The sequence below is a fragment of the Rattus norvegicus genome, chromosome 4 (genome assembly GCF_021556685.1).
Source record: "Rattus norvegicus strain SHRSP/BbbUtx chromosome 4, alternate assembly SHRSP_T2T, whole genome shotgun sequence".
NCBI classification, from domain to species: domain Eukaryota; kingdom Metazoa; phylum Chordata; class Mammalia; order Rodentia; family Muridae; genus Rattus; species Rattus norvegicus.
The window spans coordinates 57,816,425-57,886,276 of NC_141537.1; the positions used below are offsets into that span (position 1 = coordinate 57,816,425).

Here is a 69,852-nt window from a genome sequence, read left to right on the forward strand (position 1 = left end):
GGACCATCAACCCCTGATTATCTGAGGACTTGGAAGAGCAAATTCTCTGTTCAGCCAACACTAGTTAAGGGATGCCACTAGGAACCCACATCTGGAGCAGTCCTTTGTGGGAAAGTATACAAAAGACTACAATGGCATTTACATGACACTGTTGATGGTTGAGACAGCACTACAACATCCAATTAGATTTCAGAGGAAGCATACATCAACCGGATCCCAGACATAGACTAACTCCAAACCATTGATGTATGTTTTCCTACTACTGTGCTTTCTACTCTTTCATTTTTTTTCCATTTTCTGAGCCTCTTTCCTGCATCTCCTTTTTCTGTGAGAACATGATTTGTACCCAGCACCCCACCTTATCATGCAGGCTGATTACTCATTGAACGCACCACCTCTAAATCAGTGCATACCCAGGAAGACCTAGTATACTAGAGTCCAATATCGTCACCCCAGCACCCAAGAATCCTCTTGTGTTTTCTTTCTTTACAACTTGCATGGTTTTCACGGGTTATTACTGTCAATGGACAGATGGGTTGTTGCCAGCTTTCGGTTATCATAAATAAAACTGCTACAGACACACATGTGTGGGTGTGTGTTGTTTAGTTTCTCTGTGATAAACTTCTGAGCAATTCTAGAACAACTGCGAGCTGTGTGTTTACTTTTGCATGAAGCTGGCAAAGTCTTTTCTGTAGCAACTATATGTGCTCCTGCAGTTTCATTAGCGAGGTGTGAGTTATGCATATTATGTTGCACTATGGCCCCACCCATGAGGGAGGCATTTTTCTCTACATCATAGCCAGCATTGGTCATTGTTGTTACTTTTTCATTTTAGTCGTCCAAATAGACTTCTAGGGTGTGGCTGTCTCACTGAAGTATGAACTAGTGTGTCTCTTTGTCTTCTGTATATTAATGTCTATCTATGTCTTTTACCCATTTTCAAATTGTGTGTGTGTTATATGCATGCATGTGTGTGTGTGTGTATGTGTGTGTGTGTTATATGCATGTGTGTGCATGTGTACCTGCCTGTGTGGAGACAGAAGTTGGCACTAAGTGCCTTTCTTTATGGATTGCCACCTTAGATCTTGAGACAGAATCTCTCAGCAGCCCAGCATTTCAGCTGAATGACTGGCCAACAATACTTAGTGGTCCTCCTATCTCCAACTCACCAGCTCTGGGATTACAGGGTATGCCACCAAGCCCAGCATTTACATGAGTGCACGGAATCCAACTCAGATCCTCACACTTGCTGTGCAAGCCCGTTCTATATTAAACTGTATATCTCCAGTCCTTTAAGTTCTTTATGTTCTCTCTGCCAGTCTCCAAACAAATATAACAGCTTGAAAATATTGTCTCCTTGGCTGTGTTATCTCTTTATCCTCTTAGCAAACACTTTCTCAAGGCAAAGGTTTTAACTTAGTGCTGTGCTGTTTATGAGCATTTCTTTTTCTGATTCTACTCTGGGTGTCAAACTCAAGAAGCCTACAATAAAATTCACCACACTAGAACCAAGGTGACCGACTCAACTGGGTTTTCCATGACTTACCAGACTTTAGCACTGAAAATCCTTCATTCTGGAAAATCCCTCAGACCTAGACACACGAGGACAGTTGGCCATCCCAACAACAGCAAAGGATTTTTTCCTGCCTTACAGCAAAGCAAGCCCAGACTAACGGTAAAGGGGATGGTGCCATTTAGATGGTTCTATGATTTAGAACCAGGAGGCAATGTCCCCGTGAGTATGATAGAGCACGCTCTGAGTATATGAGGATGCTGTGACACGTGTCAGGACAGGCACACATGGTAACTTTGTCATTCCCTCCCTCATTACATAGACATGGTGCTCTGGAAAGGCAAGCTTCTAGGGGAAGAGAATTTCACTGGCATGTTCATCCCACCACTCTGAGAGCTCTGGAGTCTGCACAGAGGCAGCTTTTCTCAGAGTTCCCATCCACATCAACTTTACTCCTTGGGGGCATAGGTCCTCAATGCTGGCTCTACACCACACTCTGCAAGCAGCTCCTCGAGAATGTTAATGAGTAGGACTTATCCAAATTGTCAAAATTTGATTCTCTGGGAGGGAGAAGGGTGTAATGGGTGTTTCTGATGTGTTGATCGGGAATCTGCGTGTGAACACTGAAGGTCCTGTTCCCTAATTGGTTCTTGATCAATCAATAAAGATGCTAATGGCCAATGGCTGGGCAAAACAGGCAAGACTTCCAGGTTTCCACACAGAAGGAGAGGAGATATAGGAGGGGAAAGGATATTTACCATGCTTCAGAGAGAGAGAGAGCCACCAGCCAGTTAGATCTTGGGTGGGGTGGCCATTGGCAGCTTCACTGACAGCCTGGGGTAGCAGGTAGGTGATTAGAAATGAAACTAAGGGGGTTGGGGATTTAGCTCAGTGGTAGAGCGCTTGCCTAGCAAGCGCAAGGCCCTGGGTTCGGTCCCCAGTTCCGAAAAAAAGAAAAAAGAAAAAAGAAAAAAAAAGAAATGAAACTAAGTTGATGGGGCAGAATCAGAGGTGCTGAACTAGTTCTAAAGGTAACTGTGCAACTAAGCTGAGGGCAGATTTAGAGGTATTGATCTGGGAGTGAGGGTAAGGGCATATTAGCCATGGGAGGCTTAGAAGTGTTCAGCTATTGAGCTAAAAGCATATTTAAAATAACCTAGTGTGTGTGTGTGTGTGTGTGTGTGTGTGTGTGTGTGTGTGTGTGTGTGTGTTTCATCAGCAGATCCAAGGGAACCTGTGCAGAGGCTAGTAGTGCCCAGAGCTTAGAGCAGGGTAGTAGAAACTCCAGGCTACAAAAGGATCCCAGGCATTTGTTACTGTTTTTGAATGTCCTCAGAGGATTCCAGCAATCGGTAGCAACATTGTATCCCACTGTTCCAGACTCTGAGACAGAAACTGTTGGAGGGTAAGAATGAGCTCTACCTGCTACCCTAAACTCATAAAACCTAGCACACGGGTCACTTATGTAAGACCAGATTATGTAATATATATGCCTAAATATTATATATACAATAATATATGTTATTATATACATATGATTACATGTTTATTTGTATGTACATATATAAAGCAATTTTTAATGAGTGAATAGGGGCTGATAAGATGGCTGTTAGTAAAGTGCTGGATGTGCAAACATCAGAAACTGAGTTTGATCCACAACACTCATGTAAAAAATAAAAAATAAATAAATAAAAAAGACCTAAGTGTAAGGCTGTAATCCCAGGGGAAGTAAAGACAAAGGAATCACAGAGCTCACTAACCAGCCAATCTAGATGAAATGGTTCCATGACAGAGTCTGTCTCAAAATAATAAGGTGAAAAGCCATTGAGAAAGATACCTGATGTCTACCTATGGCCTCCACTCAGACTCACACACACACACACACACACACACACACACACACACACACACGTGCACAATGTACATATACATATATAAAATAATACATATATAAAATGAATGAATAAAAAAGAAAAGATCCCCTAACCCATTGCCACTCGACACCTGCAGCAAGCAGGAGAGCTGGTTCCAAGAGCAGGAGAGCTGGCCCTGCCCCTCACAAGCTGCAGCACTCAGGAGAGTGGGAACTACACCTCACCAGGGCAGCATAGTAGAGCTGGCCCTGGTTACAAGGGTTTCAGATGAACCAGCCTTGAGGGCATGAAAGCAGGAAAGCTGACCCAGCTTCTTGCCTGGGCAGCACAATAGAGCTATCCTTGCTGGTGTGGGCAAGAATGAGCCAGCCCCGAGGGCATGGGAATGGGAGAGCTGGCTCTGCCCTATAGGTTGATGTCATTATGAAGGTGAGGGCTGGCACAAGTTAGATCAAGGCCATGATTGGACAGTAAAAGAATAAGGCAGGGACAAAGTTTTTGAAGGGAGGGAGAGAAGGAGAAGGAAAGAAAATCAAAATGGAGACTGAGAAGGATAACCCAGTTCCGGGTGGTCCTGAATTGCCAAGGTAGCTAGGATGGATTTCTGTAGACAAATTTATCTTATCTAGGTAGGCAGTCTATATCCTTATCAATTGGTTGTAAGTTTATTGTGTGAATGCATTGTACATTGAGTATTTAACATATAAATCTGGTTGTTGGATTACAGTTTGTTGAGTCTTAATATTACCAGGTAGCTGGGACCAGAGTTACAGGCTGGCCAGAGCTGGCCAGGGTGACTAGCAATGGAAGCAGAGAGACTGCTGGAGCCAGAAGGTAGCTAGGCTAACATGGTGTGGTGCCTCGCTGAAGCCAGCCACCGTTGGGATAAAGTAAGGTTAGTTCTATATAGCCCCATGGTTTCAGAAATAACACTAGGGAGCAAATGCCTGGGTCCTAGAGTACCAGGGGCCCAGAGTGGAGTGGTGACACGTAGAACTGGTCGTGTCACTTTTTTAATTATACTGCAACACTGCCCCATGCCAGCTTAGCTCTGGGTGAGCTAGCCCAGGCAGTGCTGGACAGCTTACCCTGGTGGTGTGGGTGTAGGAAATCTGGCATGCTGACCAGCTCAGCTACAACCCAGGCCCAGATCAACGGCTTTGGGTTGCCCCAACCCAACATCTACCCCATGATGAAGGGCTGAGGCAAGTGAAGGGGCTGGTCCTGTAGATTTAAAGCTGCAAGATCTCCATGACACAGACAACAACAGGATCCAGAGGAGTCCCCCAGAAGATCCAGTAATGATAGTGTAGCAGAAGCCAGTGGCCTCAAACCAAACCAATGACTCATTGCAATGAACATTTGCACGAAACAATGTGTGGGCAAAAGGGTGTACTGTGACACACTACAGCTCCCACAATGATATTTTTTTTTCTTTGAGGGAGCACAATTTACAAGGGCCAAGGGTAGGTACAAAGGGACTTGGCTGCATGATTTGAAACTCACAAAGAACCAATAAAAAGTTAAATTTAAAAAGAAAAAAGAACAAAGAGGGGAGGGGCAATGATTGGGACGAAATATGATTTACTTTGTCTCTTTTGCTTGAAATTAAGGAATCCAAGCAAGTGCAAGACAAATCGTAAGATAAACTAAACTGTCCAAACCCTTTCTAATCTTCCCTAAAACTCTTAGAATTCAGAAACTGATAGTAAGTTGTCTCAGGGGGCATTTTCACTTCATCCTTTTAGAGAACTGTACCTCATCTTCAGGCAAACTAGAACCTAGAGCTCCTGACGACAGTGGCCTGAAGAGGAAGCTTGGTAGATGTGTGGGGTTTCCAGGCCTCACTCCAGACCAGATGACTCGAAATGTGCACCAAGATCGCTATGTCATCCATTTGGTCATTAAAGTTTAAAAAGCAGTGTCCAGCCCAATGGCCAAGAAGTCGTGTTTAAGAGAGCCTCTCTAAGTGTGAGAAGCTAAGAGACCCTTACAATGAAAGAAGGGTTAGGAGAAGAACCAACCACACAGAGAGGCCAAACCTGGAGCTTCTCAGTGCTCTCTAAGCCCCCAAGGCATCTTCAGATCTAAATTGATACAGGAGCACAAACCCACACAGATAGGCATCACAGAACTACGTCAGTTCTTATCCCTGAGGGACTGGCTGGGTAGCCTGGCCAAGGACCCGAACAGGATCCAGGCGCTCTCTGAATTAGTCGCCATCTGAAGCAAGCTCTCTAAGTTTGCTCCCGGGAGGCATTGTGGGTGGGTCTCATCACTCCTACCCTCACGTGGCCAGATTTCTGTGATTCCCACGTGACGTGGACCGTGCTGGGCCATCCCCTCTCAGCACTAACGTCCTTTAAAAACCTGGGCTTGCCTCTCGGGTTCAATTCATACATTGGCATCCTCACTTACATTTCCAACTAGCCGCGGTTTCTTTCTAAAGGCAACTCTCCCTGAAACAGATGAAAAGGGAAGACTGCGCTCCTCTTTTATTCATCAGAACTTACACCGACAAGGAAACGATTCTTTGCAGTTGTCTCATTTCTGGTGCTGCTGATGTATCCTTTCCTGCAGAGATTCTTGTCAGCAGCTGAGAGCAGCCGTGGGGCAAGAAGAGAAAACCCAACAAATTCTGCCCTGATCCCGGCACTGCCCTCCACCTTCACCTGGTACAACTGCAACCACATCCAAGCCTCCGAGCGAGCGGATCACATCAGCTGGAAACAACGCAACACTTTGCCCTTGGTGAAACCGCTTGGACTCTTTTCTGTTTTATAGCAACAAACACATCCACAAAAGAAAAAAAAAATTTTTTTTTTTTGTTTACTTGCCTTGGCCACAGCTCTGGGCAGTTTTTGCAACCTGCATCAGGAGATTGATTAATGTGAATGTTTTAGGCTGTGGTCGTTGTTTGTGTATAAACTTTTGTTAAAACAAGTACGGCAGAAGAAATGACCTTTATGTAGACACCTATTAAGGCACTAAAAGGCTTGGCTACATTCATCTGAGACTCTACACATAACGAGGAGGACAATAAGGGGATCAGCAGCTGCAGGGGTTGAATTGAATTCTTCAACAATAGAAAAGTTTTTCAGACCCAAATACCAGCAATCAAAGAGAATTTTTGCAGATAATCCGAGAAAAAGAAAATAAGAGAGGGGGAGTTGGGGGGGAAGCTAGGCAACTTTGTACCGGTTAGCATAAGGTTGCCATCTGAAACATGTCAGCTTAGGGGCAAGTCCCTACCTCCATTCTTTTGCCCAACTGCAGTATTCAAAACTGTTTCCCCCAAATAATCCCAGATGGCATGCCACAAAATTTCAATTCATTTTAAAAGCTTTCTTTGCAGTTATTATGTGGTTGAAAGTACGAAAGCGGCTTGCCACTCTCATGGCACTATTTGCATTGGCTATTATCCGCTAAAATCCCCCTTTAAACAGCTACATTGTCAGCCCATAGGCCTCATTTAGAACTACAAAAAGGCCCAGATTAATTCGATCAAAGAAAGAGCCAAGTACAAAATGCACTTTTCAAACTGTATCAGAGTAGGTTCGCTTTACGGATCGCTTCGGGGCAAGAACCGCGGGGGAGAAAAAAAGAACTGCAAGAAAGGTTGGTTACGAAGTGAAATAACTCGGTTTGGCTCCCTAGCTGATTTATCTGAACATCTCGAGGCGAAATCTCCAATTAAAAATTCTTCCAGAGATGTATTTGAATATAAATGCGGAAACAGACACCCACAAATTGCAGCATCGCATGCGCGCCACGGGCTTTCAGCCACCATTCCTCTACGGCAGACTGAAGGCTTGCGGTGTGATCCGGTTGGTAAAAGGCGGTTCTGGGACCCCATATACTGCACTAAAACTAAGTCTTTTGCACAGATTTAAAAAACAAAATCCAGCTGATTTTATGCACCCCATCCCAGAGGAAATGTTTAATGTCACTCCCAGAAAAGAAAGTGAAGGAAAAACAAAGAAGAAAAAGAAAGGAAGGGGGTGGGGGGAAAGGTCTGACAACATTTCTTTCCACAGAACAAAACACATTCAAAATGCAGGTGGAATTCCGGGATTATCCGCAGGCGGCCGAGGCTGTCTGCTAGCCTCGGGGTTTGTTGGTTTTAGTCTCACCTGGGGGTCTGGAGGTGGGGAGCACGCTGCGACGAGACCAGAGAGTTTGGGGCTCTTAGGAACTCTGCGTTAGTTTCCCAGGCAGGGTTAGCCGCGTGGTCCCGCTGGAGAAGGCGCGGGCTCCCGGGACTCTTCGCCCAGAGCTGTCCCCTCAGCCGCTGCTTTTGTACGCGCAGAACATTTTATAGACGAGTGAATGGCTGCACAAAGGTAGGCCGCGCGCGGCAAGATGTGCAGTTTGCCTCTTCAGAGACCCAGCAGGGCTGGAGCAGGAAAACACCGGCAGCTGCAGCAAATAGGAGTGATCCGCAGCAGCGCGCAGCCAGCGACGGTTTTGGTCAGTTGTTAGGGCTGAGTCTTTTGCTGCCGGAGACCTGGGCGGTCTGCTGTTCAAAGCCACCCAGGAAACAAAAGACCATCATGCAACTCTAATGACATGAAACATGAGGTTTAGAAAAATCATGCTCCCCAAAGGGTTCCAACCATAATCCAGTGGTCCTCTAGAGTCTTAATCACATGCTTATCTAGGAAGCTGGAAGATTTAATAAATTACTCAAATTGCATGTATCACTACACCCTACAACCAAATCCTCATAATGGTTCTGAGAAGTCCCTAGGACAGCGTTCTATATGGGTCGCGACCCCTTTTGGTGGCTGAGTGGTCCTTTGACAGGGGTCGCCTAAGACCTTCGGAAAACATAGAAATTTACATTACAATTCATAATAGTGGCAAAACTACAATTATGAAATAGCATCGAAAATTAAAGTTAGGGTCACCACAACACGAGTCACTGTACTAAATGATCTCGGCATTAGGAACGCTGAGAACCACTACCCTAGAGAAACCAAACAAAACTTGGAAGAGCTGCCCTACCTCCCATCGCTGAAAGCAGAAAGACAGGGAAGGAAGTAGACCGTGGGTCCAGCATGGTGACACAGACCTGTAATCTCACCAATGGGGAGGCAGACACAGGAGGATCACTAAAAGTTTGAGGCCAGCCTTTTCTACACAGTAACTTCCAGTACAACCTAGGTTATATAGTGAGTCTGGAAAAACTAAAAACATTAAGAGGGGGGAATTGGATTTGGAGCAATGGAGACAGGGGACTAGACCAATGGCTCCTTGGTTAAGACCACTGGCTGCTCTTCCAGAAGGGCTGGAGTCAATTCCTAGCACCCATATTGCAGCATCTGTAACTGCACTCCCAGGGGAGCCGATACCCTCTTCTGTGGTCTCAAGGGCACTCCAACAGTGCACAGATATAACATGGGGGCAAAACATACAAACCACGGAAAATAGCAAAAAACTATTTAAAAGAAGTGGGAGCGGGAGGATCAAGACCAGCTACTGCTAATTAGAGGCTAGCCTGGACTACATGAGACCCTGTCGAAAGGAAGGAAGAAACAAAGTAGAAAGAATCAAGCTGTTGATCTGCCTGGTGGTTCTCAGCAGTTCATGAGGCAGAAGCAGGCCGATCTCTATGAGTTTGCACTCAACTCGCTCTACATGGTGAAATGCAAGCCAGCAGGGCTACATGGTGAGACCCTGCTTGCTAAAGATATCAGGAAAGACAACCATATTTGTTGATTCATTCATTTCTCAGAGAAAACATACCAGAAGATGCTTATTTCTAATGAATTTCCATGTCTGGAGTGAAAATATTCTCTGTGACTTTTATGTAGCTCTCACTGGTGCCCTAATGAGATGGTTTGTATATGCTTGGCCTAGGAGGTGGTACTATCTGGAGGTGTGGCCTTGTTGGAGTAGGTGTGTCACTGTGGGCATGGACTTAAGACCCTTGCCCCAGCTGCCTTCAAGTGAGTCTTCCACCAGCAATCTTCAGATGAAGATGTAGAACGCTCAGCTCCTCCTGCACCATGCCTGCCTAGATGCTGCCCTGCTCCTGCCTTGATGATAATGGACTGAACCTCTGAACCTGTAAGCCAGCCCCAATTAAAAGTTGTCCTTTATAAGACTTGTCTTGGTCATGGTGTCTGTTCTCAGCAGTAAAACCCTAACTAAGATAACTAGCTAAAAAAATACCATGACTCCCTTTCATGCTATGTATTTGCATGATAACGAGTCAAGAATAGTTTAAATTAGGTAGGAGGATCAAAATGTCTGTCAGCTGTTCCTGACCACCTCCTCAGGGTGCAGGGATTCATAGAGATGTCAGTGGGACTTGCTAAGACACTGTTCAAGGCAAAGTCAAATGAATCTATGTCTCGGTGTATAAGTGCGTGTTTAGCCTCACATGGGACTTAAAGGTCTGTGTTCTGCTACCTAGAACACTAGTAGTTGCTGTGCTACTCAGGTAACTGAGATTCAATGTGACTGATATAAAACTTTCAGCCACATTAGTCATGATTAACTGAACCAGACTCCAAATCCTCTGTAAGGAGTCATTCCCTTTCTGAGCCATGTGCCCAAACTATTGGTGCCCTAGAAACCACCTCTGTTTTCTTTAGACAAGTGGTAAAAAGATGACGTCTTTTTAGAAATTGTTTCTCAAGGTCTGGAGAGACAGTTCAGAGGTTAAGAACGCCTACAGCCATCTAGAGGACCTACGCTCAGTTCCCAGCACCAATACGGTGGTTCACATTCATCTGTACTTGCTGTTCCAAGAGATCTGCTGCCCTCTTCTGGTTTCTACAGATACTACAATGAACGTGGTGCACAGACATACATGTAAGCAAACGCTTTTTATGCACATGAAATAAAACAAATCTTTATAAATTGAGAGCTTTAAAACTTGAGAATGTGTTATGATCAAATGTGTTCCCCCATTTCCTCCCCCCCAATTCTTCCTGTAATCCTCCAGCACTTTTCCTTCCCAACTTCACGTTCTCTCTCTTTTATTAAGCCATTGAATCCACTTCGTGCTGCCTGTATGTGCATGATTATAGAAGCAGGGGTAGCCATTGGGGGGGTGCATCCCTGAAGAAACCCCATTCTTCCTCCCTCAGTGATCATCGATTGGTGTGGGACTTCCTGAGCCAATGCCTGTCTAAGGTAGGAATTTTCTACAGGTCTCAGGCACAGAGCTCAGTGATTCACATGTGCAATGGCCCTATCATGTCTAGGAAGTACTGTTTCACTGCTGATCTCCACTACCTTCTGCCCCTCTCCCAGGATGAATTCTGAGCCTCAGGGAGCTCAGAATTTGTGCCATTTGGAGCTCTTCAGTCTTTTACCCTCTGCACGCTGACCAATCCCAGACCTCTGTTGTTAACACCATCCTCTGCAAAAAGGAAGCCTCTCTGATGAAGGTAGAGAGATGTAACTCATCTTCTGTCACATGAAAATGGGAAGTGGGAGCCAAAGTGCTCTTTATCTTTAAATATGCCAGCTGACTGTCTACCTGCCGCCAATCGTGATGGTTAGTCTAAATAGCTGTAATAAGTAAGGCAGGGTAGATTGAACGCAGTAAGAAGAACGCTCACTGATCCCGTGTTACAAGGAGGAAACGGGTACCCCACCAAGCCTGCTACAACTGAGCTCCTAGCATGGATTGCTTAAACAACAGTGTGTGACCCAAGAGCAAGGCACGTCTTGTGAGGCAACTTTTTCTGGTATGCAGGTAGCTCCTGTCGCATTTGTACCCTCCACGGTAGACACACTGGAAGAGAGCAAGCTCCACGGGTTGTTTCTAATAAGAGCACTAATGCCATTCCGGGGTCACACTCTCAGGACCTAATTCCCTCCCAAGGACCCTACCTCTTTTTTTTTTTTTTTTTTTTGAGTCAGAATAACACTTTTATGAAGACATCAGCCTTGCAAGGAGTCACTGGGATGTCCTAGAGAAAACAGTTGAGGTTCATCTAGTCTCAGAGACTATGCTTTTCTTTCTTCTTTTTTTTTTCTCCATTTTTATTAAATTGGCTATTTCTTATTTACATTTCAAATGTTGTTCCCTTTCCCGGTTTCCTGTCCATCAGACCCCTAACCCCTCCCCCTCCCCTTCTAGAAGGGTGTTCCCCTCCCAATCCACCCCCCCACCACTCCCTCAACAATCCCCTACACTGGGGAGACCCTACCTCTTAACACATTAAAAGTTAACATTTCCAAATTTGGAGTCATTCGACTTAGTCCAAAATAGTCCAAGCAAAGGGTGTGACAGCATATAACTGAGAAAGAGAACTGGAGACATCGACTAATGGGCCAGAGTAAATAAAAGACTCCTCGAGGCCAAGGCCAGAACCAACACATCTAGCATTTAGCCCACACCCTCACATGCCCAAGGCTCCCAGGAAAGATGTAGTGTTGGCGGAATGGGAATTCTGGGTGCTGTTCCAATGCCTCATATGAACCTCAATCATCTAAGGGGGGCTTTTCCTACCCCGAAGCTTATTCAGCATTTATTCCTACAACCCATCCAGTGGGTGAAAGGTAAAAGACGCTTGGGAAGGCTCAGGTCCCCTCTGTTTGCTCTCAGGGGAAGGCCCTTGAGCGTCTTCTCTCAGGCACAGTAGGGTTAGCAGCCCCCTCGTGGAGAGGCATCCATTCGGCTCATGTGTGCTAGGACAACCCAGTGTGTCAAAATCCTATCTGCCAGCTGCTCTTCTCCGAGGCAATAATAGCAAACGCTGCTGTGGGAATTACATTTTTCAGATGATTAGGTTACATAGCAGACTAATCGCTTTTGCTTTTATGAAGAGCAAAGTGCAGTGCTCTGCCGGCACTGTCCTTGGAGACTGTCAACTAAAGAATGTCAGCAGGGCTGTTTATGTAAGGCCCTGATTGCCGCTGAAATTTGGACAGTGAGGAAGAGGTAATAATGGTCTTTTCTGTCGTATCTGTTTTGTAATTTGATGGCTCCTGTGAGCCTCTTCCTTCTAATTGCATAAAACAACTAAAGTATTCTGTTAAGGAAAACGTGGTGGCTAAATAATGAAGAGTCAAAACCCACCTAATTAAGACATGGCTGCCAGAGATGAGGCCAGAGCTGCTTAGGGCATGGTTATAATCATTACTGGGTATCTCAAGAGCACGCCACACACTAATGCACCAGGGGACATAGCCAGCATCAGGCAGCCAGGCATCTTCATCAGTCCACACTGGAGCCTCATGTCCATCATAACTTCAGTATCTTTAGCAATGGAATGCTGGAAACAGATAATTTCATGCATTTAAAATGAACTCTAATACATAAGCTCTTAGTCCACCTCTCCAACCCCCATGCTCACCTCTGGTCCCATAAATACTGTTAGGTTTTTAGGGGAAGTGGCCCTTTGGGCTAGCCTGGAGCTCCATGGTAGAGAGTGACTATCATACCCAAAACCCTGAACAATAAAATAGGAAACCTAAACCACTCACTGTACCTCTCTTTGTCTCTGACTTCATGGACCTGTTTGCTGGACTCTGCTCTGTCGAATCCCTTATGTGAGAATCGGCAGAGTAGAGTAGTAGCCTCAAAACTCAAGGACCTAACATAAAGTGCTAGATTCATTTGCTCCTGGCATACATGAAGAACAGAGCTGAGAGGACATCATCGCAGAGACAAAGAACAGAACCCAATGAAGGGTCAAGGTTGGGGCCAGCACAAACTAACTTTCTGCCCCTTGGGTAGGCTTTCAAAGTCTTCGAAAGTCCCCAGCTTGACATGAAGATGAGGCGAGGTGGCCATAAAGAGTGGACCCCTTTGTTGTCCCACTATACAGTGAATGGGAGAGACACACAAGGGTCTGGAAGATGCCGTTGACTATATTACATTCCTGCCTATGACTTCCTCCATACTGTATATTCTGTAACCTAGAATCTGTTTATGGCATGCTGAAGTTGGTGTGGACGAGTTTTCATGGTCTGTTGATGGCGAATGCCTGCATTGTCACCAGCCATGATTCATGGATAGCTTTCATTCTTCTCTATTTCTCCCTCAAAACTGCTCAATATCTTTTTTGAATCATTAAAACCTTTGGCCAAACATAATGTCTCATGTGTATAATCTTAGCTTCTTGGAAGGCAAAGGCAAGAGTTGCTGCAAGTGTAAGCCAGCATGGATGACACAGTGAGACCTTGCCCTGTCACAAAAAAAAAAAAAAAAAAAAAAGGCAAAAATAAAAATATATGGGATGTTGCCTCAAGAAATAGACAAAGAGAACCCCTCTGCATGACTTTTTACTTGGAAATGGGATTCTCATTCCAGCCAGAGGCAATGAATGAGGAAAGGGCTTGGATCAAATGGAAACAGAAGTCACAGGCACCCGAGGTGGGAACTCTCAGCTTAATGCAGGAAGCTGGACCAGGGAAAACGCTGAACTGCCCCAGAGGTAGGAAGCACACTGAGAGCAGCAGCTAAAGTGGAGATGTAGGTTGACATCATTATGAGGTGAAGGCAGACAAGATAAAACGAGGCCTGTCATTGGACGGGAAGGAAGGGAGGCTCAAACAGAGGTTTTAGAAAGAGAGGGAGAAGCAGGAGAGAGGGAGCTGGGAGAACATGGCGGCAGATGTTAAGATTCTTCTCTGGGCATAGATATAGGCTGTTATGATTATTTTTAAGGAATGGGTGTGTACAGGATTTTGTGATGTCTAGATGGGCAAATTATATCTTATCAATTGGATCAGAGGTTATTGTGTGGTCTGTTCTTTCATGTGGCAACTCAATAGAGTTCAAGAGTGGCAGTGGCAGGATGCACCAAGCCCGCCATGGAATTGGGATGTGTATGTCTGTCGTGGTAACAACCGCCAAGGGAACTGTGAGTGAAAGCAAAGCAGCGTGGAAAGGTGCCACACGGGACCAGCTCACGGACCGCCCAGGTCAGAGAGTACTTTGGGGGCCAGTGTGGAGCCACCACTGAGGTAAATTAGCACTAGTTCTTATGGCCACCAGAGGGAGAACTAGCAAGAGAGGGACCACCCGGATACAGGCAGACCAGTGGCACATTTTTCTTTTTTACCACAACAGGAGAGAACTGGACAATTAACCAAGAGAGTTGTAGACTATAAAGACCAAACACAGGTCCTAAATAAACATCAAGTTTTAGTGAGGAGTAAGGAAAAACAGCAGACACTTAAGTCATAAGAGAACAAATCCCAGGAGGAGAAGAAAAAGATGTTGACACGTAGGCGGGAAGGTCCAGGAAGAAAAGCCTAGCAAAAGCTACAATGATCAAGGAGACTATCTTTTCAAAAAAAGGGAAAGACTTCATCTGGAGGTGCAGAACAGTGATCTAGAGAAGAAAAAATAAGTGCCAACCCTGGAGCCATTGGGAAGTCTTTCAGGGGCTTTGTGTTCCTTCAGGCACAAGGGAATCCTCTCTGGGGAAGCCCTCATTGTGGGAAGTAAAGGTGACAGGACTTATTTATCATCTAGGAATAGAAGGTGACAGGACTTACTTACCATCTAAATTACTAATTAGTTATTGACCATGTTGAAACCGATAAATAGGAAACACCATCTTCCAGCCTGGCACACATCTAAGAAATGGGAATCCCCAAAACCGCAGGTCCTTATAATTACTGCATACCCTCCTGTTCCAACATCCTCACCAAATGTATACATTTTCAAGGACTGTCATAGTAAGGACCACAGAATGAGCTCTTTGGTCTTCCACATCCTAGAGACCAAGGGTGCAAGAGGAAGGAGTCACTAGGTTCATGTTCCACCTGAAGGTTCTGGGAAGGAATCCTCTCACCTCCACCTAAATCTGATGGTGTCTGTTGTTCCTTGATTTCCAGAGTTCTCAAACAAGTAAATTGTGTTAAGAGTTACAGAGAAGTACCTCTCATGTGGGGTATGTAGGAGTGTGAGCCCTGTTGGCTCTCCATACTAGCATGTTAACCATTTTTTTCTCCATTGTATTCAGGGTTAGCCTTAGCTAGTGATCCGTTGACTGTCATAGGAGGGAGAGGAAGAGAGACTTAGGAGGTAGGGGGCAGGGGGGAAGTGAAGTGAAGAACTAAGCATGTAAGGTAGGAATGGAGGTCTTCTTTACCCTAATGGTCATCAACCCATTTGCCTCCATAACCCTCTTAGTATTTCCAGTGACTCTGGTAAAATGTGATTTACATGCAATTCACTCATTTAAGTTGTACAGTTTAGGGGAGTTTAGGGGGTTATTGTGTTTTCAATGGTGTTCAACAATCATCATCTGTGGTGGTTTGAACAAGAATGGCCACCATAAGCTCATATGTTTGAACACTTGATTCACTAGTGGAATTGTTTGGGAAGGATTAGGAGGTGTGGCCTTGTTGAAGGAGTTGTGTTAGTGGAGGTACCCTTTAAAGTTTCAAAAGCCAAAGTCAGACCCCACCTCTCTCTCTCTCTCTCTCTCTCTCTCTCTCTCTCTCTCTCTCTCTCTGCTGCCCATGGATCAGATGTAAGCTCTCAGCTACTGCTTCAACACCATGCCTGCTGCCATGCTCCCCACCATAATGATCATGGACTAACCCTCTGAAACTGTATGCAATCCCCCAATTAAATATTTTCTTTTGTAAGTAAGGCCATTGTGTCTCCTCATAGCGATAGAACACTAAGACATCATCTAATATCCAGGAGGTTTACATTACCACAAAAGTAAGCCTTGTGCCACCCATAGTCAGACCCTATTCTTCCTTCTCCTTCCCAGCCCCTAGCAACCAACTACTAATCCGATTTCTTCATCTATAGACTTGCCTATTCCAGACATCTCATATACTATATATGATGAGAAACCATATACTATATGGCCACTTGTAAGTAGCTTCTTTTACTTCCTATAACATCTTCAAATCTGTCCGTGTTGTAGCATATATCATTACTTCATCTTGTTTTATTTTATTTGTCCTTGTTTAATTTTACACCTGTGGACATTTTTTCCCTCATATATGTCTATATACTGTGTGAATGCAGTATCCACAGAGGACATAAGAGAGTATCAGATCCCCTGGGACTGAAGTTATAGATGCCTGAACCACCATATGGATACTGGGAAATGAACCTGGGTCCTCCAGGGAATTTGGGTAGTCAGCCTGGTTGCTGACATATGCAGGTATGTGGGGTCAGAATAAGTCTTAAGAGGTAGAGGAGAGTCACCATCCTTCTCTCTTTGGAGCAGTGAGAATTTGCATTCTCTGCCACTAGTTGGAGCTTTATTACAAGGAGCTTTTATTTTCTGTCACGATTGGTGTCTTTAGAGTCACCAGTTGCTGGTTTCCTATGACAAACAATGCTACATTTCAGCAGTTCCTGATGCAAGTCCAAGAGTTTTCATTTTCCATTTTTTTGTCTTTACCTAAGTTCTCTCCAGACAGAAAATGGATAAAATACATCCTGTAGCAGTCAGAATTCTAGCCTTCCCCTGTCACATACACATGGATGTCAGTGCCCAATCTCCCAGAGGCTAGGACTTAGGTGAGAAAGTAAGGAAGACTGACAGCTGCTAACTGGGGAACTTGGGTATGGTGACACACAACTACCATTCCACTCCTTGGAAGACTGAGGTAAGAGGATTATCTGAGCCTAGAAGTTCAGGGCCAACCTAGATGACATGGCAAGACCTTGTTAAAAAAAAATTAACTTCAATTAAAAAGGATAAGAAGATTGTCTGGGTTATCTGGGCATGCCTAATGTAATCACAAGGGTACTTAGAAATAAAACATAGAAGAGATAGGAAAAAGGCTGTGTCAGTGGTTCAGTGAGGTGCTTGACTTGAAACCAGGCCAGCATGTGTAAATCTGTTCAGAACCTCATGCTTGGGAGGTCAGCAGCCCTAGAGAGTAATCTGTGAGCATTACTGTGATCTTGCTAAACTCTGTACTCAAAGAAAACTATGGAAGAGGGGTCAGGAAGAAAGTAAGAGCTCGAGACCGTGAAGGAGTGCTGAGAACATCTTCTGCACATGACGTGGTTAGTGCTACCATGGCCGCTGTGGTTACTTGCATAAGACTTGTACAAGACGGGGCTCATTGATACGCCACTGTGAATGGAAGAAGAGTCTATGGGGTCCCATGCCTCCTTGAGGAGCTATTGGCAATTAATGGGTGCCCGGGACAAGGGAAATGTTTTCTTCAGTGGTGTAGCCTCTGGGAAGTCATGAATGTTCCAGTAAATCACCTCCCATCCATGCTCATGCAGACAGTCCTAGTTAAACTCACCAGGACACACACACACCACATGGGGGTGAGACAAAGGGAGGAAGAGTTTCGGTGGGAGGCTGTGGAGTAAGACAGGACAATATGGGATGAGAAGGACTAAAATTTATCACATATATGAAACTGACAAAGAATTTTTTAATTAAGTATAATAATCTAAATTGAAAAAGAATTTAAGTATGCTTTTCAAAAAACACTCAAAGAAAACAAAAAGGAAGGATAATATAATGAGGGATAAACATACTCTGTGCTCTGACGTGTGAAACCATACAGGAAGTTGATGTCAGACTGTTTCAGTGTGGTGAAGGCGTTGCTTCGTGCCTGTTCCCGGATGCCCTCACTGGGGTTCAGAGACAACCGTCAGCAGTCGTGTTGTATGACTTGTGATGAAGTTCTGCCTTACCTTTCACTGTCACAAGAATAGGGCAGTGAACAGCGATGGCACATTCTGCAGGAAGAGCTCCGTAGGGACGCTGCGATTTTAAACACGGGTTTATCCCTTTGCTTGTGGATACCTTTTCCTTTTCAGTCCTGCCTCTTTGGTTTTGATCTTTGGTCACTCCTACTATTCTTTCTGTCATTGTTCTGAAATACAAATCAAACTCTTCATTATCAAAAGCAAGGGCGGGGGGAAATGCTCCTGGTGAAGTGAATGTGATAAAAGTGCAATCCGATCCTAGGCTCAGTTCTGTAGTAGAGACGGGGAAGTGACACAAAGGACGCTCGCGCTAATTAATAAGCTGGGATGCAGATGGTAGATTATAGCATTACACAGATGTTAGATTTACTGTGCTCGATGACTGCACTATGTTATGTGAGAGAATAGCCTTGTTCTTATGAAATTCTGATGCTTTCAAGAGGAAAGAATGTGCAATTTACTCTCAGTGGTTCAGAAAAATATAGCTGTACAGAGTCCATGGAAAGACTAAGAAAATAGAAAAAACTTTTAAAAGATTTATATTTACTGGGAACTAGAGAGGTGTCTAAGTGACTAAGAGTTCTTGCTGCTATTTCCAGAGAACCTCAGTTAGGTTCCCAAACACTCACATCAGGCAGCTCACGACTACCTGTAACACCAGCTCCAAGGCACCTGATGTCCTCTTTGGGCCTCTGCAGGTGTACAACACACAGAGAATAAATAAATAATTTTTAAAGATATATAGAGTTGGTTTTTCATGACCAAGCTTCTCTGTGTAGCCCTGGCTATCCTAGAACTCACAGTGTAGACTAGGCTGGCCTTGAACTCAGAGATCTGCCTGCCCCTGCCTCCTGAATGCTGGAATTAAAAGTGTGCACCACCAGGGGCTGGAGAGATGGCTCAGTGGTTAAGAGCACTGACCGCTCTTCCAGAGGTCCTGAGTTCAAATCCCAGCAACCACATGGTGGCTCACAGCCATCTGTAGTGGGACTCGATGCCCTCCTCTGGTGTGTCTGAAGACAGCTATAGTGTATAAATAAAATAAATAAATCTAAAAAAAAAAAGTGTGCACCATCACCTAGTAAATTCTGTCTTCTTTTTAAATGGACAAACAGTGACTAACCTAATGTTCCAGGTTTCAGGTATGAGCTAGCTGAATTTTGGTACATGAGCACCAGCACTCACAGGTGGACAATACTGAGTTAAGTCACCCTTAGTTAGCTCAACTGGTAGCACTATCCTTATGGTCTCTCCCCTTTTCCTTCTTGTATCTGTAAGAGATTTAGAAGCACTGGAGGAAGAGGAAAGGGGAGACTCTTACATGCACAGAGTCTTATAGCCATGGCTGTTCTCTCTCTCTCCCTGTGCCTGGTGTACCCTGGAAGTCCAAGTCCATGGCTCACCAATCTGTCATGTATCTGATGACCCACTCACCAGCCACTCGGCCACTGCCCATCACCCTGCCAAGTGACCTCTAGGTCACTTGGTTAAGTCTCATTACGTTCATGCTGACCGATCCTCTGTGTATCTTGGTCTCCTGATGAGCAAGGAGAAATGTGATTTGACAAACTCTACTATTTCTTTCAGATCTAACATCCTGGACTTTCTTCAACATGGCCATCTCTCTCACAAAGCCAAGTGGGTTTAAACAGTCCAGGTCTCAGGACTCTGCCTTTTTCCTGTGCGAGATGTACTTCTCACATCCTAAGCCACATGATAAATATTGTTCATTGCTTATAGCTGGGCTCATGTTTAAGTCTCTGCCTTTCCCTGTCTCCTTACACTCACATGATCCGTTGGTCATTGCCTTCTTCATGTTCAGAACCTGAATCTGGAATAAGAAGGAAAAAAGGAAGTGCTCAGGCCATGGGACTCATAACGGGGTAGAGAATCCACTCTGGTTGTGACACAGCTGATCCCCTCCTGGTCCAAGTTGGTCGCTGTAACTGTGGGAAAAACAGAGTTATGACTCCAACTTGTACACATCCAGATATGAGCTGAGTCATGAATGCCTATGGCCTCTGGCGTAAGGGATGTAGAGGAAGCCAACAATGTATCTCCCAAGGATGGTCCGCTAATTGCTGAAAACCCTGTTCCCTTCCGTGCCGGGGGACTCGCTGGCCACCAGCATCCAGAAGTATTGACTAAGGTGCCAGGGGAAATGGCAGACAGTTCACCAGAAAAGATCGTCAAAAGACTGTACCGTTCTTTGCTATCACCAACCAGGAAAACAGATCTTGGCTTTGATTCTCCCTAGACGCTGAGCGCTGGTTTGAAGGCACGATTCATTTCGAAATCTACTTTTTCGTTGTTTACTACTAAACGTAAGCATCAGAGAGAAGAAAAAGTTATGCTAAGAGCTTTTCTATAACCATAGAAGATTATTTTTTTTTGAGTTCCTTAAAATCAAAAAGTAGAGGTGCCTTTCCTTCTATCCAACCTTCAGGTGCAAGGGCATTGTCCTGTGGAAAAGCATATTGTTCATTGTACAGTAAGACCTGTGCTAAGTTTGACCTTAACACATGCCATAGCTTATTTTCCTCTTCTCAGGGGTCTTCCTGCTAGAGAAGAGAAGTCACTGACTAAACCAGGTCTAGTTCCCTAACTCCTGTAACAACCAAAGGGGGCTACTATACATAAGGTCAATTCTAGTCACATTCATAGAAACCCAAGGAATCAAAGCACATCCACTAATGTGCCTGAGAAAGCAGTCCCAGGAGAAGTGGAGAGCAAGACCAGAAAAATAAAATCTCTTACTCTGAACACACAAGATTAGTATTTTTGGTCTCTTTTCATCCATTTGGCTATTTATCAAACACCATATACTAGGCTAGAAAAAAAAATGTTGAGAGCGCAAAGACAAATGGGCTGCGAAATGTGACCTGGAGAGATTTGCTGAGTAGCTATGATGGTTAATAATTGCCAATTTGACAGAATGTTGAATCACCAAAGAAACAAGCATCTAGGCATGCATGTGGGGGATAACTTTAATTAGATTAGATCTGGGCATGCCCATGAGGTTGTATTGACTAGGTTATTGATGTAGGAAGAACCGCCCTAAGTGTAGGTGGGTAGTACCATTCCCTGGGCTGATGTTTGAGAATGCAGAAAAATGAGAAAGCTGGCTGAGCAGCAGCCATGCTCTGCTTCCTGACTGTAGTGCAGCAGGATCCTCGGCCTCATTCATTCCCGCCCTAGGACTTCCTGCTGGGATTGGACTTCCTGCCGGGGTGGACCTTCCGCCATGATGGACTGTAGCGAGGAACTATGACCCAAGAGGCATCCTTTCTCCCTTAAGTTGCTGTTGTCAGGGAACTGTATCACAGCAACAGAAATGTGAGCAGCCAAAGCAGAAGCACGTTAAAAATGAACAAGAGCCACGTACAATAGCACACACCACCAATCCCAGGACACAGGAAGCTAAAGTGGGACTGCTGTGGGTTTAAGTCAAACCATGGGTATGTATCAAATCCAAACCCCTCTCCACCCCCAAAACACTGCCAACCAATAAGTGGGCCAGTGGCAGTTCTCAAAAGAACACAAATGGTCAATAAATATTTTTTTAAAGTGTGCAACACCCTTAGCCATTAGCACAATGCAAACACTACGTCTGATCTTACATCTCATTCCAGTCAGATAGTCATCAAGGATAAAATGGCAAAAATGCTGAAGATGTGGGGAAAGAGGAACCCTTAGTAACTCATGCAACCACTATGGAAACCAATGTGGTAGTCTCTCAAAAGATTAAAACTGGGGGTTGGGGTATAGGGCTGGGTGTGAGAACAGAAATCAGTAGGGGACATCTCTGGGACTTAGCTGGAGACCTAGAATGAGGGAGGCTCCCAGTAGTTGGGGATATGGAAGCTCAAGTGGCCACCTCCTGTAGCCAGGCAGCACTTCCAGTGGGGAGGGGAAACATCAACCCACCCACAAAACCTTCCACCCAAAATTTGTCCTGCCTACAAGATGTGCAGGGATAAAGATAGAGCAGAGATTGAGGGAATGGCCAGCCAATGACTACCCCATCTTGAGACACATCCCATGGCAGAAAGCCAACCCCTGACACTATTAATGATATTCTGCTATGCTTGCAGACAGGAGCCTAGCATAACTGTCTCCTGAGAGGCTTCATCCAGCAACAAATGGAAACAGATGCAGAGACCCACTGCCAAACATCAGGCAGAGCTGGGGGACTCTTGTGGAAGAGTGGGGGATATTGAACAAGCCAGAGGGGTCAAGAACATCACAAAAAGATCTACAGAGTCAATTAACCTGGGCCCACGGGGCTCACAAAACTGAACCACCAACTAAAGAGCACACAGAGGCTGGACCTAAGCCCCCTACACAAATGTAGCAGATGTGTAGCTTGGTCTTTTGTGGATCCCCTAACAATTAGAGCTTGGGGCTAGGGCTGGGTGCTGTCTCTGACTGACTCTGTTGCCTGTCACTGGATCCCCTTCCCCCAGCTGGACTGCATGGCCAAGCCTCAGTAGGAGGATGAGCTTGGTCCTGCTGGAAATTGAAGTTCCAGGACGGGGTGGTACCCAAGGAGAATTTCCCCTTCTCTGAGAAGAGGAAGGGAAAATGGGGGGAGAGATTTGTACGGGTAGGACTGGGAGGAGAGGAGGAAAGTGGGTCTGTGATCTGTTGTGAAGTGAATAAATAAATTAACGAAGGAAGAAAAGAGATCTGCCATAAGACACAGTTACAAGCAATCTTCTAGCTTCTAATTATTATATAAATGTATTTATGTGTAATTAAGTGTAGGGGCCAGAAAACTAGAAAGGAGTGGATCCATGGGATGGGGAGGCCTTAAGCAGGGGATATAGGGGGCAACAAAATCCTGCAATATAAAAGTGAGAGGAGGAATACTAGGGGCAGAAGGGTAAGGTGGGGATGTGGATGATAGGGACAGAAGGTAGGCAACCAACCACAACCAAGCAGCCATGGAAACGACGTGGGAAACCTATAACTTTATCTGCTAATTAAACTATGGAGACTAGGGGCCTGGGAAAAGGACTCAGTGAGTAACCTTGTAAAAGGATGAAGACCTGAGTTACCAGGTAAGAAGGAGGGCACATGACACACATCTATAACTCGGTGTTCAGGAGGCAGAGAGACACAGATCCTCTGGGCTTGCTGGTCAGCAAGAAATGCTGTTTTAATAAACACAGCAGAGGACTGCAGAGATGGCTCCACAATTGAGAGCATGTACTGCTCTTCAGAGGGCCTAAGTTCAGTTTCCAGCACCCATGACAGATGGGTTACACCTCTAACTGCTACACCAGGGAGATCTGACAGTCCAAGCCTCTGAGGATACTTACACCTACGAACATACACACACACACACACACACACACACACACACACACACACACTCACTCACACAAAATAAATCTTTCTAGAACCTGGCATGTTGGCACACATCTTTCATCCCAGTACCTGGAAGGCAGAGACAGGCGATCTCTATGAGTTAAAGGCCATCCTGGTCTACCTAGTGAGTTCTAAATAGCCTGTCCTACATAAAGAAACCTGTCTCAAAAATAAAACAAAACAAAATCAAACAAACAAAAAGAACAACAAACAAACAAACAAAATCAAACAAAAAGAAAAAGTCAAAAAGCAACTATTTCAAAAATAAATAACATAGAGAATAGAAGATACTTAACATCTACCCATGGCCTCCACATTTACATGTGCACCTATACACACATGCAATACAACACACACATACAAATTATTAAATTTAATTTTTCAAGAGTTTAAGGCCAGGGCTGGAGAGATGGCTCAGTGGTTAAGAGCACTGACTGCTCGTATAGAGGTCCTGAGTTCAATTCCCAGCATCCACATGGTGGCTCACAGCCATCTGTAATGAGATTTGATGCCCTCTTCTGGCCTGCAGGCATACATGCAGATGGAACGCTGTATACATAATAAATAAAATTAAATTAAATTTTAAAAAAAGTTTAAGGCCATGCAGGGCTGCAGAGTGTAAGAAATTCCAACAACTAAAAAGTCAATCTCAGCAAAGTTGTGAGTAGGATTCCTACAGACAGGGAGAGTTGTAGGGGAAAAGAAATGGAGGGATTCATGAGTACTCATAGAATTTAAGAAATCCTGTTGTGCTATTGCAAAGAGAGGTGGTTATAAGTGAGGTTCAGCACACTGCACATCTCAGAATGCTAGGATTCTGAATGTTTTCATCATAAAGAAATGGCAGGTGTTTGAGAAGGCATGTTTAACCTGACTTAGGACACACTACAGGTTTAGAATTGTACTGGCTGGTTTGTGGGTCAACGTGACATAAGCTGGAGTTATCACAGAGAAAGGAGCCTCCCTTGAGGAAATGCCTCCATGAGATACAGCTGTAAGGCATTTTCTCAATCAGTGACCAAAGGGGGAGGGCCCAGCCCATTGTGGGTGGTGCCGTCCCTGGGCTGGTAGTCCTGGGTTCTGTAAGAGAGCAAGCTGAGCAAGCCAGGGGGAAGCAAGCCAGTAACATCCCTCTATGGCCTCTGCATCAGCTCCTTCTTCCTGACCTGTTTGAGTTCCAGTCCTGACTTCCTTTGGTGATGAACAGCATGGAAGGAAGCTGAATAAACCCTTTCCTCCCCAACTTGCTTTTTGGTCATGATGTTTTGTGAAGGAAAAAAAAAAAACCCTAAGACAGAAACATATCACAAGATACCTTATTAATATACACATATTATGTCTATATTATCAGTTGAAGATGTTCAATAAAAATACAAATAGTAGATAGAAAGATCTGAGCATGATGGCACACATCTGTAACCCAGCACCTGGGGCAGGAGGATCGGGCACTAAAGGTTACCTTTGGCTACATAGCAAGTTCATGGCCAGATACCCAAGACCCCTTCTCAGGAAGACAAACTCGGGGCTGAAGAAATGATCATTCAAAAGGCAGGTAAGGAGCCTCTTACACCCCAACTCAAGGGTTTCCAGTGTTCTCTTCTAGCCTCTGTGGGAACGGCACATACATGTGCACAGAAACACAGGCAGACAAAATGCCTACATACATTTAAAAAAAACCTTAATTTTAATTTTTTTATGTTCCAAGACAGGGTTTTTGTGTGTAGCTCTGAATGTCCTAGAACTAAGTATGGCAGGCGAACTCAGAGAACTCTGTTTCCCTAGTGCTGGGATTAAAGGCTAGTAGCCTGTGCCACAACACCCACATATAAAATCATTTTTTAAAGAACAAAAATAAAGACAAAAATACCAATACAATATAGGTGATAACTTAAATTTGGATGACTAGCTTGCTGGTACTCCAGAGGCAAAAGTAGGCAGGTCTCTTGGAGTGTGAAGACAGCTTGGTCTATATAGTGAGTTTCGGGACAATCAGCTATATAGTGAGATCCTGTCCCAAAAATAATTTAAACTTCTACCCTAAAACTGGCCCAGTTGTTCTCCTAGAAGTCAAACACAATATAAAGAGACAGAAGTGGGCTGTTAGGGGCAGGGCAGACCGAACACATCAGGGCAGGAAAGCAGAAGGGAAGGGGATGGGGGTGGAAAGATCTGAAGATGAAGAAAGGGACGAGACGCACAAGGTGTGGGTGGTGGGTAAACAAAGGGAAAGCCAGATGCACCCCTATGACTTTATTAAAGATGCACAAGCTTGGCCCAGGCATCACGGTAACACAGATTTTTAATGCTAGCACTTGAGAGGCAGAGGCAGGAGGAACTCTGTGAGTTTGTGGCCAGCCTGGTCCACACAGTGAGCTCTAGGAGACTTAGGACTACAGAGAGAGCCAGTCTCTAAATGAATAATGTATAATATTTATCTTTTTAAGTGTTAAATGGATGTGTTCTCCATGGACGAATGATTCTTCTAGAAGCCATGGATTATTAATCAAAATTCCCAGTCCCTGGTATGGAACATCTCCCTACAAGTTATTGGATAGGAAGGCCCCAAAGGCCTTCCAAAACAATACAGGCTTTTGACGTTTCTCTTGGTTTTCCACCCAAACTTGATAAGACCTAGTTGCTGGAGACGTTGTGTAAATTGGCCACACGACATAAAAGAAAGGAAGCTAGAAATGGGCTGCAGGCATCCTTCCTACTAGCCAGCCTTTGTTGTCAGAAGCTGCTATGCAGGCCATGGGGGAATGGGGAGAGGGTCAAATTGTCAACATTCTTACTTGTACATCAACATCCTATGAGCTACAATAATGACCTGCCAGGGAAGATGTGTTCTCCAGTGTAATAGTGGCATGATTGTCATGGGGATTACCAACCTCCTTCTGGTTGAAGTTGAAGCCCATGTCACAGAACACCAGGTTCTGTAACCCTCACCAAGAGCCTGTGGCCATAGGTCCCAGGGAGAAACCTACTAGTGTTGTTTAGCTGGATGATCTTGTCAGACTGTCTTCCAAATATCCATGCTGGTGCATGATCAGCACTGAGCCCACCTACCATCCGAGAAGTGTCTTGTTGCAGCAGGTTGTAATTACTGCAGAAACTTCTAAATGGCTGAGATATTTGAGCAAGAAACTCTAATTGAGGAGCTGGAGGGATGGCTCGGTGGTTAAAGGCAATCAATTACTGCGCTCTAGCATTTCCAGGTTCAATTCCTACCGTCTATCTGGGAACTTGCTATTGTCTGTAACTCCAGTTTCAGGGGATGGGACAACCTCTCTGACTCAACCTCTGGGGGTATAAGGCGTGCATGTGAAACAGACAAGCACCCAGGCAAAACACCCATACACGTAAAAACAAAGGGTTCTTAACTTTTATTTAAAGGTGAGAGAGAGAAACGACTTTTTATTAAACTCCCCGGGCCTCACACAAAAAGGAAACAGGAATGTTTGAGGGGAACTTACTGACAAGAATTCCAGTGGAAGAGGGGAGGGAACTTGAGAGGAGGAATTGACAATGTAGTGAGAATGAGTAAAATTCGTTTTATAAGTGTATGAAAATGACAAAGAAAAAATTTAAGCTCAGCAAATACTGGAAAAGCGACTGTGGCTATGCTTCTTTCTGTCCTTCCTAGAGCCACCTAGAAATAACAGCAAGCACAGGATATCCGACATTTAGAGGGAGCAAGATAAAGAAATGAAGGAAGTCTATTATTAGCTTATTAGCTTGATGTCCTGAGATAACTTTCCAGGGTATCATGAATCCCAATTTTAGTGAAAAAGAAGCACTTGCAAACAGATTAGTTTCTAGAATATGAAGCAGTAATTATGGAAGCACCAAGCCCACTCACTAAACCCTTTAAACACACATACATACACACACACACACACACACACACACACACACACACCACACACACGCACACCACACGCACCACACACACCATGCACGCACGCACGCACGCGCACACACACACACGCAATCCCAACCTAAGAAATTTGTTATATGTCAGGCAGTTAAAGCCCTGAGGTATCCCTCCCTGGAGTAAAGCTCATGGATTAACATAATGGAATATGGATTCGAGCTCAAAGATCAATATAAAGAACTATATATCTAGCCTTTTCATTCACCATTTACTTTCACACTCTACTTGTGTCCAGACATATAGACACCACCATTAAGGAAACACAGCTCAAGTCACTCGGGTTTAATGACCATTGTTATTACCATAAAGACATCACTTCTGTTCCATGGAAGTCTGCTCACACAGATAATCAGGTCACCTCCTCCCATCGAAAACATCATTAATCAAAGTCTTCTGCACCCCAAACCCTCACAAAACAGATCTCAATAATAAAAATAGCAAATATATATATATACATATATATATACATATATATATATACATATATATATACATATATATTAAATGGCCAAACATTGGTCTTTCAGGTCCAAAGGTCTTTATAACCAGGAAGAGCAGACTAATCGAAGAAAAGAGTTGGGCAATGATAGAGCTTTGACCCAAGTTTTCTGAGAGCTACTTTCCTTAAAGAATAGAATTAGCCAAAGGAAAAAAGAATAGAATCGACCTTTGCCAGGATCACAGGGCAGAAAGTATTTCAGCTGAACTTTGCTTTTCCTGTGAGGGTCCTAACAGTGTTTTGGAATCCGCAGCAAATTAACTCCTTTTTCCTGTTCTTGCAAAAGCAAACACAGCTGGGAATAAATCTTGGCAGAAATTCCTTGTACCCACGCAGGCCCCAGCTTACTGTCCAAATGCCCCGAAAGAAGCTAAGATTTCATTTCTTACACAAGCTCAATGTTTAGGGAAAGACCATAAAGTCATTCACTCACACTCTCGGGCCAACCTTAAGCAGGAGAGGTTTATTTTTAATCCTGCCCTGGCCCATATAGGACCAATTTGGAAGTCGCTAAGATCACGCTGCTGCTTGGGACCCTCCCTGGGAGGGCACAAAGTGGTAACCTGGTTCCTGGAAGCAAAGCTCCAAGTTCTGGGATAAACTCAGGATTCCACAGCCCTCTGGACAAACCATTACTGTTTCTAACTCCCCGGTCTCTTTGCAGCTTGATTTTAATGTCCCCAGAGAATTAGGACAAAAGTGGACCAGATTCTGACTGAGAAGGAATACACACATAGCTACTGTGTATGTTCCAAAGTCAGATGAACTCCCCTGGGAGTCACATTTACTCCTAGCTCTGAGCTAGGAGCATAAGAAAACATCTCGTTTATAAAGACTCTCACCACTTCCTTAACTTGCATCTCCTACCCCCACCCAGCCTTTCTCCCTAACCTGCTCCATACACAGACTGCTACAAAATGCTGTCTCGACATTGGCAGTTTCCCAAAAGCCCAAGGATAAAGTTGCATTAATGGCACTTGGCAGATAATCCCATTCTACTTTGAACGGCTCTGAGTTCAACACAGTGAAGAAATAAATAAGAATGCAAGAGAAGAGGCCGTAGAAATCTGAGCCTGCCCTTCCCACATAAAAGAGGCACGGAGATTTCGGGAGTTGGTAAAAAATTATCATCTCTTGCCAGAAGGCCACCAGCTCCCACCACTTGGGAGCCTCATTAGTACTTGTTTCTCCTCAGGACTGAAGTGCAAGATGGTGAGGATGGCCGTGAGGGTCTGCTGGCGGCCCAGGCTGTCTGGCAAGGTCAGGAAGCGGTAGATGATGTTTTTGAGATACTCCAGGTTGGCTCCCTCCCTGCTCTGGTCCCTGATGTTCTTTTCGATGTGGCTCTGAAGGGCTCCAACCTCCTCTCGATGCCGCTCGCCCTCCTCCAGCAGCCTCTCCTGCAGCTGATGGGCCTCTACCTCCAGCCTGTGTTTCTGCTTCCTCAGAGATGTGATCTCCACCTCCTTTCGGGCCAACTGCTCAGCATAAAGGAAGAAGGTGGGCTCGTTGGCTGCAGCAAGCTGCAAGGCTTGGGTCAAGCTATCCGAGGAAGCTGGGTCATCCGGGTCCCCAAGACCTCCACCACCCACTCCTCCCACAGGGCTTCTGCGTCCTGGCAACCCCGAGGATAAGGCCACAGAACGAAGCTGCTCCAACTCCAAGTCCTTCTCTGCGAGCACCGCCAGGGCCCGGTCCCGCTGCTTATGTAGCTCCTCCTCCAGTTTCATCGTGCGGTCCCTGAAGTCCAGCTGGCTGCGCTCCAGTTCCTGCTGATGGAGCTGCTGCAGCCGGGTCAGCTCCTGCTTCCAGTCCTCAGCCTCCTGCTGGTGCTGGTTTTCAAGCTCCTCACAGGACAGACGCAGGGAGATATACTTGTCCTTCAACTCCGCAAGCTGCTCCTGTGCGGCCTCGAGCTCCTTCCCCAGGTTCCCATCTTTGGTGTTCTTGCTTTTGAGCACCACTTGGGCTCTCATCTTGTACCGCTCAAACTCTTCCTTCAGCTGCTTCAGCTCCTGTTGGTAGTAAAGCGCAGTAGCCTTTTCCCCATCCGCAGCCTCTGAGTTGGCCATTATATCAGGGTCACAGAGCTTCTCTACATCCAGGGTCACCTGGCTTTTCCTAGCTGCAACCTGCAGGAGCCTCTTGAGCTTCTCCATCTTGTCCTTCAAGACATTGATATCCAGACTGGATTCGTCTCCATGGATGTCAAGAGAGGGCCGGCTGGAGGCTGCAAGGGCCAGTGTCTTGTTCTCCAAGTCCAACTGTAAAATTCGATCCTTCAACTTCTGGATAGCCAGCTGGTCTTTCTGCTTGGCTTTCTCATAGGTGCCCAGCAGTTCAGACACCTCAGAGATCTGGTTCTCCAGGGCTGCTACCCTTTGCTCCTCTACCTGAGACTGCTGGCGAAGCTGGTCCTCTGCAAGGGCTGTCTGCAAAGCAAAGAACAGGTGACAAGGCGTCCAGGAAAGTCACAAAACCCTACAGTCAACCGGATATGGGGGAGCAAGACAGAAGTGAACAGGGCTTGGGATGACCCGGAACAAGCGGGATTTATAATTGAAACTCCTTTGTATATGTGCTGTTTCTACCACAGTTTCCCACTTTTCACTAAGCTTGAATACAAAATGTGTTCCTTCCTGTTAGTCCCGCACCTTCCGAATCATTTAAAGAAGCCGCATAACATTCTTTCCCTTTCCCAACATTCCTGGAAACTGAAAACCAACCTGGATCCCTCTCTCCATTGAAAGGGAACACTGCAAAAACAGTTTTAGTTCTAAAACAGGCAAACCTCAACCGAGCGCATACACGAGACGCTTCTCCCAGGAAAACCCCCTTTGCTTCCTTCCTACCTATAAGCACACACTTCTCAGGACACACACAATCTTTCCCTAAATAGCTGTCACTATACTGCCTCAAACAGCCCACACTGGTAAGATGCCAACACCCAGAGGCCTAGATAGAGCTGTTTGACTTGAACCCAGAAATACTCAGAAACTCCTCATCCTGTTAAAAGGACACCACACAAAACAAGATTTCCTAGGACTCACTAGTGGACTTTCTCACTTGACATCAAATATCAGTGTGCATATCAGGAAGGTGGAACCGACCACAATCCCAGCATTCACCCACTAACAAGCATCAGGCATTCCTTGACTAGAACAAAACCCTGTTCTAAGTAGAGAAGAGGGTGCCTTTAATACTAGCACTTGGTACGGAAAAGCAGGCAGATCTCTATGAGGGCAGACTTGGTTACATGAGAAGACCCTGCCTCATGAAACACACACACACACACACACACACACACACACACACACACACACACAGGAGCGTGCACATATACGACAGTTATCTAATGACCAAAAGAGAAAAATGATACTAATATTTCCTATGGAAGTTAAAATAACTGTTTGAAGGACATAAAAATAATTACCTTCCTCATTTCTTGCTGCAACTGGGCCTGGAAATGGCTTTTAAGACGGGCAGCCTCCTGCTGAAGCTCCTGCAGCCGGGGATCTGGTCGGTTCTTCTCCTCTCGAATGGCTTGCAGCTCACCTTTCAGCTCCTCTACCTCACGGGTCAGCTGCTTGGTCTGCAGTTCAAACCCTTCTAGCTGATCAGCTGCATACGCCCGCCCTGCCAAGGCTTCCCTGGTCTCTTCTAGCCGAAGTTCCAGGTCCTGGCGTTGGGTCCTCTCCTCCTGCAAAAGCTTCTGTAGCTCCCGCAGCATCAAGGCATGGTCACTCTGCTCCTGGGCGCGATCGTGCTGCTGTGTAATAAGTCGGGCTTTGGTTTCTGCTATCTGCTCTTGCAGCCCCTTCAAGTCTCCCTCCAGGCGGCCCCGCTCTTCCTCTGCCTTTTTATTGGCATCTTCTAAGTCCTGCTTCATCTTCTTCTTATCCGCCAGGTAAGACGCTTCCATTCGGGACTTTTCCTGAGTGACTGTAGCCAAGGAGCTAGTCAAAGTGGCCAATTGAGTCTTCAGCTGATGCACTCTTTTGTCTATCTCACTACCCGCAGATGGCCCATCCCCACTGCTACTGCTAACGCCACTCTCTGACCCACTGGCCTCTTCAGACTTTGGAGGAAGTGGTCCACGGGCCACTCTGTCATCTTCAACCCCAAATTCACCCTTGACACTTGTAAGACTGGCTGCGGTATCCAAGCTCGTGGCAGTTCCGGTGCTATCCTCACTGTGAGTGGAGCACCGGTCATCCACAGAATCAGGAAACGTGAGACCCGGAGGCTGCACACCTGAGAGGCCTGCATCTGCCTCGTGGGATACCGACAGTACCTTGATGCTGGCCTCCAGGGCTTCTTTCTCCTTCAGCAGGCTTTTATAGGCGCGAACCACATCCTTGAGCCTTGCCTGGTACTGGAGAAGCTGCTTTTTCTGTGTCTCTATGGTCTCTAAGAGATCCTTCTTGCTTGGGCCGCCCCCGAAATTCATCCCAAACTTCTCCATGAGGGTTCCGGAGTGGGATGCTCCACGTCAGCGTTCTTGCAGCCCTGGACAGAGCCACAACAGCTAGAAGTAAAGCAGAGAGAATCGTCTGGCTGCAGGCAATACACCCGGTCGTCCAGCGGTCCGGGCGGGATGAGGGGCCGCGGTGGCCAGGCAAAAGCACTGTGAGAGCCAGGCCGAAGGTGGGAAACAGTTCCAACCTGGATGCGGAGTGACGCTGGCCTAGCAGGAACACTCAGCCAGGGCTCTCCGGTACAGGCCCTGATCCTGTGCCGCCCTAGCTGCTCGCCTGGCCACCGCAACCTAGACCCGCCTCCCTCCGCCCACGATCAGCCCAGGATTTACACTAAGACCGGTTCCATCACGATTTCCCAACAACTGGGACAACAACGCTTCCGGGTCCACTGGAAGTGACGACAGCAAAACGCCACAGACCCCGCCCCCGGCGGGCATGAGATAGGTGGGGCTTCCGCACCCAGTGTTCGCTGGTGGCCTGGAGAGAGAGTAACCTGCAGGTATAGTTACCCAAAGCGAAGTCAAGATCACCTGAGCAGTTGTTTGGAGAAGATGCCTAACTTTGCCCTCAAACTACCACCAGTGAGCGACAGGGGGCGACGTCACACTGCATTTGCCCCCCCCCCCCCCCAAAAAAAAAAACGATGAAAGACGCATCAAACTATTTGGGGCAATTTCCAACATTTAGGGCAACAGTTAGGACTCACACTAGGAAAACGAGCCCAGTACCTAGTTAACATAATAGCTCCCTTGTTTAGTTCTGCTTAGTAAGAGGGACATTATATAGCTATAAGGTCCATCTTACATACCAGCATATGCTGGGGTGGGGGCTGTCTCACAAGAGTTTTTGCTATTTAGTCTTTGCAAAATTCTGTTCAGAGGGTATCATTAGCACCAATTTACATTTACTGGAACATACAGTAAATGTACAGAGGGGTAACATGCCCAATGTCACTCAGCTAGTAAGTTTAGGAATCCTATCTCAGTCTGCCTCTCACCATACTAAATGCTATGCCTGATGGCACCATTGAAGAAACATGGCCTTGGTCCCGAGAAACTCCTAACAGCAAGGACATGCAAACAAGTAGATGCTGCCCTCACACTAGTATAGTATGTAAGGGTATAGTTGAAGGGTATAAAAGAGGCGAGGCACCTGTCAGAAGGACAGAGACTCTTAGGGGAAATGACTTGAAGTTTGAGGAATGAGTAAAGACTGCCAAACTGCAAATGTGGGAAACCAGCATCAAGAAAAGCGGAAACGTTTACAGGAACCTCTGAGGTATCTATCAGTGAGCCTGACTTGCCCAGGAAGCTTATGGTGTGGGAGGTGGGTGGCTATTGATGAATCTGGAACAAAGGGTAGGACCCAACTTAAAGGCATTTAGATTTCATCTTGGGTGACAAGACATTAAAAGATTTTCATCTCAGGAGGGCACCATCAAGACTCTTTGCTTTTGTCCATTCCATCAAGACTCTTGTGGGGTTTTTAAGATGGTTCAGCAGTAAAGACGATTTTCACCAGGCCCAGTGACCTGACCTAAGTTCTATCACCAGGACCCACACGGTGGAAGGAGAGAACACACCCCTACAAGTTGTTCTCTGAGCTCTACACACCTCCACACACGAACACAACATAAAAGTGGGGAGGGGCTAAAAACAAAGAAGACTCCTGTGATATTATGAAGATACCAAGCCTGTGAGGAGGCTCACTCTGAAAGAGAGAGAGAGAGAGAGAGAGAGAGAGAGAGAGAGAACGCGTTTGAAGAAAATATTTCTGTAATAAAAATCTGCTCAGGAGGCCAAGCCGGCCGCATCTCTGTGAGTTCGTGACCAGGTTGGTCTACATAGCAAGTTCCAGACCACCCAAGGCTACATAGTGTTTCAAAACAATAGACAATATGCTACTTTGAGGATCTTTTACATGTTCGTGTGGACCCTATCAAAGCCGTCTTACGAGTGCAAGTCTATGACTTAAGAGTAAAGCAAAGTCATACGGAGACTAGCGACCCCGAACAAGCCCTCCGCCCCAGGCAGGCTGCCAGGCCTCGCTCGACTTCAGTTCTTCCGCAAACGCGCCTAGGGGCGGGGCTGGGGCGGACCCGGAGGGGCGGGGCCACGTGACGTCGGGCGGACCCGGACGCGCGGAGGTGGCGGCGGCGGCGGCGCCTCCTCCTTCTGCTGTTGCGCCCCATCCCCCCGCGGCCGGCCGGTTCCAGCCCTCGCCCCGCGTCCCCTGCCCGCGCCCCCGCCCCGGGCCCCGCCATGGGCCTCACGGTGTCCGCGCTCTTTTCGCGGATCTTCGGGAAGAAGCAGATGCGGATCCTTATGGGTGAGGCAGATCGAGCGCGCGGCCCGCTTGGGGCGCCGGCCCCGCCGCAGCCCTCCCGCCCCCGCGTCCCTCCAGCCCGCTCACCTGGTCCCCTGACCCCGAGACACCCCACCGCCCAAGCCTCTGAGGCCGTGCTCCCGAGCAAGCCAGGATCTGCAGTGTCGGCCCCGGGCCTGAAACCCGGAGCTGGGGCCTGGGTGGGGTGACGCTTCCTCCGCCCCAGCCCGGCTGCTAAGAAGAGAGGATTCCGCCCTTGGAAACGACTTTTCAAAGGAACGCGGCCTTCCTCCCGGGTCCCCTACCTCCCTAGCCCCTGTCGCCCCTCGGGCACTTGAGGGGCAGGAGTTGGCACTCGCCACCTAGACTGCCCTCAAGGCCCGGAAGGTGGAGAACAGCGCGCACCTGGAGGCGCTCCCGCTCTCCGCCCCCATCACCATCAGCTGGCCAGGCCTCTCCCTTTCCCTGGTCTCTAGGGGGCTCTCTCGCTCCCGTCTCCATTCTTTGCCCCTCTCTCCGTTGCAGTTGGCTTGGATGCGGCTGGCAAGACTACCATCCTGTACAAACTGAAGTTGGGGGAGATTGTCACCACCATCCCCACCATAGGTGAGTCCGGGAACAAGGCAGGGGGCCGCAGGAATGTCGCTTTGGGCCTTGTCGGGGTCTGCTCCCACTTCTGCCGAGGCCCTTATCTGTTCCTGACCCTGACACCAGATACAGCTACTTGAGAAATGGGTCACCATATCTCTAAGCGCCTGATGGTGCCTGAGGCGTGGACCATGAGCCTAGCATATCTGTTGACCTCCGATCCTCTGGATTCAATTCCCCTTGGCCTTGGTGGTCATTGTCATCTGGGTTTATGTGCTTTGAAGAGATCCGAGTGGTTTTAATGAGTTCCTTTCAGGACCTTTTTTTTTTTTTTTTCCTTCTCTCCCCTCCAAAAAAAAAAAAAAAAAAAAAAAAAAAAAAAAATTCTGCAGGCTTCAATGTGGAAACAGTGGAATATAAGAACATCTGTTTCACAGTCTGGGATGTCGGAGGCCAGGATAAGATTCGGCCTTTGTGGCGGCACTACTTCCAGAACACTCAGGTGGAGTTGGGTTGGAAGGTGGCGGGGGGAGGCAGTCCCTGAGAGTGGGTGTTAGACCAGGACTGAGTTGCTGGCTGCTCCCTTGACTGTCATCACTCTCACCTTTGCTAAGCTTAAGAACTCACCCCCATCTTATTCTGGGAAGCAGAAGTTCTAAGGCCACGCCGTCTACCGTAGATCTCAACTACACATCTTTTAGCTGGCTCCCTCAGTGGTCCCTGCAAACCCTTACTGTACATTTGCCAGATGAGAAGGGCTGATACAACTCAAGAAGGAAGAAGTGAGACCAGGCCAGGTAAGGATGGGACCTAGGTAGGAGTGATCCCTTCTGCTTCCTTCTTCCTTCCCACCCAGGGCCTCATCTTTGTGGTGGACAGCAATGACCGGGAGCGGGTCCAGGAGTCTGCTGATGAACTCCAGAAGATGGTAAATACCCAGCTCTGGGAACTGGGCCCTTGGCTTTCAGACAGGGAGGCCTCTGGGGTAGTCTGGAAGTCCAGGACACTAAGGGCAGGAAGTTTTCCTTCGTGGTACCAGATAAGTATTAGCTCATCCAGTAGACAAGACCCTTTTTTTTTCTTTTTAAATCCTTTCCCATCTGAGCCTAAGGGGTTGGGAGAAAGAGAGAGAGGTTATCTATGCTACAGAGAAACAACATCATACATTACTTGTTTTGTTTGTTGTTTTCTGTTGTCATTTTTGTCATTTTTTTGTTTAGAACAAGCTCTTAAAATAGGATTGTTTTTTTTTCCTTGAGGTAAAGTTGAAAGGTTTTGAGCTCGTTTATAACTGTCTTGTGTTCAGTGGTGAACTACACAGTACACTGTATTTTTCCTACAAAGAATCTGGAAGTTTGAAAGGGGTGCTCTCCCCAACAGTGCAGTCAGCAGGGAGCCTAGGGAGCCTTGCAAGCACAGGTCCCCATCTCCCCCTCCTCCCCTCAGCTGCAGGAGGATGAGCTTCGGGATGCGGTGCTGTTGGTGTTTGCCAACAAGCAGGACATGCCCAATGCCATGCCTGTGAGCGAACTGACTGACAAGCTGGGGCTTCAACACTTGCGTAGCCGCACGGTAAGGATCGTGTCCCTTTGGCACTGGGCTCCAGGCTTTCCTGGGGAGCCCGACTGGACAGGGGAACCCCTTTCCTTCCCTGAGGCTGATTTCCTTCTCTTTCTTCCTACAGTGGTACGTCCAGGCCACCTGTGCCACCCAAGGCACAGGCCTGTATGATGGTCTGGACTGGCTGTCCCATGAGCTATCAAAGCGCTAGCCAGCCAGGGGCAGGCCCCTGCTGCCCGGAAGCTCCCGCGTGCATCCCGGGATGGCCAGACTCCCGGACTCCTCAGGCAGTGCCCTTCCTTCCCACTTTTCCTCCCCACAGACAGGCCTCTGCTCCTGTGCCTGCCTGCATGCTCTCTCTTGTTGTTGGAGCCTGGAGCCTTGCTCTCTGGGCACAGAGGGTTCTGCTCTCCTGCCTGCTGGGACCTGTGGAAGGGCTTCCTGGCCAAGGCCCCCTCTTCCAGGGGAGGAGCAGGGATCTGGATTTAATTTCGTTTTGGTTTTGGTTTTTTTGGTTTTTTTCTGTTTTGGGTGTACCCTTGGGGCCAGGTTTGGGGGGAGGAAAGTGAGGGCTCCGGGTGGTGCTATGATGTGGGACTGGATATTGAGTAATAAATTTGCTGTGGTTTGTACCCGGTGTTGTCTATCGCCTGGAAGTTGGGAAGCTGAGTTACTGTGGGCACAGAAAGATAATATGGGAGAGACTGAGAGCAGCTGAAGCCCAGAGGGCAATATGCACTGTCCTTTCTTCCTCAGCTTCCCCTGTAGTGCTTCTAGCTGGGGAAAAAATTCCATTTCTTCCTCAATTCCAGGATGGTTGATTAAGGGTATGAATACCTTTCTCATTCCAAAAACCACAGTCTGTTCCCTATCTCTTACCTAGCTACTACTTACATATCATACTTAATGTTTGTACTTATCATAGCTTTGTACATGGAGGAGAAATGGACATTAAAAAGATAGGTCCCCCAAGACACACAAGAAAAGTGATCAATCCTGTCAGCCCAACAACATGCATGTTTCAAATTACCCAGATTCCAGCTCCGGTGAACATCTCTGAGCCTTATTTACTGAACCCTGGGCGAGCCTTTGCCGGGCACCACAGAGACCCTGTCTACGTGGGAAGATTCCATCTATGCAGAATCAGGAAGTGTACCTGAAAGACCAGGGCTCTGAGCTATTCTCCAAGCAAGGTTGATTACCTGTTTCCCTGTGAATCCCAGCAAAGACTAAGCAAGGCCTGTTGTCCCCATTCCAAGGACCTCTTTTGGTCTTCTCGGTCTGTCCAGGTTCTGGGCTGACGTTTTCTCCTCGAGCTTTGCTGGAAGTGATCCAGCAGAGGCTGGGGGGAGGGGGAGGCTGGTATCCTTTTCTGGCAGATCGGGCTTTCTGCCTGGCCAGTTCACCTGTAACGCAGCTGGGTTTGGTAAAACGCAGTTCTGAGGTTTCCTCCACCTACACCATTCTGTCTGAGCCTTTAGAAGTAATTTCATCCTCAATGGTTACATATCCAGTTTCCTTGCCTTCTCTACAAAATAGTTTCCAAATCATTTTGACCTTGTCTTCCTAAGGTCCCTAAAGACCGATTTTTTTTTTAACCTTGGCTGACTTGAACTTTGAGAGAGAGAGAGAGAGAGAGAGAGAGAGAGAGAGAGAGAGAGAGAGGCCACAGAGAAGCAAGCAGACTGCCCTTGTTAGGAAGTAAATAGGTTGATTCCTATCTTGTTAATAAGAGAGAGGAGCAGGTCTAAAGTCGAGATTGCAGCACCGATTCCCAGTTTAATCCTACCTCATTGCTTGGGGTTACAAAGACAAACGCCCAAAGCACAGGACCCCACTTCCTTTGGCTCATGATTGATGCTACTATGCCAGTGCTCTTCCCCCACTCTGGTGGGATAAAGGTACCCTTTACAGTCACAATGCCCCCGGGTCACAGAGGTGCTGGGCCCTAGGCCAGACCTTGCCTGGGAAGCTTACTCTGGGAACGGCTTCTGGTGGGTACTACGGGCCTTATTCTGGGCCATATGGCCTGTGGGACCTTACCACCGGGGGGAAGCCTGGGCCGGACAGAGCCATCACTTGTGACACCAGCCCCATGGCTGAGGTGGACTGGATACACAGACATCCAAAGGCGGAGGCCCTCAGGGTTGGGCTCATCAGCTGGGCAGGAACCTACCTCACCTTTGAAGCATATAAGAGTACAGTCACAGCTACTGCAAAGAGTTTGGGCAGGAGACAGGTAACAAGGCGAACCTGGACCAGAACCCATTTTCTGAGTGCTGTGTGTGTGTGTGTGTGTGTGTGTGTGTGTGTGTGTGTGTGTGTGTGTGTTGTGCTTCTATTCTAATTACTGGCAGAGTCTCTGCTGTTGCCATGCCAAGACACTTCTACTCCAGGCTTTTGCTCATGGATCCTCATGGTTCTACCTTCCAAAATGTGTCCCTAAGATGAAGTCCAGCGCTGGCCTGACTGCTTCAATGTTTCCTACACTCCATCCCAACAAAGGGCGGTTGTGTTATCACAAAGCAGAGAGGTAGGGGTTTGAGGCTGGAAGGCAGAACCAGGCATCCAGAGGAAGTTGGACCATATAGTACAAGACCCAAGCACTTGCTGACTTGGTCTCTGTTAGAGAGGAATAGTAGCAAAGTCATCCAACCAAGTTTACCACCGTGTGCCTACAAACTACAGCATCTATACCAAGAGTTAGGATACCTTTCTGCCTCTTTTCCTGTTGAAGTGGACCCTGCAGGTGGAGGTATTGGGTAGGAAGCTTCCAAGGGCTGTAGAAAAGGTGAAAGAAATAAAACCTATAACAAAGCTTGTAGGTATCAAAGGGTTGGGAATAAAGGGAAGAGGAAGATTTAGCTTCTCTGAGGTCCTAATCTAGAATTTCTCATTGGTTTCTCTCTCTCTCTCTCTCTCTCTCTCTCTCTCTCTCTCTCTCTCTCTCTCTCTCTGTGTGTGTGTGTGTGTGTGTGTGTATGTATAGTATGTATACAAGTACATACATGTGAGCTCCGAGAACAACTTTGCAGAGGCCGTTCTCTCCCACTTGGCTGAGTCAGTCTCCAGTGGTTTGCCTATACTCTGCTTAGACCATCATGCCCATGAGCTCCCAGAAGATGCTCCTGTCTCTGCCTCCCATCTTGCCACCAGAATTCTAGAATTACAAACGCCTGCCACTGTATCAAGCTTTTTAAATTATTGGCAACTTTACCCATTGTACAATCTCACCAGACTGCATCAAGCTTTTAAAATGTGGCTTCCAGAGATAGACGTCAGACTGTCAGGTTTTTGAGGCCTAGTGCTCTTAATACTGCGTTATCTCTCTGGCTCCCATTAGATCTTAAGAAGTCCTATGGCTCTAGAAGTGAGCAACCCATAAATCTTTGTTGATGTTCTTGTTTGTTTTGTTCTGTTATGTTTTGAGACAGGCTCACTATGTATCCCTTGCTGGTCTAGACCTGGCTATGCAAACCAGGCTGACCTTGAACTCAACAAGAACCCGCTGCCTCGGTCTCCTGAGTGCTGGAATTAAAGGCATGAACACCCCCACCCCCACCCCGAGCCCAGAAACCTTTTCAATTGCGTTGATTAAACAAGAAGACATTCATTGCAAGGAGATGCAGATATGGAAGGGAGGGTAACTGGTCTTGTTGGAGGTGCTGGTTGGTACCAAAGGGGCGAGGTTTTGGTTGTTGACTTGGTACTATTTATTTCCCTCCTCTTCCTGACACCTCCAGACCTGGGAGCTCCTGGTGAGCAATGAACATGAAACACAGGCTGTGGTACGACTAAAAAGCTTGCAGGGCCTCTACCTGCTGTGCGAAGCAGACGGTACTGTGTGCTATGGCAAGCCAAGAACTAGCCATCACGGATGCTTCCTGCTCCGTTTCCACCGAAATGGCAAGTGGACCCTCCAGTGCATAATCTCTGGCCGCTATCTTGAATCGGATGGTCAAGATGTATTCTGCAACTCCAGAGTTCTTTCGGCTTACCATATGTGGACTCCCAGGCCAGCCCTGCATGTCCACGTGATCCTCTATAGCCCCACCTACCACAGCTATGCCAGAGCAGACCACACTGTGGGCCGAGTCTGGGTGGACGCAGCAGTCCCCTGCCTAGAGGAATGTGGTTTCCTGTTACATTTCCAAGATGGATGCTACCACCTGGAGACTTCTACACACCATTTCTTGTCTCGAGTAGACCGCCTGGTCCCTAAGCGCTCAACACAGACAGCTTTTCACATGCAAGTGCGGCCTCGAGGACTCGTGGCCCTATGTGATGGAGAAGGCGGCTCGTTATATCCACAGGGTTCACATCTACTCCTGGGACTGGGCTCCACCCCCATGAAGGGCGAGGAGTGGTTTGTCCTACAACACTTCCCAGCCTGGGTGAGCCTGAAGTCAAAGTCTCGGAGGTTCCTCTCAGTCATCTATGGCAAGTACAGGGTCCAATACCACCATAGGGTGGGGATGGGGAGAGGGCTAGGTGCTAAAAGGAGGAAACTGTGTTCAGGATGTGCCCTAGTCTTTGGTTGCTGTGATAGACACCATACCCAAAACAACTTGGGGGAAGAAAGGGTTTGGTGTTGGGGGGCGGGGAATCCTTGCTGCTGCTGCTGCTGCTGCTGTTTTGCTTTAGTTTTGGGGTTTTTTGGTTTTTTGACTTACACTTGAAGGTTTCTATACATCACTGAGGGAAGTTAAGGACAGGAACTGAAACAGAACCGTAGAGGAACAGTGATTATTGGCTTGTTCCCCATGGCTTGCCCAGTTTGCTTTCTTGTATCACCCAGGAATATTGGTACTGTTCACAGTGGGCTGGACCCTGGGCCCTTCCACATCAATGACTAATCAAGAAAATGCTCCCAACAGACTTGCCTACAAGTAATCTGATGGATTCTACCTCTCAGTTAAGATTCCCTATTTCCAGAGGACTCCATCTTGTGTCAAGCCAGCAAAACACTAACTGGCACAGGACAAGCAAGAAATTTTGAACCTTAGTCATAAGGTCCTGGGACCCCGAGGAGACTTCTTGTGAGGCAGACTAACAAATGACAATACAGCTTTAAGGGAAAGCCACCTGGGCTTGTCCACATTATTCCCGTGTAGCCTAAGGTTGAGGAAGGGAAAAATTCAGGGAAAGCCAACAAGAAGCATGGGGGAGGGGCTGGGACTGAGCTAAAAGCTGCTTACTTCCCTTCCCTTCAGATGCCGAGGTGTGTGCCGCTTCTGAGCGATTGACACAAATGTCCTTGTTCCAGTATGAATGTGACAGCGAGTCCCCTATCTTACAACTTCGTTCAGCCAATGGCTTCTACCTAGCCCAGGTGAGACTTTGAGCTTCAATGCCAGAAACTGTAAACTCCGAGCTCTCCCTGTCTAGACATACTTTCTCCTTCCCCAGTGTGTATGGCCAGATAAGATTAGATGAGCTATAGAGGCCCAACTCAATAGATATTCATTTTTACCCAATGGGCCCTTTCCCTTTAAAAAAAAAAAAGAATGTTAATAACACATTAGTAAAACAAAGGTGAATCATATGACATATAGTATACATTATATCTTGTATATATATGGATGAATGATGTAAGTTCTATGAATAAATTGACCTACGTTAAGTGTAAAACTCAGTGTGCTTCAGCAGATGTATATAACCATGCAACCATCACAGCAATACCACAAGTAAGCATTGGTTCTGCCACCATACACATTCCCTCACTATCCCCTCAGTTTTCCTCTAGCAGGCGCCTTCTCCCACCGCTGGTCTCTGTTCGTCCTGCTGTTACAGAGTAAATTTGCCTGCTCTAGAATTTCATCTAAATGAACTCATATGGTGTATATGCTAGACAACTTTACTTTTTTTAAGATTTTGAGTACATCGTCCTTGTCCTCAGACATACCACAGGAGGTCATCGGATCTCATCACAGGTGGTCATGAGCCACCATGTGGTTGCTGGGAATTGAACTCAGGACCTCTGGAAGAGCAGCCAGTGCTTTCCACTGCTAAGCCATCTCTCCAGCCCTATGACACTTCTTTGGGAGAGCAGAATTTTACTCAGTCCCACCCACGTTGTCGCATATGTCAGTAGTACATCTGCTGTGCAGTAGCCTCTCATATTACTCATAAGCATAAACATGATTTGTGTATCCATTCAGTTGCTGTTAAACACTTGGGTTGTTTACAGTTTGGTCTCCTATGAATAAAGTTGCTATGAACGTCCACAAGGAAATCTTGTGCAGGCTTTTATTGTCATATATCTTAGATAAGCACCCAGGAGTAGAGCTACTGGGTTATACAATGGAGATGTGCCTAATGTCTCAAGACAGGGTCACACTGTTTTCAGCTGGGTGTGAGGCCTGTAATCCCAGAACGTGAGGACGAGAAACAGGTAGATCAGGACGGATGGATGAAGAATTCAAGTCTGGCCTTGTGTGTGTGTGAGTGTGTGTGTGTGTGTGTGTGTGTGTGTGTGTGTGTGTGTAGTTTAGGCCAACCTGAACTACATAAGATTATATTTTAAAGGAGAATAAGGACAGAAAAAATATCAAAAATTTTCAAAACCACTACGCCATTTTCTATGTTTCCAGCCGGGTTCACCTGCCTAACGTCACCAGCACTTAGTATTACACTGTGTTTTGTTTCCCTCTCGTGGCTGTGTAACATCTTATAATGCGTGTTAGTGTTTATATAATTTATAAGTGGTTATTTAAGCATCTCTTCAAAATCTATTTGGTAATTGTATGTCTTCTTTGCTACTTGTCTTCAAATATTTGCCCGTTAGTTACTGGGCCAGTCATCTTATAACTGAAAGGCATGAGCTCTTCATGTGTTCTAAATCCAAGTCCTTTGTCAAATCTATGTGCTATGCATGCTTTCTCCAGTCCATGCCTCATCTATGTATTTTCTTGTTATGTATGTGTGTATGTATGCATGTATGTATGTATGTATGAATGTATGTATGTATGTATGTATTTTTTGAGAAGGGGTCTTACTATATAGCTTTGGCTTCTCCTACAACACATGATTTAGACCAGGCTGGCCTCAAACTCTCAGATCTGCTTGTCCCTGCTGGGATTAAAAGCGTGTGCCACCACACCTAGACCCCTTTGCATTTTTTGATGGCATTTTTGAAAAGCAAGTTTGTTTGGTTTCATCTACAGAGTCCAAATTTTCAAATGTTTAATTGTTTTCCATCCCAGTAAATCACTCTTTGACCCCCGTGTTGCAAAGTGTTTCCCTCGGGTCTTGTAGGTATTTTATAGCTTTCACTCTAAACCTTTCAAAATTACTTTGAAGTCAGGGTCAACGTTTATTTCTTTTCCTTTTTTTTTTTTTTTCCGGAGCTGGGGACCGAACCCAGGGCCTTATGCTTGCTAGGCAAGCGCTCTACCACTAAGCTAAATCCCCAACCCCTATTTCTTTTCCTAAAATATCCTGGCCCCTTTGTTTTATGCTTCTCACGGGATTACACTGCAGACCGAAGGACGTGGAAGATCTGAGATCTCAAAATTATTTTTGTGGAGATAATTTTTTCTTTATCACCTTACAGCGAGGCATTGAAAGCATAAAGCGTACTCTAGAAAATCACAGAAGCTGGGGAGGGAGATGGGAAGGTGGAAGATATGGGAATGGGGTGGGGAAAAGCTGACGTTGTCATCCTTACTTCTGGTCGCTGGTTCCCACATTCTCTCCAGAGGAGGCACCGAGCAATCATAGCAGACGGGCACCCCATGGAGTCTGACACCTTCTTCCGAGTGCACTGGAATTGTGGGAAAATCACTCTGCAGTCCCCCAATGGGCGTTTCCTGAGCATTGCCTCCAATGGCCTGCTAATGTCAAATGTCACCATCCCAGGTGAGCCCAGCCACTCTCCTCCCAGTCTAGCCCACATCACATACAAGTGGACTTTTAAATTTGTGTTTATTATTGTTGCATATGTATGCGGGGGGAAGAATGAGCACGGAGGTCAGAGAACGACCCTCAGGGATCCGTTCTCTTGGTTTTCCCCTTTCACTGTGGGTTCCAGTGATTGAACCCGGGTTGTTAGTCTTCGGTGGAAAGTGTTTTCACACGCAGGACCATGTTTTTAAAGGCACTGGAAACACTGAGTTGAGATAAGGAGCTTAGGGTGTGAGTTCAGTTGCCCAGTGCTTGTTGTTGGAACAAACCCCCTTTGAGCTTCAGTTTTAAATTCTGTGACAGAGGATTCTGGCTCCTATGTTTCACAGGATTGAGGTGGGGATTAAATAGATGAACACATCCCAAAGAAGGGAGAATATTTAAATTTCTTGTGCTCCAAGCGGTCCTGAGTGCCCTTGCAAACATCTTCACAAGCACCTTGTAAGACCCTGCACATAGTAGGTGTTTACTAAAGGTTAAAATGCAGACATCATTCTGGGGCTAGAGTGATTGATGGCTCAGTGAGCAAAGCACTTGCTACACCAGTGTGAAGACCCGAGTTCTGATCCCCGGCACACAGGTAAGAAGCTGGGTGTCGGGTGGACACCTATAACCTCAGCACTGGAGGGGACAGGAGCAGAGAGACAGGACAAGTGTTGAGGCTTACTGGCCTTCAACCTTCATGAAAAACGCCAAGTTACAGGTCCAGTTAGAAGTCCTATCTCAAGGGAATATGAGTAAGAGCATCCTTAGAACTCCTTTTCTTCCATCCAGGAAATCCCAGAGAGCCAGCCTATCCAGTTAACCCCTTCCTGTGTTTTTCAGGCCCTAACGAAGAGCTGGGGATTCGATTTGCCAATCGCCCCTTTCTCGTCTTACGAGGTCGGTACGGGTATGTGGGCTCCTCCTCCGACCATGACCTGCTGAAGTGCAACATGGATCAGCCTGACTGCATTCAGCTACTGCCCTGCCACCAGGGCATCTATCACTTTCAGGGTGAGCCGTTCCTCTTCCCCACCCAGAGATCATTATCCAGCCCTAGCCTCAGCCCCAGGCTGGACTTTAGGACCTGATACCCAAGTCACTACTCAGCATAAAAAGGAAAACAGGGGTTTGGGTTGGTTTCGAACTTCGAGGTTCTAGTGTGGGTTAGCAGAATAAACATCGGTGAGGTTCCCACTGGCCCCTCTGCATTTCTACAGAGGGACATGCTAATGCAGACAGGATGTGATCCCCAGAGGGAGGGTAGCATGCTTCTTGGAAGCCCTGTTGGAGGTTTTATTGCTAAAAAAAAAATTGCTTTCCAAATGGCCAACCAACCTGAGCTCTTTCCCTCCCCAGCACAGGGTGGATCCTTCTGGTCAATAACATCCTTTGGCACCTTCCGCCCTTGGGGAAAATTTGCCCTCAACTTCTGTATAGAACTTCAGGGGAGCAGCTTGCTTACGGTGCTGGCACCCAATGGCTTCTACCTCCGAGCTGACCGAAGTGGCACACTATTGGCAGACAGTGAAGAAATTACCAAAGAATGTATCTGGGAATTTTAGGTAAGAGAGAACGATGTCAGTCAGGAAAGCAGGAGCTGAGGAGAAAGAGCAGAATGGAAGTAGGTGGGGAGGCTTGTGGTAAGAAGACCAAAATTCAGGAATGGGCTGACTGACTCACTGCAGGCATTTATTCCAAATTGGCACCTTCCTTCCGGGCTTCTAACCCTGCTCTTGCTAGAGAGGGAAGAAGAACGTCATGTCTGAGCTTCTCGGTATTATGCCGCACTGACTTGTGGGCCTGCAAGCAGGACTGGATGTACAAACATATGTCTCCTTTAAGACTCGGAATTTTACCCCATTTTGGAGTAAGGGAGGTTGACTTGACCTTAGCCGTCCAGTCCCTCAAAATCAGCACCATGGACTCCCTTCCAGGCCCTTTAGGTGACTCTGCTGCTATATCTTCCCTCCCAGCCTGATATTGTCCTTCAGAATAGTCAGTCCAAGACCGGGTACTGCCTGTCTAACCAACCTCCTTTGGGCAGCCTTTATCGAACCATGCAGATTCTTGGGCATTTCCTTAAGGATGCTTCTTCATGGCACTCTGCTCTGTGATTACCACCGTCCGCCTAGGTGCTGCTTTAATTGCCCCTCAGTAACAGCCCCTGTCCCCAGATGCATCCCCACTCTAAGCTTATTTCAACATGCTGTTCCACTACCCCCTGTTCAGAACTCCAGGATGCTTGCTCTCAAGCCTGTCCGTTCATGGGCCCCACTTTCCTGGTTGAATGAACATTGTAGAAAGTCCTTCAGGTTTGATGTGGTGACTGCTGTAGTTGGGTCATATGGTCCCGGATGCCTTACAACTTAGTCTGCAGTCAGGAATGTCTTTGAAGAAAGGATCCTCTTGCCTCACCCTCCTGGGAGCTGACTGCCACACACTCCACCATACCTGGTTTTAGGTAGTATTGGAGATGGAACCCAGAGCTTCCTGCCTGTGAGGCAAGTGTTCGTCTAGTTAGTACTGTGACCTGAGGGAAATCGCTATCACATTTCGAGACCTCTGTTTCCTTGTATGTGAAGCGGAAGTAATTTACTTGATAGGTGTTATCAAAGCTAAAAGTCAATTAGAAATTAACCATAGAGACCTTCGGTGTATGTTTCCAGCCACCTGACTGTGCCCAAACTCTGAGAAATCAAATGAAATCCATTAGGCTTCAACTTTCTTATCTGTATCATGAAGAAATAGATTCGGTTTGACGTAACTTTCTCAGGCTCCTTCTGAGCCCCACATTCTAGCAGACAATGCACTGTAGTGTCTAAAAGCTCAACTCTAGAGTCCTCTAACCCTGTCCCTTGATGGCAAAACAATAATATGGTTCTGAGGGATTCGTGAGGGTTACGTAACACTAAATGCCCTGTGGGAGCTGCCATCCTCTACATTTTCAGTCTGAAGTCTTTAACTCGGTTCAACTTCTTAGTAACAGGTACTTGTGCTTAGCGTGCTGGAGGTCCTGGTTCAATGCCAGCATTAAAACAAGACAAATACACACACACACACACACACACACACACACACACACACACACACACAAGTTCTTGGTTAACTATACAGCCTTTCTCTGAACTCTGAAGGAAAGTTTTATTTGTTTCGTTTCACACTTACTTAATGTTTATCCTCATCAGGAAGGGGATAAATCACTTATTCTCTCTCCCTTCCCAGGTTCTCAGCCAGAACTCTCCCAAAAGCTAGTAATCAGCAGATGACTAGCTGCTGAAGGCCCATTTCCTCTTCCCTCTCCAGGTCAATGGAACGTCGCCTGCCAAACTGTAAATCCTCCAGGAGCAACTTCTGAACTGAACCGAGCAGGAGACCCAGCGTCACAAGAAGAATATGTGCTGTGCATTTTTTTTCCTACCGAGTTTAGCAAAACACCTCTTTCAAGTGACAATACATCACGAAAGGCTACCCCCAAGATCCGCATGTGTGTCTGACTTGGGAAACGTACTCTGCGTCTGGCTTTGGAGTCATGGGGTCTGGACCGTCACATTGTCTCTCACTGCAGACTATGCACGTACGAGTAAATGGCATGAGAATGTAAAGGGGGATGGTGAGGAAGGAGAAAGAGACCCAAGTGAGGGCAAATGACAGGAGAGGTGACAAAGGCTGCAGGTTTTCTCTCATATGTGGATTTAATATACACATGCATGTATATGTAACATGAAGCAGAAGGGGAAGGAAGGGGACCATTAAAAAAGTGGAGAGTGGGGGTTGGGGATTTAGCTCAGTGGTAGAGCGCTTGCCTAAGAAGCACAAGGCCCTGGGTTCGGTGTCCAGCTCCGAAAAAAAGAACCAAAAAAAAAAAAAAAAAAAGTGGAGAGTGGGGGCTGGAGAGATGGCTTAGCAGTTAAGAGCACTGACTGCTCTTCCTCAGGTACTGAGTTCAATTCCCAGCAACCACATGGTGGCTCACAACCATCTGTAATGGGATCCGATGCCCTCTTCTGGTGTGTCTGAAGACAGAGAGAGTGTATGCATATACATAAAATAAATAAATAAATCTTTTTAAAAAAAGTGGAGAGATTCGGCAAGGGTGTACAAGTGAAGAAGAGAGAGAAAATTGTGTGTGTATTCACATGCATGCACATACATACATACATACATACATACATACATACATACATAAAAATGTCACAATAAGACACATTATTTAGCTTGGCATCATGATATATGCCTGTAATCCAGTACTCAGGAGACTAATAAAGTTCCAAGCCAATTTAGGCTACATAGTGAGACCCTGTAAAAATCATATGCACTTGTATGTACACATGCACACACACACACACAACACAAGCCATACAACCATTATTTTGAGTACTATCTAAAAATAAGAATAAAAAAGAAGGAAAGAATAGATGTCTGGTTGAGGGTTGAAGACTGTGGTCCCAGGATGCTGTAAGTTCTACCCAGAAGGAAGGACACCAATGGTTACCACATTCTCTCCTCCCCCAGCCCAAACTAATAAACTCTCTTCAGTGACCCCTTGAAGAACCAGCCCTGCCTCGAGGGATTCAGAATGCAGATGTGACTTTTACCTGTCCTTTAGACTCCTCCCCGGGGAAGAGCATCTCTCCCAAGCTCAGCTCTCCTTAGTTGCCTGCAGTTCTTTGTCTAGGGTTGAGGTTTTGTGAGCTTCCCCCTTCTATGTTAGCCTGTTTATTGGTTACCCAATACCAAATGGCCAAACATGAAATCATACACATACAAGTAGTATTGTATGGACTGAGTGGGATGTGTGTGTGTATGTATGTATGTATGTATGTATGTATGTATGTATGTATATAAGAACAATTAAAAAGAGGTCAATATGCCTAGATATCATATACTAGGAACCTAGATAACCACCCTGGGCTATTGAAATCATAGGTCTTAGAGGAATCTCAGAAATCATAGCAACTGCACAAATCATCTGTACACACCTTAGGAGAAGCAGATCAGCAGCTTTCTTCAGAGCAGCCAAAGGGGAGCTCGGTTATGCCATTTCTGGGTTTTTGAGCACCAGATGAATTTTAAAGAAGATTAAAAAGGAAAGGAATCTGACTGGTTCCAGATTTCAGCACAAGATGAATGAAAAAGAGAAATAGAAAAAGCATGACTGCTCTGAGATTTGGAGGAGAAGGTTTATTATAGGCATGCAGGAGAGCATAGCTAGAGCTTGGGACGTCTGGGAGAGTCCAGAGTGGACGTGACCAGACTGAGCTTTGCCATGTTGGGAGAAGCGGGCAAGGGAGGAGAGAGAGCAGAGGAACCAGGTACAGCAGCCAGGAGGCCCAAAGGTACAAATAAAGCAGGTAGCCAAAATGGTTGGATTATATAAGGAACAGCAGCCCAGGCCCTTGGGCTGGAGAGTTGAGGGTAGGGGTAGGATATGCTAGTCGGGACAGCCCTGTAACAAGTAGGATTGGGGTCTGCTGGGAGAACCTGGAAGTCAGGCACCTCAGCCATTTATCTGGGTTTGAAACCTAATAACCACCACTTTGCTAAACCAACATAATCTCAATTCTAAATATCCTCATAGCCTCCAATAAGTCTCATCCCTATAACCAAGGATCATTGTGAAAAAGTGGGTAGAAATATTATCAGAGCCAGAGGGATGGGGAGTTTGCTGTAAGGTTGTTTCTCTTAGAAATGCCAGAAAGTCTCTCATGACGTCTCTCACCAACATGGTTGCCTAAACGTGACCCGAAAAAAGGAAGATACCAACAGACATGCTAACATGGATGGAGAAATCTCAGGAAGCCTCAATCCTAGGCAAAGAACTATAGGCAACTGAGGAATGGTGGGAGCCAGAGAAATAGTCTTCCTTGGGGAAAACCCAGCCATTGGTTATCCAATACCAAATGGTTAGCCATGAAAACATACATACTAGTAACATTATATGGACTAAATAGGTTGTATACACACACACACACACACACACACACACACACACACACACACACACACACCAGATTAAAGAATAAAGAGGCCAGGAACTTGAAAGGGTACAAGGGAGGAGGTACTTGGGTCAGTTTGGAGGTAGAAAAATAAAGGGAAATTATATAATTATATTATGTATTATAATCTCAAAAAATGATATAACCATTCACATTAGAATAAACAATGCCATGATTTTGAAAGTAAATGGGGGTGCAAAGGTACATAGGGGTTGGAGGGAAGAAAGGGCAGGGTGGAAATGATATTAAAAAATAAAAAATATAAAATATCTTATGTTTAGAACAAATGAAAGAATGTTCATCTGTGGTGGTTGGAATGACCCCCATGGGCTCACAGGGAGTGGCACTATTAAGAGGTGTGGATGGTTTCAGATACTCAAGCCAGGTCCAGTGTCATTATCTTCTTCCTGCTGCCTGATGATCCAGATGTAGAGCTTCCAGCTACCTCTCCAGCACCGTGTCTGCCCACATGCTGCTGTGCTTCCCGCCATGACGATGATGGGCTGAACCCCTGAACTGTAAGCCAGCCCCAATTGAATGTTTTCCTTTACGAGCGTTGACGTGGTCATGATGTTTCTTCACAACAATAGAAGCCATACTGTGATGAAATCTTATGAACATGGGGTACTGGTATTAACGTCTATGTCCATTCAACCCTCCCCTTCACCTTCCTGTCTGGCTTTCACCAAGTCTCCTTGCACAATCATGAGCTTTAGCTTGGATGTAGTCACATAGGAAGCAAAGTAATCCCCTCACCATCTCTCACCTCTGCAGGGTGCTGGGGTGCTGGCCTCAGGGCCTCTTAACTCACTGCAGCAGAGCTCCACCTCTAACTAGATGTGACTGATGTCTATTGTGCTTGTCACCCAAGCAGAGCTTGCAGACTGTCTGTCTGTCTAGTACTGCCCTCGTTACTTAGCCTTTACCTGCCACTCATCCTGCTAATGTTTCGTTCACGTAGATGCTTAAGCATGTTCGTTAGGGGGTATTTTTATCGCTGTCATAAAACCTAGATCACTCACCATGAATACAAAGTTATTATAAAAAATATGCATAGTGAGCAGGGTGCTGGCAGCAGTGACAGCAGCAACACACCCTTAACCCCAGCACTCAGGAGGCAGAAGCAGGTGGATCTCTGTGAGTTCAAGGCCAGCCTGGTCTACAGAGTGAGTTCCAAGACAACCAGGGCTAGTTACACAGGGAGGCCCTGTCTTGGAAAACAAAATAAGTAAATAAATAAATAAAATAAAAACCAAAGTGAGTTCCAGGACAACTAGGGCTACACAGAGAAACCCTGTCTTGAAAAAAAAAAAAAGACAACAAAAAAACTAAATAATTAGATTAATTAATTAAACAAACAAAAAATAAAATAAAACCAAAACAGCAACAACAAAGCACAATGAGAAATGAGAAAACAAAGTAATGATATCAAATCCTGGTTGAGATGCCCCTTCCAGGCCAAGCTAGCCCTGGTCTTTCCTTAAGGTTAGCAACTGTTAGGGAGGTGCTAAGTGTATCCATGTGAAACTGTCTCCTGATACAATCAGAACTGAAAGGGTTAAAAAGAAAGTTTCCTCACTTGCTCTTATTTAGGGTAGGCTTCCTGTCCCCAGCTTTGGGCAAACTGCCCCAATATGATAGCAAATGCTCACTTTTAAAGTCCACCGACAGAAAAGTTGAAATAAAAACTAAAAAAGATACTCAAAATGGCCGCAAGTTTCAGTATTTCTTTCTCAAGATATGTGAACGAATTTATTCTTTAATTTAATATTAAGGAGAAAATGCTAGAGAATAAGAAACCACTTTCTAAGAGGATATTAAATACAGACCAATGCCAGGCAGACAGGAATGTGTCTGTGGTCCCAGCAACCCGAGAGGTTGAAGCAGGAGAATTACTTCACAGGAGTTCCCGGTTATCCTGGGCATCATGAGATTCTGCTGTAAAGCAGATCTTATCCAAAGAGCTAGAGGCTTGCAGGTCATTTAATACTGAGCCTCTTCTTCTGCATTCTGTAAACACGTACACACACACACACACACACACACACACACACACACACACACACGAGCGTGGGAATGTGTGTGCACTGGGATGCATATGTGTGTGCAAACACGAGCATGTGCACACACACTCATGTACAAGCACACCATCTTACATACAACTTCCCACAAGGGACCCTTAATCTTTCGCCCGCTTGGGTTCACTCGTGGACCTCAGCTGAAATGAGACAGTTCCGACCATTGCTGACATCAGTCCTGTTGCTAAAGTGAGGGGCTTGTTCAACTGTGCGGTGCAGGTTGTTATCCCATAGCCTTGTCTACTTTCCTGGGCAGCTCTACCCAGCCGACCTCCGTGCCAAAAGTAGCGAATCCGGGGGCGGGGCGGGGGGGTCAGGGCGGGGGCGGGGGGGGGGCTGCGCTGTACTACTGGTTCAATCACAACCAGGGCTACAACTTTCTCTGCTGATGGAGTTTTTCCTGTCCAGAACAGTAGCCACAGCAGCAAGTGGTGTTTGAATGTGGCTGGATCAGGTGGCAGCTGATTGTTTGTTTTGATGTGAATGGCTCTGGATAGATGAGTGGGTGCTCTTAGCTCCTGACTAGCCAGCTTTGGAGGATTTGATAATAGGACTAGTTGAATGACAAGCTCACAATTGGTGCCTATCCCAGGTGGAAAACACAACCCCCACCCCCACTGCTCTTCCGGCCCCCGCTACCCGCCCCTCCCCCACTCAGAAGAGGAAGGACATGTTGGGAATTGGCAGCGCGGGCCTGTAATTCTTGAGAGGTTGAAGCAGGAGGATAATGAATTCAAGGCCTAGCTGCGATTACCTAGGAGGAGAGGGAAGGAGAGAAAAGGGAGAGAGAAAGAATTCAGAAATCCAAGCTTGTCTTCCTTTCCAAATATCCCCTCGCGTAACTTCTTTTCCCTACTTCATTACCCTTCCTCACATCCCAACATACCCAGGAAAGGAGAGAAGCTTTTTTTTTTTTTTTTATCAGATAGACTTGAGAAGATCTGGGACTCAAGTGTGTCCCTGGAGTGTGAATAAACATGAAGGCAGAATAAATACCAAAATGTTTTTTCCACTCCGCTGCTATGGCAAAAAAATATGCAATTAGATAATTGTTTGTATGCTTAGACCAAAGAACTATATATAGCACTGCCTTGCCAGGCATAGTGGCACACACCTTTCATCCCAGCTTGTAGGAGGCAGAAGCCAGGCAGATCACTGTGAGTTTGAGGCCAACCTGGTCTACATAATGAGTTCTGGTACAGCCAGAGCAACATAGTGAGACTCTGTCTCAACAAAACAGAGCAAACAAACAAATAAAGGAACTATAGTAAACTTCCTTAGGGGTGTCCATGATACTGTAGTTAGCTGTGTAAATAAGGCTCTTATTTGTTTGATTTTTACAAACCCGTGGAGGACTTAAAAGTGAAGTGTTATGTAATATGTGTGTGCATGTATGACCCCAAACCCTAAATATATAATATACATAATAATATATTATATATACCTACATACATGGGATTGATAGGTTCATTACTACATAGATAATTATAACTAGATATAATGCATGTATATATAAACTAGGAGCTAGAAGATAGAATAGATAGATAGATAAATATAGACAGACAGACAGACGGAGGCATACTGATGTTATGAGAAAAGAATGATAAATAGCAAGAACCATTGTTAACTTCTAGAAAAAGTTTTTATTACTGCCAAGTAGAGGCCTCTTATGGCCAGTGTAAGTAATAGGTTGATGGCGCTTGTCCTGGGCCTCCAATCAGATGATGCACAGGATGGGTGGTGAGGCAGGGCCAGGCAAATTCCATGTATGAGGAAGAAGCCACAGGAAGGAGGGAGTGGCATTCTGTAGGGGAAAATAATAACGGCATCAGATGGTACCCATCTCAGGGCCTCTTACTTCGGTCCAAGTCTTACCACAATGCAGGGCCAGCCAGATTTGGGCTGGAGTGGCATGGAGACTAATGGCAGAGCCAGTGGCAGGAAGAGTGAAGCTGGCAATGGGAGTAACACCATGCAGGGCTCAGGGGAGCTTGGATTTTCCCCCCACTAATTTATTCACTATGGGTGTGTGTGTGTGTGTGTGTGTGTGTGTGTGTTCAAATGCATTCCTGTACGTGCACAAGCAGTGGAGCTTGCCCCCCCACACACACACACATTAATTTATCCACTATTCGTGTGTTCAAATGCATTATTGCACAAACATGTGCCACAGCTCACAGGTGGAGCTCAGAGGACAACTTGTTGGAATCTCTCTCCACCATGTGAGCGTCTGGGTCAAACTCAGCTCATCAGGTTCAGTAAGGAGGGCTTTTACTTGCTGAGCCATCTCAGGCACCTGAGCCGGGCTTATTGATCCTGGAGACATCTCAGAGTCACTGAGGGGGAGAGCTGACACAATTGCCTAAGGGTATTCATACACACTCGGATCTCAACACCACTCCCTTTACCTCTGCAGGTGTCAGATCTACTATAGACTCCCCAGCCTCAGGAGCCATCCAGGAAGGAAGGAAGCTATTTCGAGAGATTCCTTTGGTATCCCCAACTGGAGAATCATGCCCTCCACAGAAAAGGAGCCAGCTCTCCCATCCCATACCCTGTAGGATTGAGACCTGTTCTTAATTCTTACCCCAGTAGGGTTGGAGACAGGCTTGGGATGTGGTGTCACTGGAACATCTGTCTGGTACTGCCCCCCAGCACAGCTGACAGAAGGAAGGATTCAATTGTTCCAGCACAGGCAGGGCTGCTGAGGGTACACTGCCAGGGGACTGCTAGAGAAAGCAAGAGGAGACCCTCAACTTCTAGCGAGCCTCCCTATTCCGAAAGCCTGGGTAATAGGACTGAATGACCCCTAAGACCACCTGCCTCACCCCCAGGCTGTGTCCTACACTCCAGAGGGTGCCATTCACATAGGCGTCCAGGGGATAGCACATTATAGAAATTCACTGTGAAGGCCTTGGCTGTCCATGGGTTTTACCCATGCCTTCACCAGAAATAGGAGAGGCCATGAGATATCAGTCTTCCCAGTTCATAAACTCCGCTCTCCTCTCAAGTACCTGTGCAGAGATGATCCCTGGAGAATCTTTTGGTACCATCAGGTCCTGAGAAGCACCTATAAGGTGAAGGTGAATCCACTCAGAGGAAGAAATAGGCATGGGGACCTGGGGTGTGGTAAAAGATAGAGGTTCCAAGAAAGGTTGCAACTTCTTGCAGAGTTTGGAAGGGCAAATTTCACAAACTTAGACCATCTTCTTCCCAAAACAGGGCCTTAGGAAACTAGAAATACTGATGTCCAAGGGATGATCCTGCAGACAGAGTAGCCCTTTAGAATAAGGTCTGTGTGTGCCTAGGATCTAGCACAGAGCCAGAATCATAAGGAATGCTATGTAAATATGGATGGATGGATGGATGGATGGATGGATGGATGGATGGATGGATAGTCGGTGGATGGATGGATAGTTGGGTGGGTGGGTAGATGGATGGATAGATGGATAGTTGGGTGGGTGGGTAGATGGATGGATGGATGGATGGATGGATGGATGGATGGATGGATGGATGGTTGGGTGGATGGATGGATGGGTGGGTGGGTGGGTGGATGGATGGATGGATGGATGGATGGATGGATGGGGGGATGGATAAGTGTTACAAGCACAGAAATCACCTGGCATCTGTGTTTCCCATTTCAACTTCTCTTGTCTGCGCCATTTGGCTCTTCTGTTGGAAAACCAGACCTGAGAGAGAACAGGGACTGTTACTGACTGCGTTTTCAGTCACCTGGCACCAGTTGCTCTTACCGTGTGTCCCTTGCTTGGACTCAGAAAGTAGAGTCTCCCTCCATTCTGACACCCTCACCCACTGCTCAGGCCTTTCTTTGCTCTCTGTCTTTTTCCTCACCTAAAAGGCTCGGGTGGGGGAAAGAAGAGAGAGAAATTGGCAGGAAAGCAGGGAGGATTTCGTCTCTCTTTTTATTTTTTTTCAAACAAGTTTTTCCACCCTCTTGTTGCCATCTCTGCCTCCACAGACCTCAAGCCATGATCAGTACATTCTTCTCCTTTACTGTTTCCTCACACTGTGTTCCAGAGCTCACTCACCCTCACTGTGTCTTCAGGCAGAGAGGTGGCAGCAGCCAGCTTTCCACGGACAACTGAATCTGGATACTGCCCACGCTGGAACTCTGTAGGGACAGAGGCTCCCACAGTGAGGGTAAGGGAAGGAGTAAGGCTCCTTCCCACTCCCTACTTCTTAAAACCCTAAATAGCCCTTCTTCCCAAGGCCAAACCACCCACAGCCTGTACCCTTCAGCCTTTGCCCGTAAGTCTCAATGCCTAGCTGCTATAACAGAAGCTTCTTCCCCACTGTCTTCCCAAGCCCAGCACCTTTCTCCAGTGCCTCAGCTTGGCCCGGGGAGAAGATAGTCCGATTCCTGTGGCTGGTCCCCGGGTGGGGACCTCGGGGAGCCTCACAGTTACTGTGGGGACTAGGAAGAGCTGGAGCCAAAACAGCTGCAAAGGAGGACAATGTCTTATTGCCTTTGTGATGTTGACGTTCTGGTTGGTTAGACAGGGTCTCTTGCAGGGTAACAACAGGGGCACAGAAGCAGAGCAGAGGTAGTGGGGTATGAAGTTCCTTGGCAGTTGCTACTCAATGCACTCAGTAGCATGGCACTACTTAGGGAAAATAAAGTTGCTCCAGGTTTGAAGAACCTCATACAACATAGAGGAAGTCCTGAGAAGCTAAACAGGAAGCAGAGGAAGGGTATAAAAGGCCCAGCTTTTAGCAGAGACTGCGAATCCAGGAGTTAGGGGATACAGGTTCTGTCCAAGATGTGCCACCAATTGGCTGGTGACTGAGCAAGTAATTTCATTTTCCTGAATTTCCATATCCTACCAAGAGAGAATAATGGCACGTGCTAGACCCTTTAAGGATCGTTGAGAGGGTGATTCACAAAACAATAAGAACTCCTGATTGGCAGAAAGAAGAGCTATAAAATGCTAAGAAAGTTGGCTCCGATTATCTCTGGCAACAACTCGAAGACCCACCTGGAGATCTAAGTTGTGTCCAGTGTAACCTCTGGTCTTCCTGTAGTGCCCGAAGGACTCGATTGATAGAGGATACCTGGGGATGTTGGGGTACACATTGGGAAGGTGGTATATAGACCTAAGGTTGCATCCTATAGAGATCTTTTCCCTCTACTCACCATTCCCAAAAGTAGCAGCTCAACGCTCTCCCCATACTTCCTCCTCAGCTCCCTGACCACCACATTTCCAGCTTCCCTTAACTCCAGCCTGAGATACCCAAATTGCCAAGGAAAGGGGGATCTTCCCCCCAGACAGTTCACCTGCAAACCCCAGAGTAAGGAGAGGGCACTTACACTGGGAGCCTTGTCCTGGGTACAAAGCCCTTCAGCACAAAGCTGGCGTTGGATCTCCCAGGCAAAAAGAGCTGGATACTCATCCTTTAGCTGGGCAATTCGAGCCACCACAGCAGGTGTGGCCAGACGTGGTTTGCTTCCCCCAATACCCTTGGGTTCCAAGACTCCTGTGCGGTAGTAGCGTCCTAGGATCTTACTCACACAGCCGTTAGATACCTGAGTGAGGTGAGAAGTAAGAACAGGACACAGATGACATGAAGGGCAGAAGGAAGTTGAGCCTTCCTGGGACAAAAGGAGGCTACAAGGCAAAGTGAGCTTTACTGAACTAAGCCATGGAGTTAAGAGGTTCATCTCAGGGCTGGAGAGATGGCTCAGAGGTTAAGAGCACTGACTACTCTTCCAGAGGTCCTGAGTTCAATTCCCAGCAACCACATGATGGTTCACAACCATCTGTAATGAGATCTGATGACCTCTTCTGGCCATGCAGAAAGCTGCATGATATATACATAATAAATAAATAAATAAATAAATAAATAAATAAATAAATAAATAAATATTTTTTATAAAAAAAAAAACAAAGAGGTTCATCTCATCTTTGGGCACCTAAAACTCCCCTTCCCCACCTCCATGAGGGTCTTCTAGGAGGAAACCCTGGGTGCCCAAACCCAAGTTGCTGCTTTAAGACAGGTCCTTGATGCCTGATTCTTGTTTCCCTCACTGGGTCATGGGTTTGGCATTACCTTAAGGCTCCGTGAGATGTCACAGGGTCGCATCCCTCTTATCGCTAGCTGCACAATCTGCTGTCGGGTGTCCAGTGGAAGGGGCCGGCCATTCACAAAGAGTCCCCCCAGCTGATTCACACTGCTGAGACCTGGGTATGAGAGGTAAGCTTCAGCATGCTGCCTCTGACCCACACACCTTTGTAGAAGGTCTCTCTGGTCTTGCAGCTTGGCCCATACACCATACATTATGTCCTTTTTTTGAGACTGTGTCCACCTTTTCCCAGGGTCCCCAAAACAAACTACTTTTTGGGGGGCTGGTTATCTCCTAATCCAAAGGTAGCAGAGTAGAGCATTGAGGGAGAAACTGGAGAAAAATTAGCTTAGAGCTCTGGCAAAGGACAAATGGCATTGTGTTGGTGGGAGCCAAGACCCAAGGGCAGTATTCTATCTCTGACCCTTCTATACTCTTCCAACTTCTCCCAGACCTCTTACCGTCCTGCTGCATGCTTCACACTGGTATTCCTCACAGAAGGACAGAAAGCCAACTGGCAAGCTGCAAAGGGGTGCTCCTCCTAGAAGTTTTTCTTTGGGGCTGGTTCTGTAACAATAGAGGGTTATGTGTGGCCTCTTGAAATGGTCATAGGATAGAATGTCTGTGACAGAGGGTCCGTAGGCTGGCTAACACTAAAACACTAACATACTCTTTTTTTTTTTTTTTGGTTCTTTTTTTCGGAGCTGGGGACCGAACCCAGGGCCTTGCGCTTCCTAGGTAAGCGCTCTACCACTGAGCTAAATCCCCAGCCCCACACTAACATACTCTTAAGTTCTTATGTACTGACATCACAGGGTCAGTTGAAGACTGAATCTTTTTTCATATCCTGATAAGGGAGAGTAGAAACTAATTTCCCACATATCTGTTAAAGAGGGGATAAAGAGCAGAAGACACGATCCTTCTCAGTACTCAGGATTTTTCTTCCCCAAGTGGACAACTTGACATCTGGCCCATCATAAGCCTTCTCCGTGCTCGGTTGACCTGCTCAAGCAAGAGACTCTAGTTCTCTAGTTCAGGTTTCACAATTGGACAGTCCTGGGTTCAGGTCTCCCAAGTACCAGTCAAGCACTTTCTTCAAAGCACTTCAAAGAGATCCAGACCCTTGTTTTCTGGGTTCTCCAGGAAGCTCTTGGGGGAGGATTTGGGGTTCAGCTCTACCTCAGGTTCCAGGCATTGGTCCCACACGTTGGAAAGAGGCACATAAAACCTGAGGAGATGACTTCTCCTAGGAGACACACCTCCTAGCAGCTTCTAAAGTCACTGGCGCTGTTGATTCTTTTGAGCATTGAAGAAGTCTAGATACCATGGTGAAATTCATTCTTTCAATGGCATTGCATATTTTACTGACATACCCTGACAGCATTTTGGAAGGAAGGGATGCTGTCTGCTTATGGGAGCAGAAGCCATCTTGAGCACAAGAGAGTCTGCGCAGCAACAGTCACAGTCATGTCTCTTCTGCTTTCCTCAGCAACTAAGAGGAGTTGATGCTGCCTCCCTTTCATGCCTGGAGTCTTGGCAGAGCTGAGGTAGCTCCAGGGAGCAGCTTTGCCCATGGAACTTTCCTAAAATAACCACGCTGTCTTGGCTCAGTTAACTCAACAGCAACTACTTAGTGAATAGGGCATTAAACACAAGAGCACTTGTTTGTTCGGAAAGAAGTGAGAAAGAAAGAAAAGGACAGAGGCAAGCTAAGCGTGTGGAGCGTGTACAGTTAAGTTATGCCCAGAGAGGGAACAGGGTTAGAACATCAGCCAAACCTGAATCCTTGATAGAACTCTACCCTTTTCAATGGAGATTACAATGTACTAGAAAGAGGAACGAATCAGGAGTGAAACACCAAGAATCCAGAGCCCACGGAATCTAGTGCTTAAAGTATCCTTTGTCTGTTTGTGTAGAGACATGCCCATTTAATCTCCTAGCGTCCCAGAAACTCAGTAAGAAAGCTGAAATCTTTATGCTAAGAAGAAAAATGAAGGCGTAGATAGATTTAGGTTAACCTAAACCAAGAACCACCCTCTCAGAGAATAAAACTCAAGGTTCAGAAGCCAGCTCCTGACTAGAGGTAAACATTACTGGCTCCTAAGCATGAGATTCTGTTTCTCATATTCCCATTCCTGCTTTGTACTTGAGCAGTGGCCATTTAAGAAATAGAGAGGAGAAGGGTTGCGCTGGGAATGCAAAGGGTAGGGGATGGGAGCTTAAACTATCAGCTTAGCCCTGAATCCTTCACAAGAGTTTATCTTCCCAAGTAACCAAGGGTTATTGCGGAACACAGGTTCAATATCCAAATCTAAAACAACAAACAGAAAACCTCCAAAGCATACCCTAACACACAAACAGAAAACCCTGTTCCCAATAGCCTCCCACATGGTATCAGTATTTGTGATAAGTCGTCAGAAAAAAATACCTAACACTCAACAGATGAGAAAGTAGGTTAAGGAGTTGAAAGGGCAGGAAAGTGCATAGCTGTAAAGACAGAGGTGGGAGAAAGTTGAGTTTGGCCACACAAAGACATGGAGATAGAATGGGAGACAGAGCAGACAATGAGCCTGCTGGTGCACTACCTGGGTGGAGGAAAAGAGGTGGGAATTCCAGGAAAAGGTCTCAGGGTCCTGTGCAGGCTCCAGGGGTTGCTGGTGGTCTGGTCTCGTAACAGCCTCCACTCTGCTTCTGCTTCTGTCCTTCCAGGGGGTCCAGAGCTTCACAGAGCCTGTTCACAGGAGCAGAGGGCAGCTTTCTGGGAGTAGCCAGTGATGTCACAGGCCACGAGCAGAGGAGGAGGGAAGTGTGCATGGGGCTGGCTGACACTGGCCCTGAGGCAGGGCAACCCACAGTCAGTGACCCACTGTGTCCTTCTGTGAGGCTTCAGAGTCCACCTTGTGTCCATCTACCCTGAAGCATTCTCAGACAGGCTCTCTCAATCCAGAATGTACTCAAGCATGGGCCAGAATTCTCAGAAAGAGTGAGGAACATGGAAGATGAAGAATTTCAGACTACGTACCCAAAGTTTCCCATGCATCAAAACACAAAAGAATATTCCAAAAGTACTGATACAGTTTCCCAGCCATAATGCATATGTCTGAGCTTTTAAGTCAACCCCCAAGTTCACGTGTGTGTTATTACAAAAGATAAATGATGTATAACCAGATTGAGTACTGGCTGAATTGGCTTCTAGAACCTCAGGAGGAGAGCGGATGGAGAAGAGTGCGTCACATAAATCAGTTGTCTCCAGAGAGGATCCCCACCGAGTCTTCTGTTGATTCCTTGACTGAAATGACACAAAGGGCGAATCCTTGCCTGGAAATAGGGCCATTCTGAACTTCAGGACACCAAGAGTGGGAGGAGTTGGTGGGAATTCGTGTCTGAGGATGACTAGAAATGCATGCTTCTAAGGACACACAATCTAGACTTTTCTCTTTCATCTCTGACTATTTTCAGACTCCATTTTACTGGGGATTTGGTATGTTTAGATTAAATAAAAGATGATGCTACTGTTCCCACAAAAGACACCACAGATTGTCTGGGTCATTGCAAGGGTGAGAAAACCAGTGGCTGAGTAGGGTGGGGTACTGGAAATGAGCACAGACCTCAGTGTTTGGAAACCTTGTTGCTATTGCAGTCGTGGGTAAATAGATCCTTGTAAGGGTGTGAAGGAGTAGATATGCGACGCCTTGTGCGTCCATTTTATATTTCAGAATCTGTAACTCAGTCACAGAAGTGAGGTTCAAGTAGGCAACCCTGATTTATTGGGGGCGTTAAGAATAGACCTAGCAGTCAGAGAAGAGAACAGTAGCTCTCATTGGTAAATGTTTTGGGTTTGGTAATAGAGACGTGGGTATTGAACATGAACTTGGATCTTGGAGTTGGAAACTTGTCTTCCAAAGCCAAATGTATCACAAAAATGAGTCTTCAGTCTTACCCTGACACATACTCCACTCCCCTTCCCATCTGCTCCAGCATCTTCAAGCTGAACCTGAGCGCTGGCGCAGAGGGAAGACTGCAACAGATAGTTTCAGCACCATGGGCAGGACAGCACAGGGCCCTAGTGCAAGGAGAGCCCTTCCACCAGGGGTAGCTGGGGGCTGCTTAGCTGTGTCTGGTGAAAGAAGGTCCCGAAGAAGAGGGTAACCCCGCTCTCGGTAGCCTTTTCCTGCCTTATTCCTTTCTCTGGATCTGTCCTTGCATCTTGAAGCTCAAGGCTCATACCCTGAGCGTCTTTTCTTATAGACAGCTGCCTGAGGGTGTAGGTAGGGGTGTCAAGGGGGGAGAAAAGACAAACCCTGGCAGATGGTGGTGGCAGCGATTTCCCCCATAAACTACCCTCTCGCTTAGTCTTTACAACAGGCTCTTGGGTCTGAACAAACAGAAGCTTTCGACCCAGAGGTGATAGGGAGAGGAAAAAAGGGGAAAGGGCCCTGGCGGGGGGCCTAGCAAGCCCAAAGGCTCAGTCGCTCAGCCCTCTGCCCAACGCGCCAGACTGTTTGAGGAGCAAATATCTGCCTTCACTGTCTGACTCTCCCAACTGCCCCCACCGGGTTTGGGGCTAATTGTCCCTCATTAGCTGGGCCCAGCCCCCAGGCTGCTGCCAGCCCCCGCCATCTGCTCACAATTATACATTAACTCAGAGGTCTTGTCGCACGCCAGCCAGGCTGTGCGCCCCTCTCCTGGGCCAGCCAAGGCCATTCCACCTCCTTCCTCACCTGGATGTAGAACCTGGATCGATGGCTCCTGCCTTTGGGGAGCCCCTGGTCTAGGGGCCTGTGACTGCAATAAAAGTTCTATCCTTAGTAGTGGTGGCTGAAGTTCCTCCCTGCTTTCCTCGTGATGCCAAAAGGCGAGCTAACCCGTGCGTAAAGCTGGAAAGGGCTGGGCGCGGCAGGCGCACCGGCCCGCTGACTTTGTCTGGCAACTCCCTGGGAGCTCTTGGCATCTTTTGGAGGAGGTGATGCCAGTTTCAGCCTGTTTCGCCTCTCCCTTTGTGTAGGCTATAGAGTCGTGGTCCTCATCTTCCCTTTCTAAAAAGAGTCTCATCTCCTGCCAGCCCTTAACTTTTCAGAGCGCACGCGCCACAAATCCAAAATCACTCTCCTACATCTGGCACCTCCCACTTTAAAATAAAAGCGGTTCTTTTGCTACAAAAGTATAGGGATTCTTCGAATTTCCTGGATCTTTCTGAACGAGGGAGTCGCGCTAAAGTGGCATTCTCCACCTCACAAAATTTCGTGCAGTCATTCTATTCCCCTAGACATGATTTCCTTCCAGTATCAGAGCTCAGTCCGCTGACAAACCCTTGCGCTGTTCAGTTTAGATTGTACACGGCCAGGGTCCCTCCCTCTGCTCGCCCCAGAAAGGTAGTGAAAAGCGCACCCTTCATCCCGTTTTGGAGTAGAAGCGCAGGGGGAAAAAATCTTTCCTCTGTTCTTTTTCTCAAAGAGCTCTTAATCTCTGAGCTCCTGCCTGACCCAAGTTTATTACAGGACTAGGGCGGGTCGGGTAGGGTGGTGAGTCTGCACTTCCCCAAGACGAATCGGGAAGTTCAGAGAGACTAGAGCTACCAGCATAAGGAGAGACCACGAAGCTCACTGGGTGTGAAAGAAGGATCTAGAGCTACCAAGTCAAACACGGGGCCAGCAATCACACTAGAATCAAAGGGTGACATTGTGCCAGCCACCAGCCCTGCAAAGTGGGAAGGGGCTGGGTAGGCACTGGGATTCCCTGGGAATCGCTAACGCTGCGCTCGCCCCATTCTGCCTCACTTTGTCTGGGACCGAGGCCCTACAGACACAGTAAGTTTGACAGAGAATTGGCATACACTCCACATCCACTTCCCCGGCCAGCGTGTTGCGTTAATGTGGTGCATACGTTATAGTCAATAGACAATTTTGACGCTATCGCTTACTGAAGGCCATACTCAATTCGGATTTCCTCACTTCTTCAGGAGCCCATCACATTTGTCATCCCTTCTCCTTCAGTTCCCCTTGGAAACTTTTCAGTTCTTTCTGTTTTTAATAATTGGAATGGTTTTAAAGAATCATGTATTTTATACATCAGAAACCGCTTCTAATTTATTTTTCTACTATGTAAAAGCATAAAAACCACACATACTTATTAAGGGGTATCCTGTGATGTCTGATACATGTATCCATTGCATAATTTTAAAATCAGCTTAAACACATCTCCTTAAACACTTAACATTTCCTCATGGTGAAGACATTTGAAATCCTCTCTTCTAGCTCTTAAAAAATATGCATTACTTTATACACAGAACTGTCCAATAGTGGCAATTCAGATCTGGTCACTGTAACTAAGTCCCCCTTGATTAACCTCTTGCCAGTTGTTCCTTTCCTGGTATCTTTCTAATATGCTGTTTCTTGTTTTGTTTGTTTTGTTGTTATGTTTTAGTTTTAGTTTTTGCCTTTAAGACAAAGTCTTACGTAGCCCAAGCTGGCCACAAACTGAAGTATAGCCCCAAGTAATGTTGAGCCTCTAGTACTCCTGCCTCCGCCTCCCTGGTGTGAGACTACAGGCATTCACAGCTGGCTAGCTCAGCCATGTCAGATGGCTGGACTAGGCTGGTGGGTTCAGGAGTTGAAGGTCACAGAGGTACAGGGATGTTGCTATCGTATGGAATTAGTGGTGCCTAGGCTGACGTGGTTTGTAGCTGTTGAGGTTGACCCTGATCATCTAGCTGAAGGGATGTGTGTAAGTTCTGTCTCCCTGTTATGTCTCCTACATTCCACACAGTACTTTTCTGAAGGAAGCTGTTGGGGTGTGAGTCCTATTTAACGATAGGAAGTTATGTTTGTTTGCCTAAGAACACGATAATCCACATAGTCAAGTTGAACTTCTCCTGTGAAAATTTGTGTCTTCTCTTACTTATGTGCTCAATAATTTATTTGCTGAATAGAATTTGTAGTGTCAGTATGGATTTATAAGAAAATGTACTTTATTCTTTAGGGCATAATTAAATCTATTACTCAGTTTTGCTGCTCAATTTGCTCCAGGGCTGTCCATCATGACCGTGTTCCCTTCAGCATGCCCTCACTGGCCAAACCCACATAGAGTTTGTGTGGTTTCTGTTCAGGGGACTTTGTGGCAGTGTTCCATGGCTCTCTGACACTGAAACATGCTCCAAGCTTTTCTCCTCTGTTTCCCACTCCTAGAAACAGTAGTTTCTCCAAGGACTCTGGTCCTTTTATTAGGCAATGGTATGAGATACCAAAACCTGGGCACCAGTGTTTTAGCTGCTACTGGGGTGTCATTGCTTCTAATGCATATGTTTCTATATGTAAGCATCTGAATCTACAGTAAAACATAGTGTTGCTAACTGTGATTCATAATTACAGGAAATATTTTAATTTTACCCATATTTACCTGTACAATCTAATCCACCATCTATGTACCAATCTTTCCAATTCAAGTATACATTGTTATAGTAACAGAATGGTTAACACGAACCAGCCTTGGGCAACATTTTATTCACTAGAATTGGGCAACATTTTATCAACTAGAGTACAGTGCTTATTTACCAATAGTTATTTCAGTGCTTGAGTTTGTTTCTAGGGACCCACTTATGCTAGATAAACTCTCCATCACTGTTCTACATCTCCATCCAGCCTCCGTACGAATACTCTCACCTTTAATTTTTAGACCCTGCCACGCCCAAAGTTATCTAAAGCCACACCTTTACTACTATCCCTTCTGTGGGTTGCTTCATAGATGTACAGTGCGGCTGGTTTGCTTCGACACACTCTGCATTTCTTGTTAAAAGCTTCTTATTGTTAAATTTATGTGACTTTTGAAATTGCACACATTAGGGCTTACTGTTTATGCTGTAACGCTCTGTAGATGCCAGATTGAGCCATATTGTATATCCACAGTTATATCATCATAGAATACTAGACTCGTGGGTTGGGGATTTAGCTTAGTGGTAGAGCGCTTGCCTAGCAAGCGCAAGGTCCTGGGTTCGGTCCCCAGCTCCGAAAAAAAGAGAAAAAAAAAAAAAAGAATACTAGACTCGCTATCTAAGGATTACTGTCACACCAAGTTCAACCTTTCTTCTTTCCTTAAGCCCTTGGTAAACACTAAACTTTTTCATCATAATTATAGTTTTGTTTTTCCCAGAATAGCATACGATGGAATCACAGGATATGTCTGTCACCTTTTCATTTGCATATATGTATTTAAAATTCATCTGTGTCTATCCATATCCTGATTACTCTCTTTATTTCTTAATACTATGATATTGTATGGATGAACCACAGTTTCCCTGTTCACCAGTAAGGGACAGTGTATAGTTTTAGCAATTGTAAATTGGGCTATGGTAAGCATTTATGTGTAGGTTTTGGTATGAACACAAATTTTCAACACAGAAGGAGACGGTTCTCAGTTTTGGAAAAACACTGCCAAAGTGTGTTCTCCTGTTTCCACACCATTTAATGCCCTCAGCAAGAGCAGAGGATGGCTCTGTTGCTTTGTATCCTTGCCAATACTCCCTGCCATGGTCTGTATTGTCTGTCTGTTTGTCTGTTTGCTTGTCTGTTTGTTTTTAGACAGGGACTCTCTATTTTGTAGCTCTGGCTGTCCTGGAATTCCCTTTGTAGACCAGACTAGACTTGAACTCACAGAGATCCATCTGTATCTTTCACCCCAGTTCTGGGATCAAAGGCATGCACTACTGAGCCCGGCTTTTGTGGTACTTCTTTTTTTCTTTTGTTGTGTTGTTTTGGCTGTTGGTCTGTCTCAGTATGTAACCTGGGTAGCCTGGAACCCAGATATCTGGGCCTGACTTTGCCTCCTGGAAGCTGGAATTAAATATGTACGCCACCAACAACTAGCTCTTTTTGCTTTTTCGAGAGAGGTTCTGAGGAAGTCCAGGTTTGCTTGAAATTTACTAAGTAGCCAGATGATGACCTTGAGCTCCTAATTCTCTTGCTTCCACCTCCCAAGTGTCGGGACTGCAGGGTCAACCACCACTGCCCGTTAAGAGGTTTTATAGTTTTGCATTTAACATTTAGGTTCATGGTCAATTTTGAGTTGACATTTGTGAACTGTGTAGCTTCTGCCTATGTTGATTTTTAAATATATTCTAACGGTTCCAATTTGTCGAAAAGTCTCTTTTCTCCATTGAACTGCCTTCGCTCCTCGATCGAGAGTATTTAACTGGGGCTGGAGAGATGGCTCAGCAGTTAAGAGCACTTGCTCTTGCAGAAGACCTGGGTCTAATTCCTAGCATCCCCATGGCAACTCATAACCATCCATAACTCCAGCTGCAGGGGATCCAATGCCCTATTCTGACTTCTGTGGGTACCATCAGACAGATAATACACAGACATACATGAGAGTAAAATACTCATACTCATAATAACATTTAAAAAATCTAAAAAAAGTAAAAAACGAATATTGGACAATGCCGGTATGGATTTATCTCTGTGTTATTGATTCTGCGTGATTGATCTATGCCTCTGTCCGCTCACTAATGCCACGCTCTCTTTGTTAAGCTTTAAAGTAAGTGTTGAGGATGTGAGTTAGCCAGCTTTATACTTCTCCGTCCATATTGTGTTGAATAATCTATGTGGTTTTAACTTTTTTTTTTTTTTTGGTTCTTTTTTTCGGAGCTGGGGACCGAACCCAGGGCCTTGGGCTTCCTAGGTAAGCGCTCTACCACTGAGCTAAATCCCCAGCCCCTGGTTTTAACTTTTTAAAAATTAAGTGTGTGTGTGTGTGTGTGTGTGTGTGTGTGTGTGTGTGTGTGTGTGTAGTGTATAGTGTATGGTAGTGGTCGTGTGCCCACGCTATGGCACATATGCTGGAGTAAGAGGACAATGTACTGGAGTTGCTTTTCTCCTTCCACTGTGTGGGTCCTAGGGATCAAATTCAGGTCATCAGACTCGATGCTCTTACTATCTTGCTGCACCTAACTATAGACTTTAATCAGTATGTCAATCTCTGTAAAATAGTTCACTGCAGTTTTGATTAAGATTTTATTGACTCGATAGAGCAAGTTGGGGGAAATGGACGGTTTAACACTACTGGGTTTTCCAATCCATTAATATTGATTACCTATTCAGTTATTCAGATTTTTTTTGACCGATTAACCAGTGCTTAGTTTTTCCTCTCATAGATCCAGTACCTATGTTTTTAGACTTATATCTTCATATTTTACTTTTTTTTGGGTCTTTATTTTGGCAGGTAGAATTTTTTTATTTCAAATTCTCATAATCTACTATTGGCATAAAGGAAAGCAATTCACCTTTGACTATTAGCCTTGTATCCTGAGACCTCGCTATACTCATTTATTAATTCCAAGAAGTATAGACAGCCATACTGGAGCCAATATCGTGTAACTCTGGGAAGTGATTGTCTAATGCTTTGAACTTTAACACCTGGAAGTCATGCCTCTCATGAACAAGGTCAGCTTTTTTTCCCTCTTTCCAAGCTGTATCTTTGTAGTCTCTTCTTGTCTCACTAAGTAAGACTTTTGACATGACTAGGGTTGAAATACTGAGATAGAACCTCAGTGGCCGGTCCTCGGCCTTGGGATTTCTTTCCTGTATGAAGTATCCAAGCAGTAGGGCTGCTTTGCTTCTCAATCTTCTGAACCCTCTCCCTGCTCTGCTGTATATTCCTGTGCAAGCCTTTACCCTATCAGATGAGCCAGGAGAGCCAGTCTCCTTCTCACTACACTCTAATCAGAGCCTTTCTCTTTTACATCTTAAATTTATCACTAGCATGCACGTGTATACGTGTGTGAGCACATATGTGCATGCATAGGGGGGCACATTTTACGTTTTGAAGCAGCTTCAGGTTCTTAGCAGAGTTGAGATGAGGGCCCAGGGATTCTTTTCACATTTGCACCTCCATATACACCTCCTTCTCCATTATCAATATCTCCCACTAGAATGGTATATTTATTACAGCTGATCAGCCTGTAGACATATTGGAGATTTTGAACCACTGAGGAAATTCACCTCTTTAGTTTTCTGAGGTTGGTGGTTGTTTTGTTGTTGTTG

At 46.1% G+C, this 69,852-nt stretch overlaps 4 protein-coding genes and 1 long non-coding RNA gene across 16 annotated transcripts in view; 3 read left to right on the forward strand and 2 right to left on the reverse strand.

The window, feature by feature from the left end:
• The first annotated feature begins 6,224 nt into the window (after positions 1-6,224).
• Positions 6,225-9,496, forward strand: LOC147994776 (uncharacterized). The gene is made up of 2 exons (XR_015685968.1): positions 6,225-7,214; positions 9,250-9,496. It is a non-coding gene; the product is annotated as an uncharacterized LOC147994776 (long non-coding RNA).
• A 17,250-nt stretch (positions 9,497-26,746) lies between these two features.
• On the reverse strand, positions 26,747-38,643 carry Gcc1 (GRIP and coiled-coil domain containing 1). Of its 3 annotated transcripts, XM_087655420.1 has the most exons (4): positions 38,563-38,643; positions 37,976-38,179; positions 31,253-32,347; positions 27,588-30,251 (listed from the first exon to the last, which is right to left on the reverse strand). In XM_087655420.1, the coding sequence occupies exons 3-4, from the start codon at positions 32,282-32,284 to the stop codon at positions 28,947-28,949; spliced, it is 2,337 nt and encodes a 778-aa protein (XP_087511546.1). In that variant the 5' UTR covers positions 32,285-32,347; positions 37,976-38,179; positions 38,563-38,643; the 3' UTR covers positions 27,588-28,946.
• Arf5 (ARF GTPase 5) lies at positions 34,468-37,404 on the forward strand. The gene is made up of 6 exons (NM_024149.2): positions 34,468-34,628; positions 35,151-35,231; positions 35,606-35,715; positions 36,070-36,141; positions 36,660-36,785; positions 36,898-37,404. Exons 1-6 carry the CDS (start codon positions 34,562-34,564, stop codon positions 36,982-36,984), a joined length of 543 nt encoding a protein of 180 aa, NP_077063.1. The 5' UTR covers positions 34,468-34,561; the 3' UTR covers positions 36,985-37,404.
• On the forward strand, positions 37,174-48,138 carry Fscn3 (fascin actin-bundling protein 3). Of its 8 annotated transcripts, none has more exons than XM_087656505.1 (8): positions 37,174-37,966; positions 40,208-40,313; positions 40,517-41,213; positions 41,987-42,105; positions 44,474-44,633; positions 45,504-45,674; positions 46,020-46,225; positions 47,967-48,138. In XM_087656505.1, exons 3-7 carry the CDS (start codon positions 40,775-40,777, stop codon positions 46,223-46,225), a joined length of 1,095 nt encoding a protein of 364 aa, XP_087512631.1. In that variant the 5' UTR covers positions 37,174-37,966; positions 40,208-40,313; positions 40,517-40,774; the 3' UTR covers positions 47,967-48,138. The 8 variants fall into 8 exon arrangements, 5 of the variants coding, with proteins under 5 accessions (XP_087512631.1, NP_001004232.1, XP_087512630.1 ...); XR_015685385.1 differs by having other exon boundaries at positions 37,808-37,966; positions 46,025-46,225; XM_087656504.1 differs by lacking the exon at positions 37,174-37,966 and adding an exon at positions 39,332-39,528.
• Positions 48,139-54,360: 6,222 nt separating this feature from the next.
• Positions 54,361-69,852, reverse strand: part of Pax4 (paired box 4) — a 36,446-nt gene continuing 20,954 nt past the window's right edge. The window contains exons 1-11 of one of the 3 annotated variants that reach the window (XM_087659473.1): positions 61,405-61,545; positions 59,281-59,386; positions 58,807-58,937; positions 58,067-58,282; positions 57,735-57,810; positions 57,072-57,197; positions 56,787-56,869; positions 56,357-56,426; positions 55,752-55,807; positions 55,325-55,466; positions 54,361-54,541 (exon numbers count right to left, since the gene is read on the reverse strand). In XM_087659473.1, coding sequence (XP_087515599.1) covers positions 54,405-54,541; positions 55,325-55,466; positions 55,752-55,807; positions 56,357-56,426; positions 56,787-56,869; positions 57,072-57,197; positions 57,735-57,810; positions 58,067-58,282; positions 58,807-58,937; positions 59,281-59,293 — 1,050 coding nt within the window. In that variant the 5' untranslated portion in view covers positions 59,294-59,386; positions 61,405-61,545 and the 3' untranslated portion in view covers positions 54,361-54,404. Of the gene's footprint in view, positions 54,542-55,324; positions 55,467-55,751; positions 55,808-56,356; positions 56,427-56,786; positions 56,870-57,071; positions 57,198-57,734; positions 57,811-58,066; positions 58,283-58,806; positions 58,938-59,280; positions 59,387-61,404; positions 61,551-69,852 lie in introns of those variants that run through there. The other 2 variants (XM_087659474.1, NM_031799.1) reach the window with 2 other exon arrangements.

Bases quoted from the DNA above. Each gene is read 5' to 3' on its own strand.
- Gcc1 (XM_087655420.1), bottom strand. From the start codon at position 32,284: ATGGAGAAGTTTGGGATGAATTTCGGGGGCGGCCCAAGCAAGAAGGAT. The intron at 30,252-31,252 runs GTAATTATTTTT...TTTGCTTTGCAG, and splicing joins TGCAGCAAGAAATGAGGAAG to ACAGCCCTTGCAGAGGACCA.
- Arf5 (NM_024149.2), top strand. From the start codon at position 34,562: ATGGGCCTCACGGTGTCCGCGCTCTTTTCGCGGATCTTCGGGAAGAAG. The intron at 36,142-36,659 runs GTAAATACCCAG...TCCTCCCCTCAG, and splicing joins CTGATGAACTCCAGAAGATG to CTGCAGGAGGATGAGCTTCG. The intron at 36,786-36,897 runs GTAAGGATCGTG...TTCTTCCTACAG, and splicing joins AACACTTGCGTAGCCGCACG to TGGTACGTCCAGGCCACCTG.
- Fscn3 (NM_001004232.1), top strand. From the start codon at position 38,869: ATGGCTGAGGTGGACTGGATACACAGACATCCAAAGGCGGAGGCCCTC. The intron at 41,214-41,986 runs GCAAGTACAGGG...CCTTCCCTTCAG, and splicing joins GTTCCTCTCAGTCATCTATG to ATGCCGAGGTGTGTGCCGCT. The intron at 42,106-44,473 runs GTGAGACTTTGA...CATTCTCTCCAG, and splicing joins ATGGCTTCTACCTAGCCCAG to AGGAGGCACCGAGCAATCAT.